This window comes from Triticum urartu, chromosome 1A (genome assembly GCF_056163025.1).
Source record: "Triticum urartu cultivar PI428250 chromosome 1A, HENAU_Tu73, whole genome shotgun sequence".
In the NCBI taxonomy this organism is placed as follows: domain Eukaryota; kingdom Viridiplantae; phylum Streptophyta; class Magnoliopsida; order Poales; family Poaceae; genus Triticum; species Triticum urartu.
Window position 1 is genome coordinate 264385799 of NC_141873.1, and position 72089 is coordinate 264457887.

General features: G+C 45.0%; 1 protein-coding gene and 1 long non-coding RNA gene across 6 annotated transcripts; both read right to left on the bottom strand.

Moving 5' to 3' along the window:
• Positions 1-29882: 29882 nt before the first annotated feature.
• LOC125506464 (uncharacterized) lies at positions 29883-33446 on the bottom strand. Of its 5 annotated transcripts, XR_007282670.2 has the most exons (5): positions 33041-33441; positions 32580-32677; positions 32306-32502; positions 31584-31691; positions 29883-30176 (listed from the first exon to the last, which is right to left on the bottom strand). It is a non-coding gene; the product is annotated as an uncharacterized LOC125506464 (long non-coding RNA). The 5 variants fall into 5 exon arrangements; XR_015601139.1 differs by having other exon boundaries at positions 30726-32502; positions 33041-33446; XR_007282667.2 differs by having other exon boundaries at positions 31584-32502; positions 33041-33444.
• Positions 33447-34153: 707 nt separating this feature from the next.
• On the bottom strand, positions 34154-38500 carry LOC147990800 (uncharacterized). Its single transcript, XM_087531964.1, has 5 exons — positions 38476-38500; positions 38212-38366; positions 37387-37489; positions 35522-35602; positions 34154-34479 (listed from the first exon to the last, which is right to left on the bottom strand). Exons 1-5 carry the CDS (start codon positions 38498-38500, stop codon positions 34442-34444), a joined length of 402 nt encoding a protein of 133 aa, XP_087388090.1. The 3' UTR covers positions 34154-34441.
• Positions 38501-72089: the final 33589 nt, after the last annotated feature.

The following is a 72089-nucleotide window of genomic DNA, read 5'->3' on the forward strand; positions in this document are numbered from 1 at the left end:
TATGCATTGCATATCACATCCCGCATATCATGTCATGTTTTGCATCATGTTGCTTGCGCATTGCACCGTGGTTGATTGTTGTTTCCTTTGCTTGTGTTCTTGCCTTGGGTAGAGCCGGGAGATGAGTTCGTGTTCGAGGCACCCGTTGAGTACGCTTACGAGGATCAAGCTTTCGTCAACTCGGAGAACTTTGGAGGCAAGATGACCATACCCTCGAAATCACTTATATCTTTGCTTGCTAGTTGCTCGCTCTATTGCTATGCCTATGCTGCGATACCTACCACTTGCTATATCATGCCTCCCATATTGCTAAGCCAAGCATCTAACCCACCTTCTCCTAGCAAATCTTTGTTTGGCTATGTTACCGCTTTACTCAGCCCCTCTTATAGCGTTGCTAGTTGCAGGTGAAGATGGATGGAGTTTATTCCTTGTTGGAACATGGTTATTTTGTTGGGATATCACAATATCTCTTATTTAATTAATGCATCTACATACTTGGTAAAGGGTGGAAGGCTCGGCCTTATGCCTGGTGTTTTGTTCCACTCTTGCCGCCCTAGTTTCCGTCATACCGGTGTTATGTTCCTTGATTTTGCGTTCCTTACGCGGTTGGGTTATAATGGGAACCCCTTGACAGTACGCCTTGAATAAAACTCCTCCAGCAAGGCCCAACATTGGTTTTATCATTTGCCACCTAGCCTTTTTCCCTTGGGTTCTGCAGACTGAAGGGTCATCTTTATTTAAACCCTCGGGCCAGTGCTCCTCTAAGTGTTGGTCCAACCTGTCAGCTGCCGGTGGCCACCAAGGCAACTTTGGGTTGGCCTACCAGAACCTTGGACAATACGGTGTGCCCTGAGAACGAGATATGTGCAGCTCCTATCGGGATTTGTCGGCACATTCGGGTGGCTTTGTTGGTCTTGTTTTACCATTGTCGAAATGTCTTGTAACCGGGATTCCGAGCCTGATCGGGTCTTCCTGGGAGAAGGAATATCCTTCATTGACCGTGAGAGCTTGTGATGGGCTAAGTTGGGACACCCCTGCAGGGTTTTGAACTTTCGAAAGCCGTGCCCGCGGTTATGGGCAGATGGGAATTTGTTAATGTCCGGTTGTAGAGAACTTGACACTTAACTTAATTAAAATGCATCAACCGCGTGTGTAGCCGTTATGGTCTCTTTCCGGCGGAGTCCGGGAAGTGAACACGGTGTTGGAGTTATGCTTGAACGTAAGTAGTTTCAGGATCACTTCTAGTTCATGACCGTGATTTGCCTTCTCTTCTCGCTCTCATTTGCGTAAGATAGCCACCATATATGCTAGTGCTTGCTGCAGCTCCACCTCATACCTTTTCCTACCCATAAGCTTAAATAGCCTTGATCGCGAGGGTGTGAGATTGCTGAGTCCCCGTGACTCACAGTTTACTTCCAAAACCAGTTTGCAGGCGCCGATGAAACCGTGCAGGTGATGCAACCGGGCTCAAGGAGGAGCTCGATGAAGATCTCGTTCATTATGTTGTTTCGTTTCAGTTGATCAGTAGAGGAGCCCAGTCGGGGCGATCGGGGATCTTTTGCATTAGGGGTAGTCCTCTTTTATTTTGGTTCCGTAGTCGGACCATGTTTGTATCTGGATGATGTAATGTTATATTCTTGTATTGTGTGATGTGGCGATTGTAAGCCAACTCTGTACCTCTTTCTTATTTAGTACATGGGATGTGTAAAGATTACCCCTCTTGCGACATGCCTACAATGCGGTTATGCCTCTAAGTCGTGCTCCAACATGTGGGAGATATAGCCGCATTGTGGGTGTTATAAGTTGGTAATCAGAGCCTTCCCCGACTTAGGAGCCCCCTGCTTGATCGAATCGCTGGCGTTGTTGAGTCTAGAAAAATGTTTTGAGTCCTATAGGATTATATATATCGGTGAGTAGGATTCTTTTTACTCCTCAGTCCCTTCGTCGCTCTGGTGAGACATCCTGACGTGGAGTTTTGGCTCTTCTCTTCTCAAATTTCACAAAAAAAATTAGGATCACGCGGGTATCTTGGAATCGTTCCGATGGTTTTGTGACGAGAACATTGTTCTTGGTGCCTCCTGACATTTAGGGGTTGTGGCAGTGTCCCGGGGAGTTGAGCTCCGAGGTGTTGTCGTCACAATTTTATCGTTGCAGTTCTGGAATACCTGAGTTTCGTCGACATCGAAAATCTCTTTTATGCAGTTGTTGGTGAGATAACCTTGACGCCACCCAGTACTGGGGCAGGTGTTCGGGAGTATTTCCATAACTCGTATAACGGATACTTTTCGAAGGTTTAGGTAAATGATTTCCGAAGGTTTCTTGGTTATGTGTTGAAGGATGGATACAGCTGGATGTAGGATTTGCTAGTTTGGGTGAGATATTATGCTTCCCCTGTATCCCCAACACCTGATTGCATAACCAGAAAGTTTCGGGAGTTTATAAGTGGGAATTCAAGTAGCTCCTAGGATATCTTTCTGACAGATGCATGATATGAGATTGGGGTTCGACGTCTAGTGGTCCGCCTATCCATGGTTGGTTTTACAGTGGTCTCATTGTGTCTTAAAGAGTCCTTGGCTATGCTGACTCGGGGACACTTCATATGTCATGTGCACTGCCTTGTACATGATGGTGCTGTACGATCGAGCCCATGTGGGCCCCACCACAAAAACTTCGGACGAAATCTCTATCATATGCTTGTTCTGGCTTATTTTGCAGGCCAAATTCTTTGTTTTTGTTTTCAGTTGTGGTATTAGAGTTGCTTCGAAGTCAAATGTTGATTCCATACCTTCCCTAAGCGGTGTTCTCATACCTCTATGTGAATACTAAGCCCTCTCGATCTTCGAGTTTATCATTTCAATTTCTTTTCAACCGGCGTGTTTCTCTTCAAGTGGTTCCGATCAATTCAACATCCGCAAGATCAACTCCAAGTTTTATCAACGTTGTTTGCGTCATCCGTCCCAAGTTACCTTTGTTTTTCCCGCCCTCCCACCCTTTTCCTTCAAGGAATCAGATGTCTTAATCAACTATCCATTTTATTGATGGAAGTCTCTCCATTCTTTTCCTTCATGTTCTTACCCGGTGGTTCTCATGAAGATGCCCTACTAGTTCATCATTCTTTGTTCTTTTATTCTCCGGTGGTTTTAATTCAAGCTTTGGTGTTGATCATATCCTTTTTCTCCTCGTTTCAAATGCTTTCTCATGCCGGTGCACCTCATAATCATTCACTTCTCACTATTCTTTATTCCGGAGTGCTGAAGATATCTCAGAAGGCTCGTCTTGTCATTCAAGATCCATTCAAGCTCTATTCGAGGATGTTATCTCTTTTAAGTCATTTAATTCAACCGATGGAATCTCTCTTTTCAAGCGATCGTTCAACGGTGTATCTTTTGAGTGGGCCCTAACCCACAGGTCTTTTCCCAGGATCTTACCTGACTCTTCTATTTTTCCGGAGCTATCCTCAAATTCTTCCAAAGTTTGACATAAGAATGAGTTATCATCAGTCAAATGCCTTTCTCCAAAAATCTTTCTAATTCTTTTCGTTGTTGGCCCAACCTTTCTATTCGTCATCCCAGAGTATCTCAACAATTCATGGTGGTGTTTCTCGTCGTCATTCTCAACACTTAAAGACCAAAGAAGAGTTCCTCTCATATCCTTACCCGTTCTCTCAAGGATTCTTAGTTCAAGCGTGATGCCATCCTCTCATAATTGTTTTGATTGTGAGAATTCTTTTCATCCATCCGAAGCATCTCATGAGTTGTTTTCATTTCTTTCCTCCGAAGCCCATCATTTCAGAAGAATTATTCATTCTCAGCTTTCAGCTCTCATTCTCGAAATCTTACCGGTGCATCGTTCAAGTTTTCTCTAATCAGCTCGTGATCTCTTTGTTCACTTGTATCTAAATTATCTCAAGTATCTTCATTCGTTTTCCAATTCTACCCGGTGATTTGTGCCTTTGCAACTTTCATTTTCAATTCTTACGGTGGTTCGTTCAAGATTTCTCTTCCCCTTTATCATATTTATTTATCCGTTGTTTCCAATCCTACCGATGGTTCGTTGAAGACCTTATCAAGTTTGCGATATATCTATCGTAATCCTTTCTACGAGAATGAGTAGTATGCCAAATCCGTTGATTTTCATCAATTTAAATTGGTGAAGATACGCATAACATAATTCTTATTCTTGTTTCATCCAAGTGATAAATTCCTTCCTTCGGAGTTTGTTCATGATAAATAAATTCTTGATTTTCTTTTGTTCATCTTTTCTTTCTTGGAGTTCCAAGCTCTCTCAATTTTCTCGTCATGAGGATCCATCTAATCATTGCAAGTCTTTACCTTGTGTTTTCAACTTCTCTTTCCTTTCGTTTGATCACTCTTTTGTTACCGGAGTTGTTCATGGAGGCTACATGGTGGTTCCTCAAGGATCATTTTCACTCTTCAATTGTTCTTCAAGATATCTCTCGAAGCTATGATCCGTCAACCTATACTTCAAGTATTCCTCTTCTTGCATTCCGAAGTACAATTCTTTCAACCGTATCATTTGAGGCGGTGTTATGTCATTCTTGATATTTTCCCTTCATGTTTAATGATTCACAAGTTTTCAAGAGTGACATATCTAAAATCCATCATTTTCTCTTCGTTCAAGACATCTTTTCAATCCATCAATCTCTTCTTTGAAATTATCTTGGGTTATATTTCACCTAAAGCCTTCCCTAAGGATTTTGCTATTATGAGGCGTATAATTGACCCAAGCTCTTCTTTTATCCTCCCGGTGAAATATGTTTCTCGTCTTCTTGTTCATATCAATCCAATCTATTGCTTTTCGTTAGTGGCAGAATTTCACCTCATAGTTTTGAGATGTTCTCCATAAGCCCACTACAAGCTTATTCTTTTCGTTGTTGGTTTTCCAACAATTCTGTCTTAACCTTCGTGGAAGGGTGCTTTCCAAGATCAGTTGTGGCAGAAGTTGGCTTTTTCTTCTCTATTCTTTTATTCCAATGATACATCTTCTATTTCTTTCTTCCGGAGGCATTGTGATGTTGTTCTCTTCAACCCATCTTCTTGTTTTGTCAGGATCGTGTTCTTTTGGTGCTTATCCATTTAACCGGAGTGTTGTGCCCTCTGCTCAAGTTCTTTTCATCTTATCAAGTTTCATGTCACTTTTCAAATGGAGTGCTGCCCGAATCGGTTCTTTCTTATTCCTCTTTCTTAACGGAGTGCTTTCAACTTTGTTCATCTTTGTTGTTTTCTTTCTTTCAAGTTGTTCAACCTTTCAAGGTTCCTTGGTTTCACTCGTTTTTCAAAGGAGCAACTTAGTTTTACCTCTTGTCTTCCTCTTCGTTTTTCCCTCCGATGACATTCTAGATCTCAGGACGAGATCCTCTCGTAGTGGTGGAGTGTTGTAACGCCCCGAGACCATTGCGCCAGGTGTCTTCCAGTGTTCGTTGTTGTTGCCTTGTCATGGGTTGGCATGTCATGCATTTCATATCATGTCATCATGTGCATCGCATTTGCATACGTGTTCGTCTCATGCATCCGAGCATTTTCCCCGTTGTCTGTTTTGCAATCCGACGCTCCTATGTCATCCGGTGTCCCCTTTTGCCTCTTTCCGTGTGCAGGTGCTAAAAGTTCTCGGACTGGACCGAGATTTGCCAAGCGGCCTTGGTTTACTACCGGTAGACCGCCTGTCAAGTTTCGTGCCATTTGGACTTCGTTTGATACTCCAACGGTTAACCGAGGAACCGTAAAGGCCTCGTGTGTGTTGTAGCCAAACACCTCTACAAAGTGGCCCAAAACCCACTCCATCCTCTCGGTCGTTCAATCACGATCGCGTGGCCGAAAACCGCACCTCATTTGGACTCTCCTAGCTCCCTCTACCTATATATATGTGGCTTCCTCCAAAATTCGTGGTACAAACCCTAGATCCAACTCCCTCCGCGCCGCCGGACATGTCCGTCCGCGCCGGACGCGTCCACCCCGCCGCCACATCACTCCGACCAATGGCGTCGTGCCACGTCATCACGCCATCGCCCTCAACCACTCACAGTGCGCCACCTCACCCCGCCGTCGTTCCACCACCGCGCTGGCCTGCGGAGCCCATAGCGGGCCCGCACGGGCCCGGTCGCCACAGCCGCACGCCCATGGGCGCGTGCCCGCACCGCAACCTCGTTGCTTGGTTGCCGGACATTCGCCGGACCTCCGCTGGTTTTCCACGCGCCGCCACGCCGGGACCCCGTCCCGCATCGCCGCCTCGCGCCCTGCCCGCGCCGCCTGCAAGCTCTTTCGTGCCCGAGCGCTGACGTCCTCACCGCCCGGCCTCAGATATCCTCGCCGGCGAGCCCCTGCGACCACCTCGACGGCCTTCTCCTCCTCGTCGCCTGTCCTCGTCGCCATGAGCGCCGCCGTCTCCGCCCAGAACGGATGCGGCCTCACCGGATCTACCAGGGCCCCTCCCCGCCTTGCCTTGAACCTCGCCGGAGCTCCCTGCCATCTGCGTCGCCGCCATGGCCGCCTGCCGGGAGGAGCACCGGAGGAGGATGACGCCCCCGTCGGCCAACCTCGTGGGCCGCGTGGGCCACCGCATCCCAGCGCCGGCCCATCTTCCCCAACCCACCTGGTTCCTCCTCTCTGGGCCAAGCCCATCTGGTGAGTGTCCCCCTCTATTCTTCGCTCGGTGCACGCTTTAGCTATTCAGCGCCCGCCTGGTTTTTTTCCCGAAAACGACCAAGTCCTTAGTTCCTCATAATATATGCCTCTGTTCATCATGTCATAACTTTGCATCCGTAGCTCCGTTTTGGGCATGTAATATATCAAATTGTTCGTATTCATGTCCTCTTCATTTCATTCCATTGCACCATGCCTGTTTGAGTCCATCTAGATGCCCTAAATGATGTTGCAAGAGTTCTATGTAATGTTAGGTGCTGATTCTTATCAGTTTATGAGCTTTTGTCATTTTTGCCATGTTTAATGTGTGCCTCCTATGAACTTGAGCTCTACATGTGTTTTGTTATATGCCATGCCATCTTTACAGGGGTGTATGCCATGTATTTTTGTGATCAATGTGGTGACTAGCACAAGCATGCAAAGTAGCTCTCGTGATGTTGCTGTTTTCAGGGACTTAGAATTCTTCTAAGTCATTTCCCTGATGTTATTTTATGCCATGTATTCATGTTGCTACAGAGTGATCTATGCCTCTTTTGAGCATGTTCAGTAAGGATGATTTTGAGATATTTTTATGCTCTATCCATCCATGTCTTTGTTTGCAATTATGGAGTGCCCTAGCATGACTCAATCTTGCTCTAATTTTGCTATAAACTGTTCCTGGCAGATTGTTTACGTGTTAATCAATTTTGCCGAGGTTGTTGTGGTTGATCCATGCTTGCTATGAGATTGTTCTTGCCATGTTTAGCTTCTTGATCATGTCTTCTTGCTGGGTGTATGCTTAGTTTATCATGAAATGCCTTGTGGTGAGTGCATCGAGCTCGCAAACATCGAGCTCGCAAACTCTGTTTCTGTCATGTTCAGTTTTTTGCCAAGTCTGAATCTGTTAACGGAACTTGCTATGTTTACATGGTTGCCATTGTATCTTCTGATACCTTTTGGCTTATGGTCAGTAAGGGACTTTTGTTATATGCTTTGAGTAGTTTCATGACATGCCTTGCTTTGCCATGATATGTTCCTGTAGCATGTTGTTATCTTGCTCTAAACATTGCTTCCTGATGTTAAATCCTGTCATGTTGTTATTTTCACTAAGTCTGTGAACCTGATATCATTTGCACTTTTGCCATGCTTGTTTGAACCTTCTATTGTGTGATTTAGCCGTAGCTCAGTGTTTATGTTTTGTCAAGCATCTTGAGGGGACCACTGCCATGTGCTTTCTTGCTATGTTGGAGTGTGGTAGCTTAGTTTCTTGTTGCATTCTAGATGGCATCGTGCTGTTAATCGCAGAATAGTGCCATTATTGTTTTGCTTGCCATTTGCAAACCGTGCATCCGATTCCGGTGATCTTTATATCGATTTTGACCGAAATCAACTCATCTTTCCAGCGGCACTCTTGGTTTGCCAAGTTGAGGCCTGGTTCAATCTTTTCCTTCCGGAGCATGCATATGCATTGCATATCACATCCCGCATATCATGTCATGTTTTGCATCATGTTGCTTGCGCATTGCACCGTGGTTGATTGTTGTTTCCTTTGCTTGTGTTCTTGCCTTGGGTAGAGCCGGGAGATGAGTTCGTGTTCGAGGCACCCGTTGAGTACGCTTACGAGGATCAAGCTTTCGTCAACTCGGAGAACTTTGGAGGCAAGATGACCATACCCTCGAAATCACTTATATCTTTGCTTGCTAGTTGCTCGCTCTATTGCTATGCCTATGCTGCGATACCTACCACTTGCTATATCATGCCTCCCATATTGCTAAGCCAAGCATCTAACCCACCTTCTCCTAGCAAATCTTTGTTTGGCTATGTTACCGCTTTACTCAGCCCCTCTTATAGCGTTGCTAGTTGCAGGTGAAGATGGATGGAGTTTATTCCTTGTTGGAACATGGTTATTTTGTTGGGATATCACAATATCTCTTATTTAATTAATGCATCTACATACTTGGTAAAGGGTGGAAGGCTCGGCCTTATGCCTGGTGTTTTGTTCCACTCTTGCCGCCCTAGTTTCCGTCATACCGGTGTTATGTTCCTTGATTTTGTGTTCCTTACGTGATTGGGTTATAATGGGAACCCCTTGACAGTTCGCCTTGAATAAAACTCCTCCAGCAAGGCCCAACATTGGTTTTATCATTTGCCACCTAGCCTTTTTCCTTTGGGTTCTGCAGACTCAAGGGTCATCTTTATTTAAACCCCCGGGCCAGTGCTCCTCTGAGTGTTGGTCCAACCTGTCAGCTGCCGGTGGCCACCAGGGGCAACTCTGGGCTGGCCTACCGGAACCTTGGACAATCCGGTGTGCCCTGAGAACGAGATATGTGCAGCTCCTATCGGGATTTGTCGGCACATTCAGGTGGCTTTGCTGGTCTTGTTTTACCATTGTCGAAATGTCTTTTAACCGGGATTCCGAGCCTGATTGGGTCTTCCTGGGAGAAGGAATATCCTTCGTTGACCGTGAGAGCTTGTGATGGGCTAAGTTGGGACACCCCTGCAGGGTTTTGAACTTTCGAAAGCCGTGCCCGCGGTTATGGGAATATGGGAATTTGTTAATGTCCGGTTGTAGAGAACTTGACACTTAACTTAATTAAAATGCATCAACCGCGTGTGTAGTCGTGATGGTCTCTTTCCGGCGGAGTCCGGGAAGTGAACACGGTGTTGGAGTTATGCTTGAACGTAAGTGGTTTCAGGATCACTTCTTGATCACTTCTAGTTCGCGGACGTACTTTGCCTTCTCTTCTCGCTCTCATTTGCGTAAGATAGCCACCATATATGCTAGTGCTTGCTGCAGCTCCACCTCATACCTTTTCCTACCCATAAGCTTAAATAGCCTTGATCGCGAGGGTGTGAGATTGCTGAGTCCCCGTGACTCACAGTTTACTTCCAAAACCAGTTTGCAGGCGCCGATGAAACTGTGCAGGTGATGCAACCGAGCTCAAGGAGGAGCTCGATGAAGATCCCGTTCATTGTGTTGTTTCATTTCAGTTGATCAGTAGAGGAGCCCAGTCGGGGCGATCGGGGATCTTTTGCATTAGGGGTAGTCCTCTTTTATTTTGGTTCCGTAGTCGGACCTTGTTTGTATCTGGATGATGTAATGATATATTCTTGTATTGTGTGAAGTGGCGATTGTAAGCCAACTCTGTACCTCTTTCTTATTCAGTACATGGGATGTGTAAAGATTACCCCTCTTGCGACATGCCTACAATGCGGTTATGCCTCTAAGTCGTGCTCCGACACGTGGGAGATATAGCCGCATCGTGGGTGTTATAGCCATCTTGTCTCGACCACGCGGTGGTCGTTTCGCATTACGCGAGGGAGATGTGTGTTCCGGTGCCTCCTCATCAAATTGAGGTAGCAGTCTGTGTTTCGGGTAGCTCTTGGCTGGGCGCTTGAGGCTGTATTCTTCGGCTGTCATGATGTCGGTCCATCTGTCGACGAGCAGGTCTTGTTCAGCTTGAAGCTGCTGTTGTTTCTTTTTCAGGCTCCTTGTTGTGGCTATGAGTTGGAGTTTAAAACGTTCCTTCTCCAGAGGGTCCTCCGTCACGATGAAATCTTTTTTGCCGAGGCTTATCTCTTCTTCGGAGGGTGGATGGTAACTATCGTCCTCTGAGTTATCTTCTATGGATTGTTCATCGGGGTTCTTTTGTGTGTTGTCATGTTCCTCCTGTTCGGATGCAGCGCCAACAGGGTCTTCATTGTTTTTGGCGTCGCCCAGAGTACTATTCTCTCCGGTGCCAGTGTTGCCATCCTTTGAGCGACGAGGCTTAGAACGGCGTTTGAGGTGCCGGCGCTTGGACTGCGTCTCGGAAGTTTTATTCTTATCTGGCTCTTCTTTATCGTCGCCAGATCCTTTAGGTGTATCAACCATGTACACGTCGTACGAAGAGGTGGCCGTCCAATGTCCAGTGAATGGCGGGTCTTGGCCTTGCTCCCTATCGGCATCATCGTCCATACCGTCGATGTCTTCGGAGCCATAGTCAAGTACGTTGGTTAAGTCATCGACAATGGTTGTGAAGTGGGTGGCGGGTGGGAAGCAAAATTCCTCATCGTCCGTCTTTAGCTCGAACCGGACATAGTTTGGCTGTGAGTCTTCCTCCAAGGACAAGTTCTTCAAAGAATTTAGTACGTCACCCAAAGGCAAATGCTGGAAGATGTCTGTGGCGCTAAATTTGAAAATCGATAACCAATCCAGCTCGATGTCCGCAGATGCATCTGGTCCGGAACGTATGGCCGGATACGAGTCCAGAGTTCCGTCGACGCAAGCACTGTAGGATGTCGAGTCCGTGTGCGGCTCCAACACCGCAGACTTTATGGCCTCGGAGGGGATAATCTGCTTCGGTACTAAGGCCGTTGCAGTAGCAGGATCCATCTGTTGGTTGTGCTTCGATGACAGATTTAAGTCATGTTCATCGGAGAGAAGGGGAGCGATCGCCGCGGACTCAAATCCATCGAAGATCAAGTCTCCACGGATATCCGTGACGTAGTTCAAGCTTCCTAACCTGACCTAATGGCCAGGGGCGTAGATAACGCCCTGCTCCAGACGGCCAAAAGAGTTGGCCCGCAGTACGAATCCGCCGAACACAAAGATTTGTCCGGGGAGGAAGGTTTCTCCCTGGATGGCATCATTACTGACGATCGAAGGGGCCATCGAATCCTTTCGTCGACGGCATAGTGGAACTCTCAATGAAAGCACCAATGTCGGTGTCAAAACCGGCGGATCTTGGGTAGGGGGTCTCGAACTGTGCATCTAGGATCGATGGTAACAGGAGACGGGGGACACGATGTTTACCCAGGTTCGGGCCCTCTCTATGGAGGTAATACCCTACTTCCTTCTTGATTGATCTTGATGAATATGAGTATTACAAGAGTTGATCTACCACGAGATCGTAATGGCTAAACCCTAAAAGTCTAGCCTATGAGTATATGGTAATGAATCTGTCCTATCCGGACTATGCCCTCCGGTTTATATAGACGCTGGAGAGATCTAGGGTTACATGGAGTCAGTTACATAGGAGGGAATCTTCATAATTAGTCGCCTAGATTGCCTTCCACGCCAAGTAGAGTCCAATCCGGACACGGGTAGTCTTCGGTCTTCGTGTCTTCACAGCCCATCAGTCCGGCCCATGGATAATAGGCCAGACGCCTGAGGACCCCTTAGTCCAGGACTCCCTCATCGAGCTCTCCACGCAGCACCCTAAGCGACCTCCCGAGCGCCCGAAGATCTTGATGGAGAGCAGCCCGCTCTCCATTAATTTGAAATGGAGAACGTGCCACTCCGAGAAGCCATGGGTACAGGCGAAGGTCTTCCAACCACGGCGGAGGTACATCACGTGAGGGGCCGGGAAATCAACATCGACCCACATGCCTCCATTCCCACAGCCCCTCATGTGCAACCTCAGAGCACGCAGTTGTTAGAACTCCATCTCCCGTGCAAAGGGAGTTGGAAGGCGAAGATGACCACATAGGGGCTTGTACAGCCTCATGATGAACTCCCGAGGTTGGTCCCTGATGTGGCCTTCCATCGAGGGGGGAGCCGACGTACGGGGCGCTGCCGAGTAGAAGCCCTCGTCGCCGCCATTGGGACACCGTCGCGCCCTCGCCCTCTCACCATGGCTGGAAGGGAAGGGTTGCAGAGAAGAAGAAGGAGAAGAAGTGTGTGCAGAGAAGCACCGCCCTATCCCTTTTTATAGGGGGGCGAGGCAGGGGGTTGGCTCCTCATTCGGGAAATGACCGCCCCGCTCCTCCAATGTGGCCTCTCTACACCCTCTGTGACTCTGAGGATCAAGGCCGACCCTCTGCTCCAACCATCAGCACTCTGTTTTCAGCCATGGCACTCCTCGCCATGTCCTCCGCATCCACTACCTACCACACCCAATGCACGCGGAGCACGTGGTAGGTGTGTGCGCGAAATGGGCGGCGAGTGGGATGGCAGTTTCCGCCCTGTGATCATGGAGAGGAAAATCCGCAGGCCACGATTGAAGTTCCACAGCTTTGCGCATGACGCGCGAAGAAATCAGAAACTGACTCAAACCCAAGGTTACTGAAGAAACGACGAAAACCTCAAGAGACCAACCTCTTCAGCAACCCTACCTGTGCACTTATTAGGCACTACCCCGGCGACACTCGGCAGTGCACTCGGGGCAGGCCTGGGGGCTTTTGCCAGTGCAACAAACCCTGGGTCTGTTGCCCAGACTGTGCACAGGCAGAGGAACAAGATTAAAGCACCAGCCCAAATCAGATTTCAAGGGACTAAGGGAGTCGAAGGACCGACATACAGATCAGAGGGGCCAGGATCGAGCCGGAGAAGTAAGACACCACCAGGAGAAGGCCCCCCTTGCCGGGCAGGCGAGCCCGGCAAAGGGCGAGGCCACACACAAAAGGAGACAACCAAGGACCCATGGCAGGGCCTGCCGGGACTCGCGGAGACGAGACCACCTCACCAACCACTCCACCAGGACCCACATCATTGATCAGTGCGGTGTCAAGCCGCGGAGTGACTAAGTGGCAGCCATTCGCCACATGGCAACCTCTCTCTATAGGAAAAACCCACAGATGACACCCGTCCTGTCACGTGTCAAACAAGCAGGCGTGAAGATGGCAAGATGGCCCGGCAAGCCTTGTCGGGCAACCAACGATGTGACATTGAGCGGTGCATTTAATGCACCCTGTCAGCCCGCAGAGTTAGGTATGATAGCATTGTTTGCTATCTTATCAGTGCACAATGACTACTTTGCAATTGTGGTAACCCCTTGATCTATAAAAGGAGGCCCATGGAAACCGTAGACACAGTTAGAAGATTGGATAACTCACACCCCCATACGCGCATAGCCACTGCCGCCCTGAGGCAACCCCTGCCGGGCAAGTTTACTACGCTCCACCACCACCTTTCCAACATCGATCCACCAAAGCACGAGTAGGGTTTTACGCCTCATGGCGGCCCGAACCTGGGTAAAATTGCCTGCGTGATCTCTGCCGTGCTGCCCCACACTCGTCTGCTCTTTGTGTAATGCGATGCCCCCCTGCCGAACCAGCAAGGGGCCTCCTAGTCCCATAGGTGGCCATGGTTTCCCGCGACACATGGTATAGGCTATGCGATGATATTGGATCTTGGAATTGGAATCGGTTGAAATTGGAATTCCATCAAAAAAATTATCCTATGCATCTAGTTCATCGTGATCAGAATTATATATATAATTTTTGGCCTCATGAAGAAGAAAGTATCGCTCTAGCTTGGGGGAGGCTTAAGTCAATGTTATATTCATGCCTCAATCATGAGCTCTCAAGAGAAATTATCATTCAGAATTTTTATGCTCGGCTTTCTCATGATGATCGATCCATGCTTGATACTTCTTGTACTAGTTCCTTTATGAAGAAGACTATTGAATTCCGGTGGGATCTTCTAGAAAGAATTAAATGAAAATCTGAAGATTGGGAACTCGATGAAGGTAAAGAGTCAGGTATTAAGCTTAATTATGATTGTGTAAAATCTTTTATGAATACCGATGCTTTCCAAAAGTTTAGCACTAAATATGGACTTGACTATGAGATAGTAACCTCCTTTTGTGAATCTTTTGCTACTCATGTTGATCTCCCTAAAGAGAAGTGGTTTAAATATAACCCACCTATTAAAGAAGAAATTAAAGAACTGATAGTAGCTAAAGATGAAAATATTATCTATAATGTTGATCCGGTTGTTCCTACTGCTTATATTGAAAACCCACCTTTCCTTGTTAGAACAAAGGAACTTGCTGAAGTTTCAACTGTGGTCAGTAAAAGTAGTATTAGAGTACCTAAACCAGCTGAACAAATCAAGGTAGAACCTAGTGTTGCTATGGTTAAAGATCTCTTGGTCGATAATATTGATGGGCATGTTATTTACTTCGTTGGTGAAGCTGCTAGAATTGCCAAACCCGATGGGAAAGATAAACATAAACCCGTTGTTGGCATGCCCGTTGTCTCAGTTAAAGTAGGAGATCCCTGTTAACATGGTTTATGTGACATAGGTGCTAGCGTGAGTGCTATTCCTTTTACCTTATATCAAGAAATTATGAATGACATAGCACCCGCTGAAATAGAAGACATAGATGTTACTATTAAACTTGATAACAGAGACACCATCACACCACTTGGGATTGTTAGAGATGTTGAAGTCTTGTGTGGGAAAATAAAATACCCTACTGATTTTCTTGTTCTTGGTTCCCCACAGGATGAATTTTGTCCCATTATCTTTGGTAGACCTTTCTTGAACACCGTTAATGCTAAAATCGATTGTGAGAAACAAACTGTCAGTGTTAGCTTTGGTGATGAGTCTCATGAGTTCAATTTTTCCAAGTTTAGTAGAAAACCTCGTAAAAAACAATTGTCTAGTAAGGATGAAATTATTGGTCTTGCTTCTATTGTTGTACCTCCCACTTATCATTTAGAACAATATTTACTAGACCATGAGAATGATATGCATATGCATGAAAGATGAAATAGATAAGATTTTCTTTGAACAACGTCCTCTGCTTAAACACAATTTGCCTATTGAAACTCTAGGAGGTCCACCTCCACCTAAAGGTGATCTTGTGTTTGAATTAAAACAATTGCCAGAATCTTTAAAATATGCTTATCTCGATGACAAAAAAATTATCCTGTTATTATTAGTGCTAACCTTTTAGAACATGAAGAAGAAAGATTATTGGAAGTTCTAAGGAAGCACCGAGCTGCTATTGGATATACTCTTGATGATCTTAAGGGCACCAGTCCCACTCTATGTTAGCACAAGATTAATATGGAACCTAATGCTAAACCCATTGTTGATCACCAACGTCCGTTAAATCCGAACATGAAAGAAGTGGTAAGAACGGAAATATTAAAACTTCTGGAAGCAGGTATAATCTATCCTATAGCTGATACTAGATGGGTAAGTCATGTTCATTGTGTCCCTAAGAAAGGAGGTATTACTATTATCCCTAATGATAAGAATGAACTTACCACAAAGAATTGTTACATGCTATAGAATGGTAATTGGTTTTATAAAATAAAACAAAGAAACTAGAAAAGATCATTACCCTCTGCGTTTTATTGATCAAATGCTAGAAATATTATCTAAGCACACACATTTTGCTTCCTTGATGGATATTCTGTTTTTTCACAAATATCTGTTTCTCAACCTGATCAAGAAAAGACCACTTTTACTTGTCCTTTTGGAACTTATGCTTATAGACGTATTCCTTTTGGTTTATGCAATGCACCTGATACCTTTCTAAGATGTATGATTGCTATATTCTCTTACTTCTGTGAAAAGATTGTTGAGGTTTTCATGGATGACTTTTCTGTCTATGGGAAGTCTTTTGATGATTGTTTAAGCAATCTTGATCGAGTTTTGCAGAGATGTGAGCAAACCAATCTTGTCTTGAATTGGGAGAAGTGCCACTTTATGGTTAACGAAGGTATTGCTTTGGGCCATAAAATTTCTGAAAGAGGTATCCAGGTGGACAAAGCTAAGGTTGATGCAATTGAGAAAATGCCATGTCCTAAAGATATCGAAGGTATTCGTAGTTTCCTTGGTCATGCTGGTTTCTATAGGAGATTTATCAGAGACTTTTCTAAAATTTCTAGGCCTCTTACAAATATTTTGCAAAAGGAAATTCCTTTTGTTTTTGATGATGATTGTTTAGAAGCTTTCCAAACACTCAAGAAAGCCTTAATTTCTGCACCTATTGTTCAACCACCTGATTGGAACTTGCCTTTTGAAATTATGTGTGATTCTAGTGATTATGTTGTTGGTGCTATTCTAGGACATAGAGTTGATAAAAAACTGAATGTTATTCACTATGCAAGTAAAACTCTATAGGTGCACAAAGAAATTATGCTACTACTAAAAAAGAATTTCTAGCAGTGTTGTTTGCTTGTGATAAATTTAGATCCTATATTGTAGATTCAAGAGTAATTGTTCACACTGATCATGCTGCAATAAAGCATCTTATGGAAAAGAAAGATGCCAAACCTAGGCTTATTTGATGGGTTCTCTTGCTACAAGAATTTGATTTGCATATCACTGATAGAAAAGGAGTGGAGAACCCCATAGCTGATAACCTGTCTAGGTTAGAGAATGTTCTTGATGACCCACTACCTATTGATGATAGTTTTCTTGATGAGAAATTAGCTACAATAAATGTTTCTAATAGTACACCTTGGTATGTTGACTGTGTTAATTATATTGTTGCCAAATACCTACCACCTAGCTTCACATACCAACAAAAGAAAAAGTTCTTCTATGATTTAAGACATTAATTTTGGGATGACCCACATCTTTATAAAGAAGGAGTAGATGGTATTATTAGATGTTGTGTACCTGAGCATGAACATGAACAAATCCTACGAAAATGTCACTCCGAAGCTTATGGAGGACATCATGCGAGAGACAGAACTGCTCACAAGGTATTGCAATCTGGGTTTTATTGGCCTACTCTCTTCAAGGATGCTCGTAAGTTCGTCTTATCGTGTGATGAATGTCAAAGAATAGGTAATATTGGTAAGCGTCAAGAAATGCCTATGAATTATTCACTTGCTGTTGATCCATTTGATGTTTGGGGATTTGATTACATGGGACCTTTTCCTTCCTCTAATGGGTATACTCATATTTTGGTCACTGTTGATTATGTTACTAAATGGGTAGAAGCTATTCCAACTAGTAGTGCTGATCACAGCACATCTATTAAAATGCTTAAAGAAGTTATTTTCCCAAGGTTTGGAGTCCCTAGATATTTAATGACTGATGGTGGTTCACATTTTACTCATGGTGCTTTCCGTAAAATGCTTGCCAAGTATGATGTTAATTAACCATAGAATTGCATCACCCTATCATCTCAGTCTAGTGGTCAAGTTGAACTTAGCAATAAAGAAATAAAATTAATTTTACAAAATACTGTCAATAGGTCCCGGAAGAATTGGTCTAAGAAATTAGATGATGCACTTTGTGCTTATAGAACAGTATATACAAATCCTATGGGTATCTCTCCTTAAAAAATGGTTTATGGAAAAGCTTGTCAATTGCCTCTTGAGTTAGAACATAAAGCTTATTGGGAAATTAAAGAACTCAACTATGATTTAAAACATGCTGGTGAGAAGAGGTTATTTGATATCAGCTCATTAGATGAATGGAGAACCCAAGCTTATGAAAATGCCAAGTTATTTAAAGAAAAAGTTAAAAGATGGCATGATAAAAGAATCCAAAAGCGTGAGTTCAAGGTTGGAGAATATGTTATTTTGTACAACTCTTGTTTCAGATTCTTTACAGGAAAAGTCCTCTCCAAATGGGAAGGACCCTATGTTATCGAGGAGGTTTATCGATCTGGAGCTATCAAAATAAATAATGCCGAAGGTACTAACCCGAAGGTTGTTAATGGGCAACGAACAAAACATTATATCTCAGGTACACCCATTAATGTTGAAAGTAATATTATCCAAACTATGACACTGGAAGAACATATAAAAGAAACCTTCTGGAACACTCCAGAATCATGAAGAAAAGGAGGTACGTGATACAGTAAGTAAACGGAGTTCAAAAAATCCGCAAAAATATTTTCTGTCCATTTTGGAATATAACAAAAAATAGGAAAATAAGAAACTACCAGGAAGGTGACCCTAGTGGACACAAGACACCAGGGCACGCCTGGCATGCCAGGCGCACCCAGGTGGGTTGTGCCCACCTCGGGTACCTTCTGGACACCATTTTATCTTCCATTTGCTTGTTTCCCAAGATAAAAAAATCTTTATATACCCCCCGAGCCCATTGACCACCGTATCGCAGAGAAATCTCTTGTTTTCGTTTCCTTGCTGTTTTTTGACATATCTAATCCACCATGGCCGCTTCAAGCTCCTCCAAGGACAAGTTCTTCGAGAATGTCATCAACCCATATTTGCGGGAGGTGATGCAGCACCCTCAAGCTATCTAGATGCGTGAGGGGGTGCTCCACATCCGCGATGTGCAAGGCCCCAAGGGGACTGGATCCATGGAGGCTAGGCTTGAAGCTATGGAGTAGGAAGTCTTCTGGTGCAAGGGTATGGTGGAACATGGACTCAATGCCAATCTACTCATGATCGCGGACTACACCCGTGATCTCAAGGTGGATGGCAAGTCCATGAAGGACATCATTTTCTCCTTCAATGAGCAAATCAATTTCCTCTAGAACCTGATCTACGACATTCAGAACCAAGTCTTTGAATATGTGGCAAGGTTTAAAGGTATGAGTTTGGCTGCCAGTTGCAGGACCTGAGAGACTCAATCCTCCTCTTATGATGGTGAGCCTCTTCCATGGAAACCCGAGGACAAGATCGCTACCACTTCATCCTCACCACCACCTTCTTCATCACCAAAAGAAAATTGAGTATCGGTGTCGGTGCAACAAACCCTGGGTCTGTTGCCCAGACTGTGCACAGGCACAAGATCAAGATTGAAACACCAACCCAAGATAGGGATTGAAGGACCAAGGGATTTGAAGAACCAACTCGCAGCCCGGAGAGACCAAGATTGAGCCAGAAGAGCAAAATACCGGCAAGAGAAGGGCCTCCCTTGCCAGGCAGGAGAGCCCGGCAAGGGGAATGCCACCACAGGAAGCAGGCAACCGAGGCACCCCGGCAAGGACTGCCGGGGATCGCGGGGGCAGAACCACCCCACCAACCACTCAAGCATGACCCACGTCGTCAATCAATGTGGTGTCAAGCCGCGAGATGACCAAGTGGTAGCCATTCGCCACATGGCAGCCATTTCCTACAGAAGAAGCCTACAGATGACACCCGTCCTACGACGTGTCAAGGGAACAGGCACGGAGCTGGCAAGATAGCCCGGCAAGCCCTACCAGGCAACCCGTGATGTGACACTAAGCGATGCATTTAATGCACCCTGTCAGCCCGTAGAGTTAAGTATGATAGCACTGTTTTCTATCATATCAGTGGATAATGACTACTTTGACATTGTGGTGGCCCCTTAATCTATAAAAGGAGGCCCATGGCACTCGTAGGAAGGGTTGGAAAGTTGATGAACCCAAGCCACCATACGCGCGTAGTCATTGCGGCCCCGAGGCCAACCCAGTCGGGCAAGTGTACTATGCACCACCACGTTCATTCCACCATCAATCCACCAAAGCAGGAGTAGGGTCTTACGCCTCACAGCGGCCTGAACCTGGGTAAATTGCTTGTGTGCTCTCTGCCGTACTGCCGCATGCTGGTCTGCTCTTTGTGCAACGTGCCCTCCCCCTGCCGAACTAGCAAGGGGCCAGTCGGTCCCATAGGTGGCCGCGGATATCCCGCGACATCTTCGACGCGCCGGGTAGGGGGAGCGCTTGCGTGAACCTGAAAGTGCACGCAGCGCGTCATCTTCATCGCCATCTTCATCCTCAACAGCGCCATCGACCATGGTGCCCAAGAAGAAGTCTGGCACCTCGACCCATCCATCCACCTCAAAAGCTCCACCGCCCGCGGCCTCTAACGCCATGGGGGACACGGGGGCGCATGAGGACGTGGATGCTGTCAGGGATGTTGTTGGAGCAGGTGGCGCCATTACCACCTCCCCCGCGGACGACACGGGGGCCGGAGCTACTAGAGGACAACAACATCAGCAGCGTCTCTACGGTCAAGCTCCACAAGGTGCGGGCGAGGGGGTCACTCTGTCCGTGCCCCCTCCTCTCGCCGACGAGCACAACTGCAACAATGGCGCTCGATTCGGGGCGAGCCATCGCCCTCCGGTCACCCCCGCCACGGAAGCAGCTGCGGTGCATGCGCCTCCTCCTGGACGAGCCAATCAGGCCACTACGCTCAACGGAGCCGCTGATCTTCGAGCACCACTGCTGTGTGACCTCACTGCCCCAGTGGTCGTCCCACAGCAGTGTGGGCGCGCCGCCGCTGCCGCCGCTCGCACCATCCAGAGCCAGATGACGGTGCAGTCGACGTCATCGATGTCCATGCCAAGCACAACCAGGGAGGCCATGGCGCGAGCTCAGCTACTACTGAGGTTCCCGCAAGCAGCCGAGCAGATGGATGAGTGGCGTGCCACCATCCAAAGCATGCTCGGTTTTGCCGAAGCTGGGGGCTCACGACGAGCTTGCCCACCGCAACCTCCCCAAGCGATAGCCACCGCCCGCACTGCTGGCCATACGGAGGGGGCCGTCCCCACGGTTCAGTCCCCACCACGGCAGCCGGCGAGGGCACAGCAGAATCAGGACCCCGACGACATCTCGATGGACTCTTCTGACCCTCGAGCGCGTCCGGGCCAACGTCGAACCCCGGAAGACAGGCGGCGGGGATACACGCACGTCATCGTCGAATGACGCCGCAACGACCCCCGCCAGACCGACGTGTGCGACGGCCTCGATGTCGACGAGCCTGCGCTCAGTGTTGGCGGGTGCCTACCTTTCGAGGTCGGCTGCCCTGCCTTTACACGAGAGCTGCGGCAAGTCTATTGGCCGTCCGTTCGCACGTTCAAGCTAGAGATACCTGAGAAGTATGATGGGAGGCTGAACCCGGCAGAGTTCCTGAGCATCTACACCATCGCTGTTCAGGCTGCCGGGGGAAGAGATGAGAATGTGTTCACCAACTACTTCCCTTTGGCCCTCAAGTCCAATGTGAGATCTTGGCTGACGCACATGCCGCAGAACTCCATTTCGTCATGGGAGGACATGTGCCACGAGTTCATCGGTGCCTTCACCGGTAGCCACCAAGAGCCTGACAGGCCCAACGACCTACAGCTTCTCCAGTAGAAGGAAGGAGAAACCCTCCGTATGTACTTGCAGAGATTCAGTAAAGTTCATAGAAATATTCCAAATATCCATACGGCAGCCATTATAGCAGCTCTCCAGTCCAATGTGCGCAACCACCGCATTCGTTCCAAAATCAACGTGCGGTTGCCCAAGACTGTGAAAGAACTATATACGCTGGTGGATAAATGTGCTCGGATGGAAGAAGGAAGGAAGTTGCCCGGAGAAGAAGATTGCATTAATGTTGATTAAGAAGATGAGGATGAATCAACTAGTCAAAAGAAGGGCAAGAAGCGTAATAAGAAGTTGAGGGATAAGGTAGTAATCACTGTGGAAGGATAGGGCATGCCTAGTACCGGCAAGAAGGCCAAGGTTGAGGCCCCCCCGGCAAGTAAGCTGCCGTGTGCACTGCCTGCCGGGAAGCTGCTGCCGCCGAAAACGTTGGGAAAGGCGATGGGCCGTACTGCAAGATCCACCAGACCAAAGGCCACAAACTTTAGGAGTGTTATCAGGTTGAGCAGCTCGTCAAGAAGCAGAGGGCAGAGTATGATAAGCGTGATAAGGAGAAAGGTTAGAATGCTGTTGGCGGTAAGGGACGGTGTGGTGAAGCAAATCGCCCCGGTAGACCCTTTTGGAACCAAGGAAAGCCCGACAGGGGCCAAGAGAAGGAAACCTGTGATGATGCCAGTGATGGAGGGGATGAAGAGGAAACTAGTGAGCAGGAATTTTAGAAGGCCACTGACGCCCTATGCATTGATGGGGATGCATCTTTACATGCCTCTCATCGTCAACTCAAGCTATGGGCACGAGAGGTCAATGCAGTGGAACCAGCGCCAGAGGCTTGGAAACCGCTCAAATGGTCCCGCATACCCATCATATTTGATGAAGAGGATCACCCTAATCGCACCACTGCGGTCGGGTGTTTGCCGTTGTTGGCGTCCCCAACAATTCGCAACCTCAAGGTCACAAAGATGCTAGTGGACGGAAGGGCCGGGTTGAATCTGATTGCCCCAGCAGTTATCAGCAAGCTTCAGATAGGATAAGAAGAGCTAGAGATCACTGGCACATTTCGAGGAGTTAATCCCGGCAGGAGTCATCCTAAGGGGAATATTACTTTGCCGGTGACATTTGGGGGAGAACTGAACTATTGGACTGAGAAGATTGTGTTTGATGTGGTTGATCTCCCGCTGCCGTACAATGGGATTCTTGGATGACCAGCCCTGGCCAAGTTCATGGCAGCATCCCACTATGCTTACAACACTATGAAAATACCTGGGCCACTGGGAGTCCTCACTATCCCATCTGATGAGAAGAACGCAATTATCTGTGTGGACAAGATGTATCGGGATGCAGTTGCAGTGGAAGCCGCAGCAATGACAGTTCCCGCCAAGGAAAGCAAAGGAAAGAAGGGGATTGTAGGACCTCCCGCAAGGAGTCCGGGAAGCGTGCCCCCTTCGAGTGCACCGACACCCGTTGACGACGTGCCGGAGTGTTCCAACAGCAAGAGATCCAAGGTTACTGCACCCCAAGTGAAGAAGGTCCCGACAGGGCTGGCTGGCATTGATGGTACTTTCACTATCAGCGCCACCCTCGATGACAAATAGGAAAGCATGCTCGTTGCCTTCCTGCGGGCGAATATCGATGTGTTTGCTTGGCAACCATCTCATATCCCCGGTGTTCCCAGGGAGGTAATTGAGCACCACCTTGTTGTCTGCCCACATGCCCGACCCGTCAAGCAGAAAGTACGGAAGCAGGCCTTGGAGAGGCAGCAATTCATTGCCAAAGAGATCAAGAAATTGGAGGTGCCGCTAGTCCTCGTTGCCGAGCCTCAGGCTCCAACTTGGGCAAGGCACATTTTCCACTTCCTCCAAACTGGAGAACTCCCTGGCAACCAAGATGAAGCTGAAAGAGTAGCCCGGAGGGTCAGTATGTATCAGTTTGTCGATGACACTCTATACAGAAGGGGGCCAACAGTGTGAAATTGAAGTGTGTTTGCCGGGAGGATGGAAAGGAACTGTTGGCTGAGATTCACAGAGGAATGTGCAGCTCCCACATTGGATCAAGAGCATTAGTTGGGAAAGCATTCCGGCAAGGATTCTATTGGCCCACAGCCCTTCAAGATGCGGTTCAGTTAGTCACGGAATGTGAAGCCTGTCAGTTCCATTCCAAGAAAATACACATGCCTACCCAAGCTCTTCACACAATCCCTCTATCATGGCCATTTTCGGTCTGGGGGCTCGATATCCTTGGCCCCTTCCCCCGAGAAATCGGGGGCTTTGAATTCTTGTTCGTTGCCATTAACAAGTTTACAAAGTGGCCGGAAGTGACTACCGTGAGAAAGGTGACTCCTCAGTCAACTATCAAGTTCTTGAATGGATTTGTGTGTCGTTTCGGAGTTCCGGCAAGGATCATCACTGACAACGGCACCCAGTTCACGAGCCACGCCTTCATGCAATACGTTCATACCCTCGGATGCAAAATCTCATTCACTTCTGTGGCACACCCCCGGAGCAATGGACAAGCTGAGAGGGCGAACGTTGAAGTGCTCCGTGGACTCAAGACACAAACTTTTGATACGCTGCAGAAGCAAGGCAGGCGGTGGATCAAGGAGCTGCCGGTAGTTCTCTAGTCCCTTAGAACGACACCTAACCGAGCTACCGGGCAGACTCCCTTCTCCCTGGTCTACGGGGCGGAAGCAGTTATCCCCACGGAACTCATTTATGGGTCCCCTCGAGTGCTTGCCTACGATGAAGTAGCACAAGATCAGCATTGGCTTGACGAAGCTGTGCTACTCGAGGAGAACCGTCTCTGGGCTGCTACGCGTGTTGCACGCTACCAGCAAGCCCTGCATCGCAATCATAGCCACATGGTTCATGCCCAGTGTTTTGAGGAAGGTGACCTTGTCCTTAGGCGTGTTCAGTCTGCCAAGGGTACAAACAAGCTGTCACAGAAGTGGGAAGGCCCTTATCGGGTGGTACGAGTCACCAGACCTGACGCGGTCCGTCTGGAGACCAGGGATGGCACGCAATTCCAAAACTCATGGATTATTGAGCATCTCCGTAAGTACTACCCATAAGGTGCGAGGCTGCCAGGCCTTCCCACTTGTACTGCCCGGCAGCCACCCTTTTGTACAGGCCTTGCCTCAGTTGCATGTAACCCCTTGTACAAAGCCGGGACGATGAGCCCGTGCAAGATAAAATATAGAAGTGTTGTGGGGGGGGCCGATCGAGATCGCATGCATGCACAAGCACACCTGAATCACCGCATAAGCATTTCATGAGCATTTGCATTTGCATATAGATAGGATTGCATCCTGCATTCATTCTCATCTACATGGAGTTGCAGGTTCTTGCCATGAACTTGACTTCGACAAGGGGCAAGAAGATTGCACGGCACAGTGATCCCCGGCAAGCCAAACAGATAAGTTTACCTCTTGTCCATTAGTATTCTGTAAGCTATAACTTGTGCATAGAGAAACCTCACCACTCTCTTGAAACCAGGGTGCTCCCATCCTTGGCTCGAATGCTACTTCGGCCTGGATGGTCGCAGTGGACCTTGATAAAAAGGGAGTGGGCGGGGGCCTGGCACCTCAGTCTGTTCCCTGGCAGACAAAAAGGGTGCCGGCAGGATATCCTTTCGGGGAAAACTCGTTTAATTACAGTAAAGAGGCACTCCACCTCTGCATGGACATATACATGCACGGGTTCCGGGCAAGGTTTATCTCTTTCATTGACATGCAGATACAAGTACAAGCATTACAGAACACGAAGATGGAATCGAGAGACTACATTATTTGAATTAAAATTTGGCGATTTCCTACAAGTTTAAGATTGAAAAAATATAAGTGCCCCGTGATCCCCTCTTTTCGTTTTCCCTCCTTCAGGCACTGCGGCGGAAGGAGGAAAATATGAGAAAATAAGCACCCAAGCAGCAGCCCGCCCTGGTCCTGTCAGGGTCCATCAGGCACGGCTTGACAAGACCAGGAGTGGCAAGGCTGCGAAGGAGGAGTGCGAGAGACAGGGCGGCGCCTTCTGGTCACCAGCTCCAGAGCCAGCAAGAAGCCCCGGCTTGAGCGCCGGTGGAGTCATCCACCAAAGCTCAGTCGGAAGACTGCTGGAGGTGGGGAGAAGGCACCAAGAGAACATCCCTCCCTGGCTATCACCCGAAGAGGCTGGTGATGACGGTACCGGGGAGGGAGGGGAAGAGCGGGAAGATGAGGCGGCAGGATGACAGTCGGAGGCGAAGGCATCCACGCCATCGTACTCCGACCTGACCCCCTGCCACCCGCCTTCTCCGTCTTCCCTCACTTTCTCCTTACCACCGCTGCTCCCGGGAAGCGCCAAGGCTCCGGTCCGACACCTCCAGCGGAGAAACAGCAGGCAGCTGGAATGGCTAGGGGGCTCGAAGCGTGCCGCGTCCCACCTTGACGGGCAGGAAGACGCGCCTCCCGTTGACATCAGCCCCAAGGCCTCCGGGAGATATGGAGCTGGGATTGCCAATGATCTCCAGCCCGTCCTCCTGGACGAGCTTCGACGATACCAAAAGACTCACCATGCCAAGGACCAGGCTCACTCCCCAAGCATCAGCACTGGCATGAGGCAACAAATGCCCCGAACCAGAGCCCGGGGGCTGGCCCCAGGATTCCTTCTTCAACATGACCAGCAATGATCAAGGGAAGAAGAAGGAGAAAGCAAAGATGGATGGGTCTGCCCTCCTCCACCCCTCCCTTTTATAGGCCGAGCGGGAAGGGCAACTGCTCCACCCATGGGTGATCACCGCCCTCCTCCGCCAATTCAAGGCGGGCGACCCCTTTCCAAGGTACTCTCCCGCACCACGCGCCCCCGTTACCTACCCCGTGCGATGCATGCTGCATACGTGGCTAAGGATAAGAGCGCGTTATGGGAAGAGTAAATTGGCAGTTTCTACCTCGTGCGTTAAAGTCATTCACGAGCCATCACTGGAGCGACCCCACCATTATTGGTGTTACACCACGCACGGGGAAACCGGAAACTGGCCCACAATCAAGGATGATGAAGCAGCAACGGAAAACTCAAGGGTCCAACCCCTTCAGCAACCTTGCATGTGCACTTATTAGGCCCTACCCCGAGGACGCTCGCGTTCGGGGCAGGCCCGGGGGCTTCTGTCGGTGCAACAAACCCTAGGTCTGTTGCCCAGAATGTGAACAAGCACAAGATCCAGATTAAAACACCAACCCAAAACAGGGATTGAAGGACCAAGGGATTTGAAGAACCAACTCGCAGCCCAGAGAGACCAAGATTGAGCCAAGAGCAAAATACCAGCAAGAGAAGGGCCTCCCTTGCCGGGCAGGCGAGCCCGACAAGGGGCAAGGCCACCACAGGAAGCAGGCAACCGAGGCACGGCAAGGTCTGCCGGGGTTTGCGGGAGCAGAACCACCCCACCAACCACTCAAGCACGACCCACGTCGTCAATCACTGCGGTGTCAAGCCGCGAGATGACTAAGTGGCAGCCATTCGCCACACGGCAGCCATTTCCTACAAAAGAAGCCTATAGATGACACACGTCCTGCAACGTGTCAAGGGAACAGGCGCGGAGCTGGCAAGATAGCCCGACAAGCCTTGCCGGGTGACCAGTGATGTGACACTAAGCGGTGCATTCAATGCATCCTGTCAGCCCACAGAGTTAGGTATGATAGCACTGTTTGCTATCATATAAGTGGATAATGACTACTTTTCCATTGTGGTGGCCCCTTAATATATAAAAGGAGGCCCATGGCACTCATAGAAAGGGTTGGAAAGTTGATGAACCCAAGCCACCATACGCGCATAGTCGCTGCGGCCCCAAGGCAAACCCTAGCGGGCAAGTGTACTACGCACCACCACGTTCATTCCACCATCAATCCACCATAGCAGGAGTAGGGTCTTACGCCTCGCGGCTGCCCGAACCTGGATAAATTGCTTGTGTGCTCCCTGTCGCGCTGTTGTACGCTGGTCTGCTCTTTGTCCAACGCGCCCTCCCCCTGCCGAACTAGTAAGGGGCCACCCGGTCCCATAGGTGGCCGCAGATATCCCGCGACAATCGGGTATGGGCACTCCCCTTGGCTTGCTCCAAGCTTGGGAGAGGTGCCTCGGTATCGTATCACCTCCACTATCTTTTGGCTTTATTTACCTTAGTTTGATCCATAGTTATCTTTTGCTTTAGATGAATAAAAGTTTAGTTCGATCTTTTCTTTTCGGGAGTTTGCTTAGTGATCTATCTTTGTAATCGTGTGCGAGATATATAATAAAGTTTAGTTGAAGTTTTGTTTTCTTTACTTTTATGTTCAATAAAAAAAGAAAGGAAATAAATGAAAAAGATCATATGCTAATCTTATGGTAAGTAATGACACCACATAAGGAAAAGTATAAGTGGAAAATTTTATTAGAGATTGACAAACATAGCATTGGTCAATGATGCAATTCATGAAAGAATTAATAAGGGAAGATAAGATTCACATGCAAAGACACTATCTTGGAAATCTTTTGTGATTGTGAGCCCCCATCAAAATATTATATGCCAAAATTGTTGACGTTGGACAAGGAAGACAACGCAATGATTTATGTTTGTTCATATTCACATAGAAGTTATATTGTCATAGATCCTTCGACATGTGGTGCTTGCCCCCTTTTGTGCTAGCCAAAAATTCCGCACCAAGTAGAGATACTACTTGTGCATCCAAAAACCCTTAAACGCAAATATTATTTTCAAGAGTCCACCATACCCACCTAAGGATTGAGTAAGATCCTTCAAGTAAGTTGTCATCGGTGCAATAAGGCGATAAAAATTGCTTCTAAAAGTGTTATATATTTAGTGTAAGAGAAAATCGAGCGTTGTAAGAACTTGTGATGGCAAAGAATAAAAGCGACAGACTGCATAATAAAGATTGCTATAATAAGGGGCGATATAATGTGACGTTCTTTTGCACCAAGGGATTGAGCATACAAACAAAAAGCGCATGGCAACCTCTGCTTCCCTCTGTGAAGGGCCTATCTTTTACTTTTACTAGTGGACCTGTTGCGCCAAATGGCGCAGAGGCACGCTAAATCCATGTGCACGATGAAACAAATATCCATGGTTTAATCCCCTTTAATAGAAAACATGACGGATTTTTATCTAAAATGAGATGAATATACACACTTTAATTTGATAGCATAAAATACTTGATACCATGTTCTCAAAGACCCATTTGAAATCATGTTTGCATTGAAAACATTTCAATTTTTCAGTGTCTTTGTGTTTGAGCAAAAAAATTACATAGGCTTTTGTTTAAAAAATATGTACCTTTAAAATCATGAGTGCTTTCAAAAAAAATCATTAGTTAAGAGCTTTAGATTTGAGCAAACATGTATGATTGGAGCTTTAGCCCATCTATATAAAAATAATGAAGGAGCATCAAACATTGAATAGCAGATAAACAATAGTTCTAAATGTCCCCATTATAGCAATAGCTATCGTCTATGACATTTGTTTTATAACAATCAAACATGCCTAAAACATCATTTCTATTGGATCCACATAACATGTATTTATGGTAAGGGACATCATCACATAGATTAAACAAAAGGAGGGATTAATCAATAGTTCAACACTGAAGCATCAACAGTTGCATGTCAAACCCAAGGTGTTTTGAAATTATTTGACTTTGTTAGTAGAAGTAGGCTTTAGCAACCACTTAGGATACTGATCCAAACCCTTCAAGGTGAAAAATGAAGGATAATTTATCTTTGAGATTATATACTTGAGTATATATATTTCATTATCTTAATCAGGTAACATAGAGCCGAATGGCACAAGATCCAAATTCAAACCCAGAGTATACCACATTTCCTGCATTAATATGGAACTTTGTATAAAAATTTCATGTATTAGTAGGTTGCTCCAATATTTGCATCTTAGTAACTTCAGGTTTGAGCAAGTACATAGGGCATGAATGTAACCCTTGATCCATTTGCGCCCAAGCTGGTGTGTTTGGAAAACATAGGGTCTTTGTTGGTAAAGTTAGGTTTTAGCAATCACTTAGGGTGATTAAGAGCATCATTGTGTCTCACATACATAGCCTGGCAAGTTTTAGGCAGCATAGGTGATTCCATAAACTTCAGTACACAAAAACATAGAACCAAAAAAATATTTCAACATTATCTTAGCAGAAGTGGTTTTACAAAGAAAAATTTGGAGAGTTATAGGCTGTACAACAAAGATTAAAGAACCAGAAGATGTTATATTGTTTTTGAAAGGGCGATGACAGAATTGCCAAAGCTTCATTGCTAAGTTTAATTGACAGAATGTGCGTACAAAGGGATGCCAATGGAACAAAAAATGGGCTGACAGCCTTATGCCTTTTTCCAGAAAGTGTCGCCATGGAGAAACTTCTGAAGAGAAACAACAGAGAATAAATGCTTCACAATTTGGCAATACTCAGGACCCTTTTAATAATTGAAATTTAGGAAAACGTAAAGGTACGTTGTATGATGGCAAAGAAAACTAAAGCCACTCAATGCACATTCCATTTTTTTTCTCAACACAGGATCATTAACCATTGGTCCATTTGTCTCTCATAAACTGAGTATCACAATTATAAATATCGTTCAAGGAACACAATTACATGAAAGGGTGCAGAGTCACGCCCAAAGCTATCACTACCATTGAATGTTATACCAAGAGGAGAGCAAGAAGGACTGTCAGCCGGGCTTGCCAGAGTTATAAGACCGTCATTATCTTCTCCTCGATCACAACTTTTACCAGATGCCGGTAAGGAGAGGCCAATATGCAAAGGATCCTGTAACACAATGAATCAGATTAGAATCACAAATTCTAATTGTTATAAAAACTGGGGCTTATTAGTGATAGCTACATATTGCTGTTTCCCAGCCCAGGTAATTGCTGTTTCCCAGCCCAGGTAATTTCCAAAGCTTGTCACAAAATATTTGGCTTATCTGAAGCTTATAACACATTAATGTTATTTCTAGCATTGTTCAGCTAGACTTCTCATTGCTATACACTCGACCTAACCAAGCATTTAAGTGAGGCACTTATAATTGAGCAACATCATAACAGTTCTACTCCCACCGTTCCTAAATATAAGTATTTTTAGATATTACAATATGGACTACACACAGAGCAAAATGAGTGAGTCTACACTCCAAACTACGTCTATATACATCCATATGTAGTTTCTATTGAAATCTCTATAAAGACTTATATTTAGAAACACAGGGAGTACTTATTAGGACAAGGTTCAAGTGCAGCTTAAAATATGAACAATTAACTGTACTTCTCTTTCTCTTGCTGAAAATCACTCTCTTGCTTAAAAATCACAATACTGCACCTGTGCCTACTTATTTTGTGATCAGTGGCCATGTGCATGCCCAAACCTGAGATTATGATTCTTTTTTCGCCTTAGCCTACACACCTAAATCAAACCCGTAAGTAAGCATGTCATTTATTTATAAAGCAACACCACATCAGTCTAATGTTCCAAGAGCAAGGGCATAAAATATTCAGAGACACACAATTAAGATCATGCAGTCACAAATAAATGATACGATACTAAATCTATACAATTTGTCATCCAATCATTTCCATTCCATAATGATGTTGCCAGTTTCATTGGATATCTTAATTAGGGATTGACTTATCCCCTCCTGTCCAACGCGAGGCGGCCAAGGCGGGGACGCAGGAGCACACCACGTCGACGGGCTCCCGAGGCGAGGCGCCACGACCGGCACTCCCAACAGCGTCGCTCAGCCAACATATACACATCTCGTGAGCAAACATACACATGATGCACACACTGTTTCTAATTTTATTTTATTTTCTTCTCAGATTGTGCCTTGCTCAATCTGCAGTTATGCACGCCTTTGAGCAAACTATGTTGTAACTTTATCACTTTTCATAGAAGGAAAAAGCTCATGATTTCAGAAGCAAGGTATACTCATTGGTAGCTTCGTTCAGAATGTGTGAAACCACCACATTCAGGTATATATTCAGATTTTTCTCTATTGATTCAGACAAAAGGCACACAACCGAGTCAACCACAAAGAAACCATTAATTCATATTACATCATACACACGTGAAGTCAAGCACAATCTGCTCCATGACAGATTTTGCTAACTCTACCACTAAACTAAATCATGAAGATCAGTAGATCACTGAAGAAAAAGAACAAAGAATGCATGTATATACCTGTAGATATAAGATAGACCTGTAGGTGGAACAACGTTATGTATATTAATTTTGCAATATGTTCCTGTGTAGGAAAGCTAAAAAGAGAACCTGAATGCCTCGTCATTCCTGGGAGAAAACAATATGGGAAGCAACATAATATGATACATATGAGTAATTTGGTATGTCCACCAGCAAAAAAAATGTTATGTTGGCGGAACTGTAGATGTTTTGTTGATTTAATTAGATGTTGATTAAAAGCGGTAAACCCCATTTTCTTTATCATGGGCAAAAGTTAGAACCATAGGTTCAATGCATGGGAATGAATAACCTGATAAAAACCTCTTTACCACGATAGTCTATAGAACACAGATTCATTATCTTATATAGTGAGCCTACAACAGATTTATGAGTGTCAGCACCAAGCTTTAAGAAAAGCATGTGAGCTTCAGAAGAGTTAACCAAGCAAAACGCAAACTTCATATAATAATTTACAGAGAAGAGAATTATAATAATCATGCTAAACTTTTGACATGCTCACTATGGTTGCCATGTAGCATGGGGGTATCCTATAGAAACATGAAGCAACTATTAAACAGTAAAGAAGATCACCAAGTACAGAAGCAACGATCAAAGCACCTTTTGCTCCATGCAAGATTTTGGGGAATTCCATCAAAAACGAAATCCAGGTGACTCATCAGTTTACATGCAGGAAAAGATTACTGGGAGGCAAGTAGAATTACCCTTCTTTTCAACATATAATACGTGTGGATCTGATTCGTCTGCATAGCGTCCCACAAGTATGATCAAAATGGTAGGTAGAACAAAGGTGTGTGATCCACCAATCACTGCAGGCAATTAGGTAACCAAAGAAACTCTTTAGAAGGGTGTTGATTCCAGCCAAAAACATCAACATCTGCATAAAAACTGCCCTGTCCTCCTAACAAAGGTAGAACACCATCAGTCACCAATCGATAGCTTCAGTCCAATGCAACAGTAGTAAACTTCTGATCTTACATTGTTTCCTCCCATCTGCAGAGCGACTGCAGAGCGTAATATAACAATAGTTCACAGCAAGAACAGGCAGCGTTGAAAGCCAAGAAGAATGGACTCCGCTGCATTATGTAAAATTTCATGGTCAAATTTCAGAACCAGGTTTCTCACTGAACACATGAAGTTATAGTGGAAGTGTATAGATAAAACTATTTCTACAGTGAAATTGTCCAGCTTTCAATAGAAATACTTCGGAAGCCTATGAAAAAGATGAGGTAAATGAAAGCAAAACATATGTAGTTAGTACATCAACCTTTGAAAAAAAACAGATAATATAGTACAAACACTAAAATGTCTACTTCCAGATCCATGGGCGTGCAAGCACCATGGAGTATAATTGCAGAAACAAATGGAAATATATGGGATGAGAAGGATGAGGGGAAGGAGCAGGAAGAGAGGCAACGCAAGGGATTGAAGGAGCTCACGTAGAGAGGTGCCGCCAGGAGAAGCGGAGAGGGACACGGCTGCGTGCTCCAACGACGGCCTATCTCGCTGACATTCGCTATCCCTGCAGCGACGGCACACACGTGGATCGGCCGCTCCTCACTAATGGAGGCAACCTGGCGAGGGCGTAGATCGGACGCTCATCTTCGTCTTACCTAAACTGCCGTCAGTGGAGGAGCAAACGACGAAGCAGCGGGGCTGGGAACGGTGGCTGGGCGAGCCGCGGAAGAGGGAGAGGAGGAGGCGGCGCCCAGGCGGGGTGGAGGACGGGAAGAAGGGTGCGGCGGCTGTGTGGGGGGGAGGGGGGCTTGCGCGAAGGAGCGGACGGCGCGGCTGGGTCCTTTCTGCGCGCACGTTCTCAGTAGCGGAAAGGAAGGGACAAGCCGCCCATGCCGTCTCCTCTTCTCTCTCCTATATCCCCAGGCAGCGCAGCCACCGCAACCGACAATCGGGACCAGGAGAAGCACGGGGCCACACGTCATCGTGTCGGCAGAAAAATGTGCGCACCAGCCGGGTGCACATGCGCCGGCCCACCCGTCCGCAGCTGACGCAGTGTCATGTCATGTAGGATAAATGATGAGATGGAGGAGAGAGAACTCATAAAAAAAGGCTTGTCTTCTCTTATTTAAGATAAGACAAGAGATGATATCTTAGCACAATATGTGTCACCACGTTTTTAGGAATAACTAGTTATGAAGATAAAGCTAATTTTTTTTGTCATCTCTTAATTACATGTAAGACCTAAGATAAGACTATCTTATCAACCATTGTACATGCCCTAAGGACCGATGCCGCAGTAGTGGTTGACCAAGGAAATACCTAATCTAAATACCATGCTCTAACCCAATCCAACCGACGTGCGGGACTAGAAGCAACACTGCCCCACCCGTCCTCGTGAGAGGACAAGCACGTGCGCACAAGCCGGGTGCACATGCGCCGACAAAATTCTCCGCGGATGGACGCGTCTAGCGAGCAATCGTTTGCCCGCTAGTGCCCCTGGCAGCCTCCCCTATTAGGCATGTTTCGGTCCCCCCTCAATACAAATTTGGAAAGTAAAGGGACGACCGTCTCCCATGTCCCCCCTTCCACCCAGCTTCTCTCCTCTCAACTGCCCCTGCGCCATTGGCCCCTCCCTCCTTTCTTCTTCTCTCCCCACCTGTCCCCACACTCTTCTTCTTTTCTTCTCCCACATGCAAAAGGAGGACGGGGGCAGTGAATCCACCCCATCGAAAGGACCTGCAATGGTTATGCCATTAGAGCTTAAAAATTGAACATATTGATCTACAAATCTACAGCCAAAAGAGAGAACAAGAGAGAAAAGTGTGATCTCTTCTCACCTTTGTTCATCGTGGGTGCAAACTTTTCTCCCATTGCGTTTTCCCTCATTTCTCTAATATCCTGCAATGTTTTGTACTGCGTCCTGTTGCAACAAAAACACAGGGAGAGGGGGAAAAGTGAGCAGCTATAGTGGTTTTTGTAGGGAGGAATAAAAAATCCCGACAACTACTGGTTTTGTTGTACATCTAGAGAAACCCCTCTTGTTTTCCTTAGATTTGCTTTGGAATCAGAAGTATGTTAGAATGGAAAAGCAGCAACTTGTAGGGTTTGTTTAAGCAAAAACAGTATTGCCAGCGAGCAACTCCTATGTTCTCCAGGGTGCAAAAAAAAGTGTGAGCAACTACTTGAGCACTTTTGAGCAAAAGAAAAGTGGGTTGAAGTGAGAAAATCATGTATCCCCTGATAAACTGTAGGAAGGTCGTGAGGTTGTTTACGCAAATTCAGTGTTACCATTAAGCAAAATTTTGTAGATTTGTTGTCATGTACTTACCGGACGACACTTGTTTTTCCTTAGATTTGTTTTGGAACAAGAAGTGTGTTAAGAATAAATAAAAAAAGAAGCAACTTATAGGTGTTATTTAGGGAAAACAAGTGTTACAAGTAAGCTCGTGGGTGCTAGAAAACTTTATGTCCAGAAATAAAAAGTTTGTGAGCAACTACTTGTGCACTTTTAAGCAAGAAATTGGGCTGAAGTGAGCTACTCATGTGTCCCCCTAAAAAACTGTAGGCAAGTAGTGAGGTTGTTAGCAAATCCAGTGCTACCATTAAGCAAAAATTATGTAGATTTTGTTGACATGTAGTGACCTGCTGGGCTCTAAACAAGAAAACTGTAGGTAAAAGTAGTTGGTTTGTTCAAGGAAAAATCAGTGTTATGATTTAAAATCAAAATTTTGGTTAGATTCTTTGTCATGTACTGACATGCTGGACTCAATAAAAAGAAAACTGTAGGCAAAAGTAGTTAGTTTGTTTAAACAAAAATCTAGTGTTACCCATTAAGCAAACTTTTGTTGTTTGCTGGCACACTGGAACTAACTATAGTCAAGTACCGGGGATCCCTTAGGCAAGTTTTAGTGAATTTGTTTTGGAAAAAACTTGATTATCTGGAGCAGGGGGTGAGAAATTACCTGGAGAGTAGGTGATTGCTGGTAGAGGTTTCCTTACTTGGGCATTACTTTGATAGCTTGGAAAGGTTTTGTTTGGGGGTCCTGCGAAAAATACAAAACAAAAATCAAAATTCAAAACTTAGTAGATATATGGATGACGTGTTTGTTGGGTGTTTTTGCGTACTATCATGCAAGAGAAATAAAAAGTACAAAAAAGATAAACCGCTACTAGATATATGTATGTTGTGGGATATGGTTAACAGGAACTTATATATGTGTAAGGCGTCGAATAAGCAAAAAAGATATGGTTTAACTAAAAGGAACTTATATATGGGATACATAAGCAATTTGTTGGTGTCTTTTAGGCAACTTACTGCACCGCTGTAAGCAAATTTGGTCATTTTTAAATGGATGTGTTATAGGGCTGACTACTCGTGTTGATGGGTATCCTTTAGGAAACACATTGCAACTGCATAAACAAAACGTTGTGTCAATTATTGTGGTGCAAACTAAGAAATGAAAAAGATAAAGTTGTGGAAAAGCAACTTGTATATGGATGACAAAGAGCAACTTGATGGGTATGTTTTAGGCAACTTACTGCCAGTGTGTAAGCAAGTTGCGTCATTTTTGTGACATGGAGAGAAATAAAAACTAAGGAACCTTGTATATGAACCTAAAACAACTTGTTTGGAATCTTTTAGGCAACTTATTGCCAGTGTGTAAGCAAGTTACGTCATTTTTGTGACGTGGGGAGAAATAAAAACTAAGGAACCTTGTATACGGACGTAAAACAACTTGTTTGGAATCTTTTAGGCACTTACTGCCAGTGTGTAAGCAAGTTGCGTCATTTTTGTGACGTGAGGAGAAATAAAAACTAAGGAACCTTGTATATAGACCTAAAACAACTTGTTTGGAATCTTTTAGGCAACTTACTGCCACTGTGTAAGCAAGCATCCCCACTTGCCTAAGTGTTGGTTGCAACTTGCCCCGCTTGCACTAGAAAAAAGTCTGTTTTGGGTGGCAATTCATTGTTGCTCTTCCTGGGACTGCCAACCATGGAACCACACACAAGGCAGATGTGGTGCGTACTCGCTACGGCCGTGCTCGATCTGGGACCTAGGTAGTCCTCTATGCCGAAGCTCGGAGGGGTGAGCTCGATCGGCACACTGGACTGCCAGCACGCTGAAGCACGATCGAGGAGGAAACCGACATCGAAGGGAGGTAGAATGGGCTGACGTAGGGGACCGGGGCAGCAGGCCCTGCCGGTCACGGCGTGCGTCGCCAGGAGGAGATTCGACACCACTACCACTGGTCAGTTCAACAGCAACACCACAGATCCCCCCTCTCAGCCCTCCCGGAATCTCCAACAAAATCCACAATGCCCACCTGTCCCCACATATTAAAAAGTCTAGGCAAATCACATACAATAGTAGGCAAGTCACACATAAAACTCCAGCAACCCCATGCAGTTTTTGGCAAGCAGATCTTAATTTTTTGTAGTTGTAAGCCACACATATATAAAGTGTTTTGCAAGCCCCATGTAGTTGTCAAGCAAGTCCTGCTATTTTTTGGGGGTTGTGTTAAGTATCTAGCATTTTTTAGAGAAGTGAAAGGCAAGTAAATGACATCTTTAGGCACACATTTTTAGGCTGTGGGGAAATTTTTTGGGATCAATCAGATTTGTGGAAACAGACTTTTTCGCAAATCTATTTTAGTCCACAAATATTTTAAGGGGCAAGTCTCACATAAAACTACAGCAAGTGCCACACAGTGATCAAGCAAGCGCCACACAAAAAATTATGAATTGTCTGTTTCCACATGCGTAAAATGTCTGACACCCAAAACCCTTCCTACCCCCCTAAATGTGTGCCTACCATGTTACTTACCTGACTTTCTCTCTGATGTCTGCCACTTGCCTAGAATAGTTTTGATGTTGCTTGAACTGTGTGTGTCAATTCCTTCGTCTAGCAGTGTGAAGTTGCCTAGCCCCTGATATGTGTGTGTTTTCTGAATTATCAGGGGACTACATTTTGAGGACAAAGTTTTGCATCATTTTGAGGCAAATAATACACTCACAAAAATGGTTAGGCAAGTTTAAAACACATGATCAAGGTTCATGTAAAATCTAGCGACACATTTGTGTAAGAAAAAACAAGCAAGGATTGCCTATCATTTTCTAGAAAAAAAATACTTTGGGCAACTCGCACCAGCATGTGTAGAAACTGTCTCCTCAAAGTTGGGCAATTTTTGGCATTTTCCCGAGGCACTCCAACTTGTGCACTCTACTTATCAGTTTCTCAGATAACATATACATGAGAAGGCAACTCATGCCCCACCGTCAAACAACTTCCACCTCGAGCCCTCCCAAAAATTGCTTGTTGTCAAAATTCAGAGATACAATGCCGCCTTTGCTCGACGAGTCTGACGAAAGGGCAACTACAGACTACCAGACATTACATATCCATCTTGTCCATGAGAAAATGGAACAAAGCAACAATGGCTAGGTAGGCTATCGGGACAGGTACTCCTTGGACCTGTAGATTCATCTGTAGGTTCATATAATTGGTGTTTGTATCATCATTCTGGCAAGAACAGAGTAGACACGATTCTTTTCGCCATTTGCAGAGGATAGCAAAGTAAACGTACATTAATTTGGATATTACACACATTGCCTTCATTCTGCAGTACAAGTAGACAAGAGGGATGCATACCTGCTTAACAAGATTCTCAGCCGGTGGACGAGGACAAAAAATCTTCACATCCTTCCTTGTCTTCCTCTTGAGCCACTGGCATAGCTCCGCCGGCTTCGTCTTCCCCGCCACGGCCACGACTCTAGTGCCGACATCTCCCACCGCCATTTCCACCTCTGTCAAACCAAAAATCAAGAGAAGTGGATGTCCCTGAGTGCATGGAGAAAACAAGTAAACCAAGAAAGAGGGGTCAGACCAGGAAGGCCACGCTATGCATGTGTGTACCTGTGAAGGTTCTCACGAAGGCCATGGCCTGATGGCCTTGTCGACCTTGCCGACGCAGCCCATGCTCCGGCACTGCATGTTGACTTGTGGATTCATAGGTCCACGAGTCCACAACGAGCAGGGGCGTCGTCGATGGTTGGAATCTGCAGGGGCCAGCCAAAGCAGCCGCAGCCTTCGGCCCAGATCCGACGGGGATCGAAGGTCCCAGCCGCGGGATGCATCGACCCGGCGAGGGATCGACGTGGCGGGACGTAGGACGACGACGGGAGGGAGAAGTTGGGCGCGGGGCCGCGTCGGCGCCGGTCTGTGGGCAAGGAGCGCGTCCGCTCGGGTGGGATGCTTTGCTGCCGGTCGGGGTGTGGGTGCGTCAGCGGAGAAGAAGGCTGGGGAAGGAAGAGCTCCGGCACAGGGTTGGCTCGATGGAGGCGGGCCAGCACGAGGGCCAGGTCGACGGAGGCGGGGCGCATCGGATCTCGCCGGGGCATGGAGGAAGGTGTCAGGTGTGCACAGTGGGGGGTGGGGGTGAGCTTGTGAGACGAGAGAGAGGAATTGGTCTTTGGGCGGCACGGACCCGACCGCCCAGCACCTGATGCGGCAATTTCGATCGGACGACGCAGAAGGGTGTGTGCTCGGGAGCTCTAAACAGCACAGCTGCACTTTTTAGAATTTAGGTTTAGAATTTAGATTTATTCTAACCCAGTGCGGCCAACGAGCGGGACCAGGACCAGCAACGACCCATCTGTCATTGCGTGAGCACAAGCTCGGGCACACAAGCCGAGTACACATACGCCAGCCAACCTCTCCGCGGCTTCCCACGGACGCGCACGACGTGGTCATCGCGCGACAAAACGTGCGACGCGGCAGGAGCGGCTCACCCAAGGAAATTCAACCCAGCCTACGGAGGATTGCGCTGAGCTCACCAGTCATAGTATGCCATGAAAGAACACCAGGTCAAAAAACAGAGTAAAAATCGAACGTCTGCAGAACAGCATCGACCCTACTAGTGCAGATCGAACGGGCATAATCGAATGAAAATTGGGGGAGCTTCGGGTGAGCGGGTCGCCCAGCCACCTTATATGTTAAAATGTATTTATTTTCATGCAAGAGTCAAATTTTTTCTCTCTATTTCTTTTTTATTTTTCTCTTTTGGCAAGCATCATGTGGTGATGAAATATCTAGGCACATATATCCAATTGGATATGGGTAGCATGAGTTACTATTGTTGACACCACCCTTAAGGTGAATACGCTGGGAGGCAAAACTATAAGCCCCTATCTTTCTATGTGTCCGGTTGAAACGTTTTGCTCATGTGTATGCGGTGAGTGTTAGCAATCACAGAAGGCTATATGATGGTTGAATATGTGGACTTGCCTAAAGGCTCTGATATGTGACTCTTCCTGAAAAGATGATGAATTGTAGTTGCAAATTTGACTGAGAACATGTTTGTTGGTTTCCAATAGAGTTTATGCTTTATACTTCAATGTTGTGATGAATTGTTACTTATTTATGAGAAGTCTATGATAAAAGTTCTATGATAAAAGTTTTATGTTAAAGTTTGTTGCTGTTATAATAATCTACATGATGCTTTTATGTCCGTGTTTTGTTTTTATCGACACCTCTCTCTCTCTCTCTAAGCACGTGGTCATGTTTTTCGATTTCGGTTTTTGCTTGAGGACAAGCGAGGTCTAAGCTTGGGGGAGTTGATACGTCAATTTTGCATCATGTTTACCTATTGCTATTTATAATGTCTTTATGCATATTAATGCTTTTTGGAGTAATTCTAATACCTTTTCTCTCATAATATGCAAGGTTCACACAAAGAAGGAGAATTCCGGTAGCTGGAAATTTGGACATGAAAAAGCTATGTTAGGCTACCTATTCTGCACAATTCCAAATGAGCTAAAAGTTCACGGGGAACTTTTATGAAATATATGAAAAATACTGGAGCAAATAACTACCGGAGGGGGGCCACCTGGTGAGCACAAGACACTAGGGCGCGCCTGGTGGGTTGTGCTTAGCCCAGCCCACCTATGGTGCCCATCTTCTGGTATATAAGTCATTTTGACCTAGAAAAAATAAGGAGAGGACTTTCGGGACAAAGCGCCTCCGTCTCGAGGCGAAACTTGGGCAGGTGCACTTTTGCTCTCCGGTGGAGCGATTCCGCCAGGGGAACCTCCCTCCCGGAGGGGGAAATCATCGTCATCATCATCACCAACAAATCTCCCATCTTGGGAAGGGCTATCTCCATCAACATCTTCAACAGCAACATCTCCTCTCAAACCCTAGTTCATCTCTTGTGTTCAATCCTTGTACCGGAACTATAGATTGGTACTTGTGGGTGACTAGTAGTGTTTGATTACATCTTGTAGTTGATTAGTATATGGTTTATTTGGTGGAAGATTATATGTTCAGATCCATTATTCTATTTAATACCCCTCTGATCTTGAGCATGATTATCATTTGTGAGTAGTTACTTTTGTTCTTGAGGTCACGGGAGAAATCTTGTTGCAAGTAATCATGTGAACTTGATATGTGTTCGATATTTTGATGGTATGTATGTTGTGATTCCCTTAGTGGGTCATGTGAATGTCGACTACATGACACTTCACCATATTTGGGCCTAAGGGAATGCATTGTGGAGTAGTTATTAGATGATGGGTTACGAGAGTGACATAAGCTTAGACCCTACTTTATGCTCTATTTCGTAAGGGACTGATTTGGATCTAAAAGTTTAATGCTATGGTTAGATTTATTCTTAATACTTTTCTCATAGTTGTAGATGCTTGCGAGGGGGTTAATCATAAGTAGGAGGTTTGTTCAAGTAAGAACAACACCAAAGCACCGGTCCACCCACATATCAAATTATCAAAAGTAGCAAACACAAATCAAACCAACATGATGAAAGTGACTAGATGAAATTCCCGTGTACCCTCAAGAACACTTTGCTTATGATAAGAGATTGTTTTGGCATGTCCTTTGTCTCAAAAGGATTGGGCTACCTTGCTGCACTTTTGTTGCTATTATCGTTACTTGCTCGTTACAAATTATCTTGCTATCAAACTACTTGCTACTTATAATTTCAGTGCTTGCAGACAAGAACTTGCAGAAAACCACTTGTCATTTCCTTCTGCTCCTCGTTGGGTTCAACACAATTACTTATCAAAAGGACTATGATTGATCCCCTATACTTGTGGGTCATCAGCTACCAGCAAGCCCTGCGCCGCTATCATAGCCACAGGGTCCATGCCTGGAACCTTGAGGAAGGCGACCTTGTCCTTAGGCGTGTTCAGCCCGCTAAGGGTTCCAACAAGTTGACGCCAAAGTGGGAAGGCCCTTATCGGGTAGTACGAGTCACCATACCTGGTGCAGTCTGTCTGGAGACCGAAGATGGCATCAAAATGCAAAACTCATGGAATATTGAGCATCTTCGTAAGTTCTACCCGTAAGGCGCGACTGTCGGGCCCTGCCCCGACAACCACCCTTTTGTACAAGCGTTGTCGATGCACATGTAACCCTTCGTACAAAGCCAGGCGCATACCCTGAGCACAGATAATAAAACGAAGCGTTGGCACCCTAAAAACATGCATGCATGATTAGCTTAGCATAAACTTGCCATGATCATTTAGATGAGGACATATGTTGCTATGTTTTCCCCTACACTAACTACAGGGTTCTTGCCGTGGACTTGCTCATGGGAAGAATGAACGGAAAACAAGCTTACATAATCGGTCCTCGACAAGCCAAACAGATAAGTTTTCTCTTTGTCCATACATGTCTCTGTAAGAAGAAAACTTGTGCATAGAGAAACCTTGTCACCTTCAATGCATTTGTGCTCCCATCCTTTGATCCGAACATCGTTTCAGTCAAGGATGGTTGTGGTGCCATTTTCTGGAGAAGGATTGACAAAGGGTCGGTCCCCTTCTATAGTGTTAAGCCCGCAGGCCAGGCCTCGCGGCAACAACGGAAGGCACCCGCAAGATAGCTTGTCGGGAAAACTTGTTTACTTAAAAGTATAGAGGCATTCCTCCTCTGCATGGATAAGATACATGCATAAGCAAGGCTTGTCTTTTTTCATTATGCTGGTAAACAAGTACAAACCTTACAGAACACAAACATGGATAAAAGAGATTACATATTTAAGGCTAAAATTTGGCAAATGCCTACATGTTTAGATTAAGAAAAAGGATAAGTGCCCCGTAATCCCTTTATTAGCCTGACCTCGTCAGAGCCCGTGGGATGCAACCTGGCAAGATCGAGAGGGCGCAGACGAAGGTGATGGGCGGGGAGAGAGACTAGGCGATGCCCTGGTCACCGCCACCAGGGCCAGTAGAACAAGGTTGGGTGGGCACCGGCAGGAAAGATGAAGCCGGAGCCCACGGGGAAGCCTGTCGGGGTCTAGCTGGAAGACTGCTGGAGGAGGCGGAGACACCATCCACACCCAACAACCCGGCAAGTCGCCTTGCCAGGGAGGAGATGCAGGTTGAGATGGTGGTGCCGCCGGCCTCCCGCTGACGGTCATGGTGCGGCTGGTGTTTAGCCGGAGTCGAAGCTATTATCCTCGCCATCGGTGCTGCCGTCGTCGCCGTCACTGTCCTCCTCATCGCTGCCGCTCGAGGAGGAGCTTTCGTCGTTGATTGAGCTCTCCACGCAGCACCCTAAGCAAGCACTCGAATGCCCAAAGACCTTGACGGAGAGCAGGGTGGTGTCCATTAACTTGAAGTGAAGGACATGCCCCCCGCCAAGCTATGGGCGCGAGCGAAGGTCTTCCAGCCATGCCGAAGGAGCATGGCATGAGGTGCAGGAAACTCTACATCTGCCCGCATACTACCATTGTAGCACCCCCTCATGTGCAGCCTCACCCCCGACGGCTGTTCTACCTCCATCACTCTCGCGAATGGAGATGGAAGCCGAAGAAGACTACGCGGCGGCCCGCGTAGTTTGACGATGAACTCCAGTGGTTGGTCCCCGACATGGCCTTTGTTCGGGCCCAGGGAAACCGGAGGAGGAGCGATCAGGGCACCGCCCCTCCCTCCTCTCCCTCTACCGCCTCCTCTCACATTGGGCTCCGCCTCTACGTCCCCAGCGGGAGGAGGGAGGCGTTGTCAGGCGGAAACTCTCGCCGCCACCACTGGAGCACCGCCACGCCTTCTCCCCCTTACCATGATGGAGAGATGATGTTGGAAGAAAGGAGGAGAAGATGGGTGTGAGAAAGCACCCCGCCCACGTCCCTTTTTATAAGCGAATAGGGCCGGGGCTGGCTCCTCACCCATGAGGCAACCGCCCGCTCCACCTATCTGACTCGTCTGCCTCATCAACGGCGCACAGAATCAAGACCGACCTCCTGCGCCTATCCGCAGCGCCTGGCTTTCTATCATGGCACTCATTCCCGTGCCCTCCGAGTCCCCCACCACCCCCGTGCAATGCATGCGGCATACATGGCGGAAATGACAGGGGCGGGAGAACTGGTAAAATGGCAGTTACCGCCCCGTGATCGTGGGGCGTGGGCACCCCACAGATCGTGGCATAAATCTCCCCCACGACATCTTGCAAAACGTGCGGGAAAACTGGAAACTGACTCAAGCACAGGTTAATGAAGAAGCAAAGAAAATATCAAGAAGAGATCCACCACAAGCATCCCGCCTATGTACCTGGTAGGGCCTACCCCAACGATTCTTGGTAGCACATTTGGGCCAGGCCCGTGGGCTCCTGTCGGTGCAACAAACCTTCGTGCATGTTGCCCAGACTGTACAGAGGAGCAATGGCGAGGGTACAGCAGCAACAAGCTTCCAAGACAAGGCCAAGCCAGAGAGATGGCTCTTTGAGGAATCAAAGTGCGGATCAAGAAGACCAAGACACGCCAAGGGAACCAGATGTCACTAAGAAAAACCTCCCTTACCAGGCAGGCAATGCTACCAATTGAGCTTGCGTTGTTTTTTCCCTTGAAGAGGAAAGGGTGATGCAGCAAAGTAGCATAAGTATTTCTCTCAGTTTTGAGAACCAAGGTATCAATCCAGTAGGAGACAATGTGCAAGCCACCGAATACCTGCACAAACAAACACCAACCTTGCACCCAACGCGATAAAGGGGTTGTCAATCCCTTCATGGTTATTTGCAACGTGAGATCTGATAGAGATGGATAAACGATAAAGTAATATTTTTGGTATTTTTGGTTTATGGAACAGAAAGTAAAATATTGCAAAAGAAAGTAAATAGGAAACTAGAATTGTAGATCAGAAACTTATATGATGGAAAATAGACCCGGGGGCCATAGGTTTCACTAGAGGCTTCTCTCAAGAAAGAAGATATTATGGTGGGCGAAAAAATTACTGCCGAGCAATTGATAGAAATGCGCAAAGTTATGACGATATCTAAGGCAATGATCATGAATATAGGCATCACATCCGTGTCAAGTAGACCGAAACGATTCTGCATCTACTACTATTACTCCACACAACGACCGCTATCCAACATGCATCTAGAGTATTACGTCCATAAAGAACGGAGTAACGCCTTAAGTAAGATGACATGATGTAGAGGAATTAACTCAAACAATATGATGAAAACCCCATCTTTTTATCCTCGATGGCAACAATACAATATGTGTCGATTCCCCTTCTGTCACTAGGATCGAGCACCACAAGATTGAACCCAAAGCTAAGCACTTCTCCCATTGCAAGAAAAACTAATCTAATTGGCCAAACCAAATTGATAGTTCAAAGAGACTTGCAAAGATATCAAATCATGCATAAAAGAATTCAGAGGAGATTCAAATAACATTCATCGATAAGATGATCATAAATCCACAATTCATTGGATCTCGGCAAACACACCGCAAAAGAGTATTACATCGAATAGATCTCCAAGAACATCGATGAGAACTTTGTATTGAGAATCAAAGAGAGAGAAGACGCCATCTAGCTACTAGCTATGGACCCGTAGGTCTGAGGTAAACTACTCACGCTTCATCGGAGAGGCAATGTTGTTGATGTAGAAGCCTTCCATGATCAAATCCCCCTCTGGCAGGATGCCGGAAAAGGCCCCAAGATGGAATCATGGGTATAGAAGGTTGCGGCGGTGGAAAAGTGGTTCCGTGGCTCCCCTGGAAGTTTTTCGGGGTATATGTGTATATAGGAGGAAGATCTAGGTCAGGGGGTCACCGAGGGGCCCACAAGGTTGGGGGGCGCGCCCTCCACCCTTGTGGCCGCCTCGTGGCTCTTCCGACTTGCACTCCAAGTCTCCTAGGTGTCTTCTAGTCCAAGAAGAATCACCGCGAAAGTTTTATTCCGTTTGGACTCCGTTTGGTATTCCTTTTCTGCGAAACTCTAAAACAAGGGGAAAATAGAAATTGGCATTGGGCTCTAGGTTAATAGGTTAGTCCCAAAAATCATATAAAATAGCATATTAATGCTTATAAAACATCCAAAACAGATAATATAATAGCATGGAACAATCAATTATAGATACGTTGGAGACGTATCAAGCATCCCCAAGCTTAATTCCTACTCGTCCTCGAGTAGGTAAATGATAAAAAACAGAATTTTTGATGTGGAATGCTAGCTAACATATTTATCCATGTAATTCTCTTTATTGTGGCATGAATGTTTAGATCTATAAGATTCAAAACAAAAGTTTAATACTGACATAAAAACAATAATACTTCAAGCATACTAACAAAATAATTATGTCTTCTCAAAATAACATGGCCAAAGAAAGCTTATCCCTACAAAATCATATAGTCTGGCTATGCTCCATCTTCATCACACAAAATATTCAAATTATGCACAATCCCGATGACAAGCCAAGCAATTGTTTCATACTTTTGATGTTCTCAAACCTTCTTCAACTTTCACGCAATACATGAGCGTGAGCCATGGACATAGCACTATAGGTGGAATAGACGGTGGTTGTGGAGAAGACAAAAAAGGAGATAGTCTCACATCAACTAGGGGTATTAACGGGCTATGGAGATGCCCATTAATAGATATCAATGTGAGTGATTAGGTATTGCCATGCAACGGATGCACTAGAGCTATAAGTTTATGAAAGCTCAAAAAGAAAACTAAGTGGGTGTGCATCCAACTTGCTTGCTCATGAAGACCTAGGGCGTTTGAGGAAGCCCATCGTTGGAATATACAAGCCAAGGTCTACAATGAAAATTTCCCACTAGTATATTAAAGTGATAACATAGGAGACTCTCTATCATGAAGATCATGGTGCTACTTTGAAGCACAAGTGTGGCAAAAAGGATAATAACATTACCCCTTCTCTCTTTTTCTCTCATTTTTTCTTTCTCCCTTTTTTCTCCTTTTTTGGTCCTTCTCTATTTTTGCCTTTCTCTTTTTTCCTCACATGGCACAATGCTCTAATAATGAAAATCATCACACTTCTATTTACTTACAACTCAAGAATTACGACTCGATACTAGAACAAAAATATGACTCTATGTGAATGCCTCCGGCGGTGTACCAGGATGTGCAATGAATCAAGAGCGACATGTATAAAAAATGATGAACGGTGGCTTTGCCACAAATACGATGTCAACTACATGATCATGCAAAGCAATATGACAATGATGATGTATGTCATAATAAACGGAACGGTGGAAAGTTGCATGGCAATATATCTCGGAATGGCTATGGAAATGCCATAATAGGTAGGTATGATGGCTGTTTTGAGGAAGGATATGTGGTGGGTTTATGGTACCAGCGAAAGTTGCGTGGTACTAGAGAGGCTAGCAATGGCGGAAAGGTGAGAGTGCGTATAATCCATGGACTCAATATTAGTCATAAAGAACTCACATACTTATTGAAAAAATCTATTAGTCATCGAAACAAAGTACTACGCGCATGCTCCTATGGGTATAGATTGGTAGGTGAAGACCATCGCTCGTCCCTGACCGCCACTCATAAGGAAGACAATCAAAAAACATCTCATGCTCCAACTTCGTTACGTAACGGTTCACCATACGTGCATGCTACGGGACTCACAAACCTCAACACAAGTATTTATCAAATTCACAACTACTTACTAGCATGACTCTAATATCACCATCTTCATATCTCAAAACAATCATAAGGAATCAAACTTCTCATAGTATTCAATGCACTTTATATGAACGTTTTTATTATATCCCTCTTGGATGCCTATCATATTAGGAATAATTTTATAACCAAAGCAAATTACCATGCTGTTCTAAATACTCTCAAAATAATATTAGTGAAGTATGAGAGTTCATCAATTTCTATAAAATAAAACCACTGTCGTGCACTAGAGCAAAATTGCCTAGCTCAAAAGATATAAGTGAAGCACATAGAGTATTATAATAAATCACGATTCATGTGTGTCTCTCCCAAAAGGTGTGTACATCAAGGATGATTGTGGAAAACTAAAAATCAAAGACTCAAATCATACAAGATGCTCCAAGCAAAACACATATCATGTGTTGAATAAAAATATAGCCTCAAGTAAAATTACCGATAGACGAAGACGAAAGAGGGGATGCCTTCCCAGGGCATCCCCAAGCTTAGGCTTTTTGAAATCCTTTAATATTATCTTGGGGTGCCTTGGGCATCCACAAGCTTAGGCTCTTGCCACCCCTTATTCCATAGTCCATCAAATCCTTACCCAAAACTTGAAAACTTCACAACACAAAACTCCTACAGAAAATCTCGTAAGCTCCGTTAGTATAAGAAAATAAACCACCACTTTTGGTACTATTGTGAACTCATTCTTTATTTATATTGGTGTAATATCTACTGTATTCCAACTTTTCCATGGTTCATACCCCCCGATACTAGCCATAGATGCATAAAATAAGCAAACAACACGCGAAAAACAGAATCTGTCAAAAATAGAACAGTCTGTAGCAATCTGGAGATTTTGAATACTTATGTAACTTTAAAAATCCTGATAAATTAGGAAGTCCTAGAAAATTTGTTTATTAATCCTCTTTAAAAAGAATCAGTATTATATCGTGCTTCTATTAAAAATGAAAACTAACCTCATGGGCGCAAAAGTTCCTGTTTTTCAGCAGGAGTATCCCAAAGGTCTTACTTGGCACAAACACTAATTAAAACACAAAACCACATATAACCAGAGGCTAGATGAAAATTTTATTTAAAAGCAGGACCTAAAAAGCAAGAACAAAAATAAAATTGGGTTGCCTCCCAACAAGCGCTTTTCTTTAAAGCCTTTTTAGCCAGGCATTGATAAATTTAATGATGCTCACACGAGAGGATCATGTAACATGTGAAAAACACATCTAAGTCTAACATACTTCCTATGCATAGCCATCTTATAAGCAAACAAATTATCAAGGCAAGAAAAAACTATCATATGCAAGGAACAAGAAAGGAACAACAACAATAATTTAGTAACATAAAAATTTCTACAACAATATTTTCCTCTCTCATAATAATTACATGTGGGATCATATTCAAATTCAATAATATAACTATCACACAAAATTTTCTCTACATGATCCACATGCATGCAAAGTTGACATTCTTCCAAAATATTGGGATTATCATTATAAAGTCATAACCTCTCCAAACCCACTTTTATCAAAAATTGCATAAGAGTTATCAATCTCCAAAGTAGTGGGATAATTATTTTCTAAAGTTGACACTCTTCCAAACCCACTTTCAATATTATCGCAAATATTATTATCAATATCAAATTCATCATGAGGTTTAAATAAATTTTCAAGATCATAAAAAGCATTATCACCCCAATCATGACCATTGCAATAAGTAGTAGACATAGAAAAACTAGCATCCCCAAGCTTGGGGTTTTGCATATCATTAACACAATTTCCTTTAATAGAATTTATAGTAAAATCATTGCAATCATGCTTTTGATTCAAGGAACTATCAAGTATGGGTGCAATAGCAATAATCTCGTGTTAACATAAGGAACTATAAAAAAATCATCTCCATAAATATTGACATCATGGCCACAAGAGTAGCAAGCATCATGTTCAAGGGATATTTCAATCAAATCATCGGAATCGTAACTATCTATAGATTCATGCATATCATTGTTTTCTTCCAAAGCAACGGTCATTCTCTCGATAAATTCTTTGACATAGGCATTGTGAGCATAGTTTTCATAGCAATATTTAAGTATGTCAAAATTTTCAGATTTGTAGAGAGTAATATCATACTTTTCAACCAAAGAAGCAACTTCATAAGCACCCTTAAAAGCAACAAATTCTTCAATTTGTTCGATATCATAGTAACTATAAACACCCTTTTCATAAGAAGATAAGATTTCATTATCATTAAACTCACATAGGTAGGGAAGGTGTTTTTTAGGGTTCTTAGATCAACAAGTAAAATCATAAATTTCACAAAGATTCCAAGCATAGCATAGCAAACAATTTATATGATTCCACAAAAGCTTCCCTTTTTCAGACAAACGATGACGCACAAAATGAGCATGCTCATCTAAAGATCTTCCCTCAACTAAACTAGTTCGGATTTTAGCATGAGCACATATGGATAGAAGATGATCCAGGTAGAAAACTTTGAGTGGGTCCATATCAATAGTTTTTTAGCAAGCAAATATGCAAGCAAATAGAAGGCACATGGAAACACAAGCAACATAAGATCGAACGAAAGAGGGGCGAAGAAAAGGCAAATCTTTTTGAAAATAGTTTTAGAAGTGGGGGAGAGGAAAACGAGATGCGAATGGCGAATAATGTAATGCAAGGGATGAGATTTTATGATGGGTACTTGGTATGTCTTGGCTTGGCGTAGATCTCCTCGGCAACGGCGCCAGAAATTGGCAAGTTGACGGGAGACAAATATTGACTTGACTTGGCGTAAATCTCCCAGGCAACGGCGCCAGAAATCCTTCTTGCTACCTCTTGAGCTTGCATTGGTTTTTCCCTTGAAGAGGAAAGGGTGATGCATCAAAGTAGCGTAAGTATTTCCCTCAGTTTTGAGAACCAAGGTATCAATCCAGTAGGAGACAACGCGCAAGCCACCGAATGAAGGAAATATGCCCTAGAGGCAATAATAAAGTTGTTATTTATATTTCCTTATATCATGATAAATGTTTATTATTCATTCTAGAATTGTGTTAACCGGAAACTTTGTACATGTGTGAATACATAGACAAATAGAGTGTCACTAATATGCCTCTATTTGACTAGCTCGTTGATCAAAGATAGTTAAGTTTCCTAGCCATGGACAAAGAGTTGTCATTTGATAAATGGGATCACATCATTAGAGAATGATGTGATTGACTTGACCCATTCATTAGCTTAGCACTACGATCGTTTAGTTTACTGCTATTGCTTTCTCCATAACTTATACATGTTCCTATGACTATGAGGTTATGCAACTCCCGAATACCGGAGGAACTCTTAGTGTGCTATCAAATGTCACAACGTAACTGGGTGACTATAAAGATGCTCTATAGGTGTCTCCGATGGTGTTTGTTGAGTTGGCATATATCGAGATTAGGATTTGTCACTCCGTGTATCGGAGAGGTATCTCTGGGCCCTCTCGGTAATGCACATCACTATAAGCCTTGCAAGCAATGTGACTAATGAGTTAGTTACGGGATGTAGCATTACAGAACGAGTAAAGAGACTTGCCGGTAATGAGATTGAACTAGGTATGATGATACCGACGATCAAATCTCGGGCAAGTAATATACCGATGACAAAGGGAACAACATATGTTGTTATGCGGTTTGACCGATAAAGATCTTCGTAGAATATGTAGGAACCAATATGAGCATCTAGGTTCTGCAATTGGTTATTGACCGAAGATGAGTCTCGGTCATGTCTACATAGTTCTCGAACCCGTAGGGTCCGCACGCTTAACGTTCGGTGACGATCGATATTATGAGTTTATGTGTTTTGATGTACCGAAGGTTGTTCGGAGTCCCGGATATGATCACGGACACGATGAGGAGTCTCGAAATGGTTGAGACATAAAGGTCGATATATTGGATGACTATGTTTGGACATCGGAATGGTTCTGGGTGAGTTCGGGCATATACCGGAGTACGGGTTACCGGAACCCCCCGGGAAGTATATGGGCCTTATTGGGCCATAGTGGGAGAGAGTAGAAGGGAGCCTAGGAGGGGGCGCGCCCCCCAAGCCCAATTCGAATTGGGTGGGGGGCCGGCCTCCCCTTTCCTCCCCCCTCTCTCCCCCTTCCTTCCTCTCCTAATCCAACTAGGGAAAGGGGGAATCCTACTCCCAGTGGGAGTAGGACTCCCTTGGGCGCGCCATAGAGGGCCGGCCCCTTCCCCTCCTCCACTCTTTATATACGAGGGAGGGGGCACCCCATAGACACACAAGTTGACATTGTTTAGTCGTGTGCGGTGCCCCCTCCACCATAATCCACCTCGGTCATATCGTTGCAGTGCTTAGGCGAAGCCCTGCACCGGTAGCTTCATCATCACCGTCATCACGCCGTCGTGCTGCCGAAACTCTCCCTCGACACTCAGCTGGATCTAGAGTTCGTGGGACGTCACCAGCTGAACGTGTGCAGATCACGGAGGTGCCATACCTTTGGTGCTAGGATCGGTCGGATCTTGAAGACGTACGACTACATCAACCACGTTGTCATAACGCTTCCACTTATGGTCTACGAGGGTACATGGACAACACTCTTCCCCTCTCGTTGCTACGCATCACCATGATAGATCTTGCGTGTGCGTAGGATTTTTTTTGAAATTACTGCATTCCCCAACAGTGGCATCAGAGCTAGGTCTATGCGTAGATGTTATATGCACGAGTAGAACACAAAGGAGTTGTGGGCGTGGGTATATACATATTGCTTGCCGTCACTAGTTGATCCTTGGTTCAGTGGTATTGTTGGATGAAGCGGCTCCGACGGACATTACGCGTACGCTTACACGAGACTGGTTCTACCGACGTGCTTCGCACGCAGGTGGCTGGTGGGTGTCAGTTTCTCCAACTTTAGTTGAATCGGATTCAATGATCAGGGTTCTTTCTGAAGATCAAAAAGCAATCACTATACCGCGTTGTGGTTTTTGATGCGTAGATAAGAACGGTTCTTGCTCAACCCATAGCAGCCATGTAAAACTTGCAACAACAAAGTAGAGGACATCTAACTAGTTTTTGCAGGGCATGTTGTGATGTGATATGGTCGAGACATGATGCTAAATTTTATTGTATGAGATGATCATGTTTTGTAACAGAGTTATAGGCAACTGGCAGGAGCCATATGGTTGTCGCTTTATTGTATGAAATGCAATCACCATGTAATTGCTTTAATTTATCACTAAGAGGCAGCAATAATCGTAGAAGCAATAGTTGGCGAGACGGCAACGATGCTTCGATGAAGATCAAGGTGTCAAGCTGGTGACGATGGTGATCATGACGGTGCTTTGGATATGGAGATCAAAGGCACAAGATGATGATGGCCATATCATATATCACTTATATTGATTGCATGTGATGTTTATCCTTTATGCATCTTATTTTGCTTAGCTCGGCGGTAGCATTATAAGATGATCTCTCACTAAATTTCAAGGTATAAGTGTTCTCCCTGAGTATGCACCGTTGCTATAGTTCGTCGTGCTGAGACACCACGTGATGATCGGGTGTGATAAGCTCTATGTTCGCATACAGCGGGTGCAAGCCAGTTTTGCACACGCGGAATACTTAGGTTAAACTTGACGAGCCTAGTATATGCAGATATGGCCTCGGAACACTGAGACCGAAAGGTCGAGCGTGAATCATATAATAGATATGATCAACATAGTGATGTTCATCATTGAAAACTACTCCATCTCACGTGATGACCGGACGTGGTTTAGTTGATATGGATCATGTGATCACTTAGATGATTAGAGGGATGTCTATCTAAGTGGGAGTTCTTAAGTAATTTGATTAATTGAACTTTAATTTATCATGAACTTAGTACCTGATAGTATTTTGCATATCTATGTAATTGTAGATAGATGGCTCGTGTTGTTGTTCCGTTGAATTTTAATGCGTTCCTAGAGAAAGCTAAGTTGAAAGATGATGGTAGCAACTACACGGACTGGGTCCGTAACTTGAAGATTATCTTCATTGCTGCACAGAAGAATTACGTCCTGGAAGCACCGTTAGGTGACAAACTCACTGCATGAGCAACGCCACATGTTGTGAACACCCGGCAGAGCAAAGCTGATGACTACTCGATAGTTCAGTGTGCCATGCTTTACGGCTTAGAACCGGGACTTCAACGACGTTTTGAACGTCATGGAGCATATGAGATGTTCCAGGAGTTGAAGTTAATATTTCAAGCAAATGCCCGGATTGAGAGATATGAAGTCTCCAATAAGTTCTACAGCTGCAAAATGGAGGAGAATAGTTCTGTCAGTGAACATATACTCAGAATGTCTGGGTACCACAACCACTTGACTCAACTGGGAGTTTATCTTCCTGATGATAGTGTCATTGACAGAGTTCTTCAATCACTGCCACCAAGATACAAGAGCTTCATGATGAACTATAATATGCAAGGGATGGATAAGACGATTCCCGAGCTCTTCGCAATGCTAAAGGCTGCGGAGGTAGAAATCAAGAAGGAGCATCAAGTGTTGATGGTCAACAAGACCACCAGTTTCAAGAAAAAGGGTAAAGGGAAGCAAGGGAACTTCAAGAAGAACAGCAAGCAAGTTGCTGCTCAAGTGAAGATGCCCAAGTCTGGACCTAAGCCTGAGACTGAGTGCTTCTATTGCAAAGGGATTGGTCAATGGAAGCGGAACTGCCCCAAGTATTTGGCGGAGAAGAAGGATAGCAAAGTGAAAGGTATATTTGATATACATGTTATTGATGTGTACCTTACTAATGCTCGCAGTAGCGCCTGGGTATTTGATACTGGTTCTGTTGCTAATATTTGCAACTCGAAACAGGGGCTATGGATTAAGCGAATATTGGCTAAGGACGAGGTGACGATGCGTGTGGGAAATGGTTCCAAAGTCGATGTGATCACCGTCGGCACGCTACCTCTACATCAACCATCGGGATTAGTTTTAGACCTAAATAATTGTTATTTGGTGCCAGCGTTGAGCATGACCATTATATCTGGATCTTGTTTGATGCGAGACGGTTATTCATTTAAATCATAGAATAATGGTTGTTCTATTTATATGAATAATATCTTTTATGGTCATGCACCCTTGATGAATGGTCTGCTTCACTAAATCTTGATAGTAGTGATACACATATTCATAGTATTGAAGCCAAAAGATATACGTTTAATAATGATAGTGCAACTTATTTGTGGCACTGCCGTTTAGGTCATATTGGTGTAAAGCGCATGAAGAAACTCCATGCTGATGGGATTTTAGAATCACTTGATGCTTGCGAACCATGCCTCATGGGCAAGATGACTAAGACTCTGTTCTCCAGAACAATGGAGAGAGCAATAGACTTGTTGGAAATAATACATACTGATGTATGCGGTCCGAGGAGTGTTGATGCTCGCGGCGGGTATTATTATTTTCTTACCTTGACAGATGATTTGAGCACATATGGGTATATCTACTTGATGAAACATAAGTCTGAAACATTTGAAAAGTTCAAAGAATTTCAGAGTGAAGTGGAAAATCATCGTAACGAGAAAATTAAGTTTCTACGATTTGATCGTGGAGGTGAATATTTGAGTTATGAGTTTGGTCTTCATTTGAAACAATGCGGAATAGTTTCGCAACTCACGCCACTTGGAACACCACAACGTAATGGTGTGTCTGTAACATCCCAAATTTTCAATTTGGAATGTTATACAATAGATCATCATTGCATATCATATTTTATTGCATTTTGGCTGATCCTAGAAAATTCACGCAACTCAAGGACCCTCGGAGAGAATTGGGGATTTCGTTATTTTCATATTTGAGTTTTCTCAAATTTTGAAAATAGGATCATTTGATTTTATTTATTTTATCTTCGATTATTTCTATTATCAAAATATGAGAGAGGGGATAAAATGACTTTCCCAAAATAAAGAAATATTGAGGACTTAATAAAAAATCAAATAAGGTTTATTCTGGAGTTTTTCGTGGTTTTATTTGAATTTAGGAATATTGCACGTTTTCAAAAATTGCATTTAGGGCCAAGAAAATGTTCATCATGTTCTAAATATTTTATTTAGACGGTGAAATTTGTTTTGGCAATTTTCGATTTTTATTTATTTTTCTAGAATTTTTTTAGTTTCACAGAAATTGCTTTTTTAAAAAAAACCCGCACCCGACTGGGCCAAGGGCCCAGCCAAGCCAGGCCGGCCCAAGCCGCCGCCTCCTCGCCGTGCAGCCGCCGGACTCGGGAGGGAGACCGAGACGGAGCCGCCTCACCGACGCCGACCCCCTCCCCAAGTCAGCCCCCTTCCCCCTTTAAATAGCCACCCTGGGCCCCCCTAGAGCCCCGAGCCACCGCCGCCGCCCCCAACGCCGCCCGCGTCGCCCCGCCGCCTTGCCACCGACGCCGCCTGCAGCCGCGCCGCCGCACGCCGCCTGCCGCCGCTTGCTGCCGCCGCCGTCCGGAGCCCCGCCGGAGTCTGAGCCGAGGTAGCCGTCGTCGCCCGGTTTTCTGAGAGAAACCGCTTCGTTTTTTAGAAAACCCTAGTTTCCATTTTTTTAATAGATTGTTTTTTTACTGGTTTATTTATTTAACGAGCCTTCACTCGTTCGTTCGTTTTAACGAACGTGTTCATCGTTTAGTTCCAGATAACGAACGTTCGTTCGTTAATCTGTTCGTCGTTTTTCTTTTTCTCGGATTAAATCCGCGAATTTTCTGATCGTGATTCCTGATCTGATTTTCGTTCTAGTATAACTTTTCGCTCGTTTATCGGAATCAGGCGATTCAAGCGACTGGAGTTTCGTCTCGAAACCCTCTTTCCGTTTAACCAACTCAAACAAGTTTTTGCCTCTATAAAATTTGACCTAGATCCAGAATAGTAAGCGAAGCCTGTTTCTTTTGCCGTTTGTTTTTCGTTGCTTCGTTCGATTTGATTCTTTTTGCCAACCGGAGTTCTTAAGTTGAACTTTCTGGTTAGTTATCTTATTTGAGTTTTACCTGTGCATTAGTTGAGTACTTATTGTATGCTTGTTTGTTTGTGATAGAGTACCCGGGGTGCGCCGGTTGCTACTTCAAATCGCTAGGTTTCACGAATCATCAGCAAGGCAAGTAACACTTTGATCATACTTCCTTTTACCCAGTTTTTATTGCATTAGAACAATCCTCACACATTGCATGATTAGGATCTAATTAAATTGTGGGTTTTGGGAAGTAGATGAGGTAGTACCTATTACCTGTTATTATCAAACCTTTGGGAGTTACTTCTACGTTTTCTTATTATGCCATGCTATGCTAGTAGACGTGGATTGGGTGAGTGAAATCCATGACAGATGTGAGTTTGTTAAATTAATGGTTTATCTAAGGTGGCAACTTAAATACACATCTGGGTGGATTGAGGCACCTGGGTATTCCAGCGATTGCCTGTTTTTCTTTTGGACCGCCACCCAGGCTCAAAGGGATCATGAGATTATTCATACTAGAAACTTCCGTGTGCAGCCATAAGCTACTATGGGCTCTAGCATAGTTGACTAAGTCGTGTGAACTCTTACAGTGGTAGACTAGCAGATGTAGGGGATGTAGGTTGGTACGGTCTACCCGTTCCTAAGGTGCTAGCGCTTCTAAAAGACTATGTCTCGGTCATCCGTTTCTCAAACACCATGTAGTGCGAGAATCCCAATGGAGGAGATCGAGTCTTGTGGGGAAAAGTGCGCAAACCTCTGCAGAGTGTATAAACTAATCATGGTTAGTCGCGTCCCCAGTTATGGACGTTTTGAGTATCTAGTACCTGGATTATCATGTGAATCTCATCATGTTACTCTAAATCAATTTTGTTGGGTTTTAATGATGATGCTTAATTGGGATTGAGAGGGTGTCTACACTCTCAATGTTTAACAACCACCATGATAGTTAAATAAAATTTATTCCTTTGTAGTTGGGAAAAATTGGCTTTACGCAAAGCTGTAACCATAGAGCTTTCCACCAGCATAGTTGACTAAGTCGTGTGAACTCTTACAGTGGTAGACTAGCAGATGTAGGGGATGTAGGTTGGTACGGTCTACCCGTTCGTAAGGTGCTAGCACTTCTGAAAGACTATGTCTCGGTCATCCGTTTCTCAAACACCATGTAGTGCGAGAATCCCAACGGAGGAGATCGAGTCTTGTGGGGAGAAGTGCGCAAACCTCTGCAGAGTGTATAAACTAATCATGGTTAGCCGCGTCCCCGGTTATGGACGTTTTGAGTATCTAGTACCTGGATTATCATGTGAATCTCATCATGTTACTCTAAATCAATTTTGTTGGGTTTTAATGATGATGCTTAATTGGGATTGAGAGGGTGTCTACACTCTCAATGTTTAACAACCACCATGATAGTTAAATAAAATTTATTCCTTTGTAGTTGGGAAAAATTGGCTTTACGCAAAGCTGTAACCATAGAGCTTTCCACCAGCCAAATATGCATGTAGTATAGCCTTATTCCATTATTGCTCTCTATGTGTTACATTGCCAGCATATTCCATGTGCTCACCCGTTTTCGGGCTGCAACATTCATGTTGAAGACTTTTCAGACGACGAGTGAGGTGCTTTTAGGTCGTGGTTCTATACTCAGTGATGCCGTTGGAGTTAATGGACTTACTTATCTTCCAAGCCTTCCGCTGTTATCGTTATTAGATGGCCTTAAGCCATATTTATTGTAATAAGTTCTCTTTTGAGACACTCGATGTAATAAGTGTGTGAGTGCTACTCTGTTATGAATCCTTCAAGTACTGTGTGGTGTCAGCATTACTGATCCAGGGATGACACCGGAGCACAGAGATTGGACCGTTTGAGGTCTGGTCGCTACAAGATGGTATCAGAGCACACGCTGACTGTAGGGCATGACCACTAAGCTAAAGCCCTAGATCACTACTCACTCTTCTTATTCTGACTGCTCATCTTTTCTACTCTTTTAGGATGGTGGATGCAAGGAACAAGTTCACGCAACCGGATGAAGATACACCCTTTGGACATCACTTGGAGGAAGTCACTAGATATCTAAACATAGGAGTACCAAGCTTCACCGGAACCTACAACGCCACTTTACCTGAAGAAGAGCGCTGGATGATTCAAGTTCAAGTTCTAGGAAGGACGTTCATGCCAGTCACTGAGCCCATAGAGTTTTCCTTTGATGCACCAACCTGGAGTCTAGGAAAGAGCATGGCAGCTCACATCGCCATGGGACGCATTGGAGAAGTTTACCGCAATGATCTCAAGGATACTATGTACCAGATTTGTGGGCGCCGAGATGAGCACTGGGAGATGATTAGCACCAGGAAGGATAGATCAATTGCAGCTTTTATCCAGGAGTTAAACCAGCACATTCGACGTCAGGAGAACCAGATGTGCGCCGACATGATAGATCTGAAGAAGGCAAGGACTAGAATCAAGGAACTGGAGGAAGAACTCAAGGCTACACGTGAAGATTATGAAGAGGAAATCAAAGTATTAGTGGAGAAGAATGACGATCTGATCAAGAAGATTGGAATATTTATGGGAGACCCTACACCAGTAGAGGAAGGCGAAGAACCCAAGGAGATTCGCCCGGAAGACTACATCATCATCGACGACACCGACTCGGATCCAGATGATAGCGATGATGACTATGTTGATGAAGTTGGAGCAGATATCATGGAGTCTGCAATCGAAGAATATTTCTAGTAGACCACCCCATCAGTAGTAGTAGTCCACCATGTAAATATAGTAGTCCGAACACTTTTGTGATAGTTAGATCGATTGTATGCCCTTGTTTGATTGAATGAAGTGAATTGTTTGCTTTTGCCTCATGTGCATATGGGTAGTGTTTTCTCTCTAGACCCCTCTCTGTTCTTAATCTCATCTTTTCTAAACCCTCAGATGCCTCCGAGACGTGACCCCGGATTTACCTTCCCACCGGAGCTCACCCAGTTGATCCAGTAGCAGAACACATTGATGCAGTTGCTAGTCCAGAATCAGAATCAGGGGAACAATAACAACAACCCACCACCACCACCACCTGTTGATCACTTAGCCCGTTTTCTTAGGCTGAATCCGCCGGTGTTTTCCAGTAGCACCGAGCCGATAGTAGCAGATGATTGGCTCCGCAAGACAGCAAGCGAGTTGACCACGACAGGATGCCCAGATGCGGAAAAGGTGAAGTTTGCCGCACATCAGCTTGAAGGACCCGCATCATCATGGCGGGAGAATTTCACCGCCACTTTCCCTATCGACACTGTCACATGGGACCAGTTCCAGCAGGCTTTCCGTACTGCCCATGTTTCAGCAGGAGCTATGGCCATGAAGAAGCGTGAGTTTCACAACTTGTGCCAAGGAGGACAGACAGTTGGCCAGTATGTGGAGGACTTCAGTAAGCTAGCACGTTATGCCCCAGATGACGTTGCTACGGATGCAGCTAAGCAGGAGAAGTTTCTGGAAAGACTGAATGATGAGTTGAGCATGCAGTTGATGGTAGCAACCTTCAACAACTACCAGGAGTTGGTAGATCATGCTCTTATGATTGAAGGGAAGCAACAGCAAATTGAGAACCGTAAGAGGAAGTATGGACAAGGGAAGTACAATTCTGGAGCTCAGCAGAAGACACGTTTTACCCGTAGACCGGGAGGACATTTTCAGCATACCCATGGAGGAGGTAGCTCGCACAATCATAATGGCACCAAGAATGGTAATGGGAATGGAGGAAGCAACGACCAGAACCGTACCAACCCATCAACCCCAGCCAAGAGAGACCTGAGCCAAGTCACTTGCTTTAAGTGCCAGAAGACCGGACATTATGCCAATGAATGTCCTGAATCCCAGAATGGAAATGGCAATGGAAGCTCTGGGAAGAAGCCGAACCCTTTCAACAGGGGACAGGTGAACCACGTAAATGTGGAGGAGGTTGAAGCCCAGCCCGATGCAGTAATAGGTAAGTTTTTGGTTAAGTCTTTTACTGCAATCATTCTTTTTGATACTGGTGCATCGCATTCATACATATCAAGGGGATTTGTGGATAAGTATAAACTGCCAACCCAAGTCCTTAGGTCACCCATGTTAGTAACCTTGCCTGGAGCAGAGTATATGGCTAGTCTATGGTGTGATCGGTTACCATTAAGGATTGGTAACTATGTATTTCCCTCGGACCTAATAGTATTGGAATCTCAAGGATTGGATGTGATATTAGGCATGGATTGGTTATCGAAGTATGAAGGGAACATTGAATGTGCCAGTAAGTCAATTTTTCTTACCACCCCAGAAGGGAGAAGGATCAAGTATGTATCCCGGCATGTGCCAAAAAGGACTCAAGTAAATTGCTTAACAGGAGTTGTGTAGGAGGAAGTACCAGTAGTGAAGGATTTCCCTGATGTATTTCCAGAAGAGTTGTCGGGCATGCCACCGGATAGAGACATTGAGTTTTTGATTGAGCTTTTGACAGGCACAGGGCCAATATCTAAGAGACCATATAGGATGCCCACAAAGGATTTGGAGGAGATTAATAAGCAGATTAAGGTGTTACTGGATAAAGGTTATATTCGCCCAAGTTCTTCACCTTGGGGATCGCCAGTACTTCTAGTGGAGAAGAAGGATTGATCGTTAAGGATGGTTGTTGATTATCGAGGATTGAATGAAGTAACCATCAAGAACAAGTACCCACTACCAATGATCAATGATCTGTTTGATCGATTGCAAGGAGCTAAGGTATTTTCCAAGATCGATCTGCGATCAGGATACCATCAGTTGAAGATTCGAGAACATGATATACCTAAGACAGATTTTACCACCAGGTATGGGCTGTACGAGTATACCGTTATGTCATTTGGTCTGACTAACGCACCTGCCTATTTTATGAACATGATGAACAAAGTGTTTATGGAGTTTTTGGATAAGTTCGTCGTAGTGTTCATTGATGATATCCTGGTTTACTCGAAGAATGAAGAGGATCATAAGGAGCATTTGAGTTTGGTACTTGGTAAACTCAGAGAACATCAGTTATATGCCAAGTTTAGCAAATGTGAGTTTTGGTTGAAGGAAGTTGGATTTCTCGGACACGTTATATCCGGAGAAGGTATAGCAGTAGATCCCACCAAGGTTGACACTGTGACAAATTGGGAAGCGCCAACAACAGTTGGAGAGATCCGGAGTTTTCTTGGACTTGCAGGATACTACCGGAGATTCATTGAAATTTTCTCGAAGATTGCAAAACCTATGACGGAGTTGTTGAAGAAGGATACCAAGTTCATATGGACCGAGGAATGTGAGGCCAGTTTCCAGGAGTTGAAGAAACGTTTGGTTACATCACCAATGTTGATTTTGCCAGATTAGACCAAGGATTATGAGGTGTATTGTGACGCTTCACGTCGAGGACTTGGAGCAGTGCTTATGCAGGAAGGAAGAGTTGTTTCCTATGCCTCACGACAGCTTAAGCCTCATGAGTTGAATTATGCTACACATGATTTGGAGTTAGCAGTCGTAGTGCATGCATTGAAGACTTGGAGACATTTTCTCATTGGAAACCATTGTGAGGTGTACACGGATCACAAGAGTTTGAAGTATATTTTCACGCAGAAGGAGTTGAATCTCAGGCAAAGGAGATGGTTGGAGCTCATCAAGGATTATGATATGAGATTGCATTATCACCCTGGAAAGGCTAACATAGTAGCTGACGCGTTGAGCCGTAAAAGCCATGTCAACACCTTAATGACGGGAGATTTACCAAGGGAGTTAGCCGAGAATCTTCGTGAGCTATGTTTGGAGATAATTCCGAGAGGCTATGTAGCCGCATTGGAGATTCAGTCTACTTTGATGGATAAGATCAGAGAAGCTCAAAGGACTAACAAGGAGATCGCTTCTATTAAGGAGAAAATGAGCAAGGGAAAAGCTAAAGGATTTCGTGAGGATGAGCACGATACCTTATGGTTTGAAGACCGTGTTTATGTGCCTAGTGATTCGGAGATCAGGAAGTTAATTCTGCAAGAGGCCCCTGATTCACCATATTCGATTCACCCAGGAAATACCAAGATGTATTTCGATTTGAAGGATACTTTCTGGTGGACCGGAATGAAGAAGGATATTGCGGAATATGTAGCAGTTTGTTGGACAGTGATTTGACCTACGAGGAGAAACCAGTTAAGATTCTAGAGTATGCCAGTCGAGTCACCCGCAGCAAGGTTATCAAGTTTTGCAAAGTTTAGTGGAGCCACCACACGGAGGATGAAGCCACCTGGGAGCGAGAGGAAGAATTGCTGAAGGACCACCCTCACCTATTTTCTAGCCAACCTAAATCTCGAGGGCGAGATTCATCTTAAGGGGGTAGGTTTGTAACATCCCAAATTTTCAATTGGGAATGTTATACAATAGATCATCGCATATCATATGTTATTGCATTTTGGCTGATCCTAGAAATTTCACGCAACTCAAGGACCCTCGGAGAGAGTTGGGGATTTCGTTATTTTCATATTTGAGTTTTCTCAAATTTTGAAAATAGGATCATTTGATTTTATTTATTTTATCTTCGATCATTTCTATTATCAAAATATGAGAGAGGGAATAAAATGACTTTCCCAAAATAAAGAAATATTGAGGACTTAATAAAAAAATCAAATAAGGTTTATGCTGGAGTTTTTCGTGGTTTTATTTGAATTTAGGAAAATTGCACGTTTTCAAAAATTGCATTTAGGGCCAAGAAAATGTTCATCCTGTTCTAAATATTTTATTTAGACGGTGAAAATTTGTTTTGGCAATTTTATATTTTTATTTATTTTTCTAGAATTTTTTAGTTTCAGCGAAATTGTTTTAAAAAAACCCGCGCCCGACTGGGCCAAGGGCCTAGCCGAGCCAGGCCGGCCCAAGCCGCCGCCTCCTCGCCGTGCAGCCGCCAGACTCGGGAGGGAGACCGATCCGGAGCCGCCTCGCCGCCGCCGACCCCTCCCCAAGTCAGCCCCCCTTCCCCCTTTAAATAGCCACAAGGCCCCCCATGGAGCCCCGAGCCACCGCCGCCGCCCCCCACGCCGCCCGCGTCGCCCCGCCGCCTTGCCACCGACGCCGCCTCCCCGCCTGCAGCCGCGCCGCCGCACGCCGCCTGCCGCCGCTTGCTGCCGCAGCCGCCCCGCACCACCCGCCGCCGCTCGGAACCCCGCTGGAGCCCCGCCAGAGTCCGAGCCGAGGTAGCCGCCGCCGCCCGGTTTTCTGAGAGAAACCGCTTCGTTTTTTTAGAAAACCCTAGTTTCCGTTTTTTTAATAGATCGGTTTTTTCCGGTTTATTTATTTAGCGAGCGTTCGCTCATTCGTTTGTTTTAACGAACGCGTTCATTGTTTAGTTCTAGATAACGAACGTTCGTTCGTTAATCTGTTCGTCGTTTTTCTTTTTCTCGGATTAAATCTACGATTTTTCTGATGGCGATTCCTGATCCGATTTTCGTTCTAGTATAACTTTTCGCTCGTTTATCGGAATCAGGCGATTCAAGCGCCTGGAGTTTCATCTCGAAACCCTCTTTCCGTTTAACCAACTCAAACAAGTTTTTGCCTCTGTAAAATTTGACCTAGATCCAGAATAGTAAGCGAAGCCTGTTTCTTTTGTCGTTTGTTTTTCGTTGCTTCGTTCGATTTGATTCTTTTTGCCAACCGGAGTTCTTAAGTTGAACTTTCTGGTTAGTTCTCTTATTTGAGTTTTACCTATGCATTAGTTGAGTACTTACTATATGCTTGTTTGTTTGCGATAGAGTACTCGGGGTGCGCCGCTTTCTACTTCGAATCGCTAGGTTTCACGGATCTTCAGCAAGGCAAGTAACACTTTGATCATACTTCCTTTTACCCAGTTTTTATTGCATTAGAACAATCCTCACACATTGCATGATTAGGATCTAATTAAATTGTGGGTTTTGGGAAGTAGATGAGGTAGTACCTATTACCTGTTATTATCAAACCTTTGGGAATTACTTCTACGTTTGCTTATTATGCCATGCTATGCTAGTAGACGTGGATTGGGTGAGTGAAATCCATGACAGATGTGAGTTTGTTAAATTAATGGTTTATCTAAGGTGGCAACTTAAATACACATCTGGGTGGATTGAGGCACCTGGGTATTCCAGCGATTGCCTATTTTTCTTTTGGACTGCCACCCAGGCTCAAAGGGATCATGAGATTATTCATACTAGAAACTTCCGTGTGCAGCCACAAGCTACTATGGGCTCTAGCATAGTTGACTAAGTCATGCGAACTCTTACAGTGGTAGACTAGCAGATGTAGGGGATGTAGGTTGGTATGGTCTACCCGTTCGTAAGGTGCTAGCACTTCTGAAAGACTATGTCTCGGTCATCCGTTTCTCAAACACCATGTAGTGCGAGAATCCCAACGGAGGAGATCGAGTCTTGTGGGGAGAAGTGCGCAAACCTCTGCAGAGTGTATAAACTAATCATGGTTAGCCGCGTCCCCGGTTATGGACGTTTTGAGTATCTAGTACCTGGATTATCATGTGAATCTCATCATGTTACTCTAAATCAATTTTGTTGGGTTTTAATGATGATGCTTAATTGGGATTGAGAGGGTGTCTACACTCTCAATGTTTAACAACCACCATGATAGTTAAATAAAATTTATTCCTTTGTAGTAGGGAAAAATTGGCTTTACGCAAAACTGTAACCATAGAGATTTCCACCAGCCAAATATGCATGTAGTATAGCCTTACTCCATTATTGCTCTCTATGTGTTACATTGCCAGCATATTCCATGTGCTGACCCGTTTTCGGGCTGCAACGTTCATGTTGCAGACTTTTCAGACGACGAGTAAGGTGCTTTTAGGTCGTGGTTCTATACTCAGTGATGCTGTTGGAGTTGATGGACTCACTTATCTTCCAAGCCTTCCGCTGTTATCGTTATTAGATGGCCTTAAGCCATATTTGTTGTAATAAGTTCTCTTTTGAGACACTCGATGTAATAAGTGTGTGATTGCTACTCTGTTATAAATCCTTCAAGTAATGTGCGGTGTCAGCATTACTGATCCAGGGATGACACCGGAGCATAGAGATTGGACCGTTTGAGGTCTGGTCGCTACAGTGTCCGAATGTCCTAACCGCACTTTATTAGATATGATGTGATCTATGATGTCTCGCACTGATTTACCGCTATCGTTTTGGGGTTATGCTTTAGAGATAGCTGCATTCACATTAAATAGGGCACCATCAAAATCCGTTGAGATGACACCTTATGAACTGTGGTTTGGCAAGAAACCCAAGTTGTCATTTCTTAAAGTTTGGGGCTGCGATGCTTATGTGAAAAAGCTTCAACCTGATAAGCTCGAACCCAAATCGGAGAAATGTGTCTTCATAGGATACCCAAAGGAGACTGTTGGGTACACCTTCTATCACAGATCCGAAGGCAAGATATTCGTTGCTAAGAATGGATCCTTTCTTGAGAAGGAGTTTCTCTCGAAAGAAGTGAGTGGGAGTAAGGCAGAACTTGAAGAGGTAATTGTACCTACTCCCTTATTGGAAAATAGTTCATCACAGAAACTAGTTCCAGTGATTACTACACCAGTAAGTGAGGAAGCTAATGATGATGATCATGAAACTTCTGATCAAGTTACTACCGAACCTCGTAGGTCAACCAAAGTAAGATCCGCACCAGAGTGGTACGCTAATCCTGTTCTGGAAGTCATGTTACTTGACCATGATGAACCTACAAACTATGATGAAGCGATGATGAGCCCAGATTCCACAAATGGCTTAAGGCCATGAAATCTAAGATGGGATCCATGTATGAGAACAAAGTGTGGACTTTGGTTGACTTGCCCGATGATCGGCATGCCATAGAGAATAAATGGATCTTCAAGAAGAAGACTGACGTTGACGGTAATATTACTGTCTACAAAGCTCGACTTGTCGCGAAAGGTTTTCGACAAGTTCAAGGAGTTGACTACGATGAGACCTTCTCACCCATAGCGATGCTTAAGTCCGTCTGAATCATGTTAGCAATTGCCGCATTTTATGATTATGAAATTTGGCAAATGGATGTCAAAACTGCATTCCTTAATGGATATCTTAAAGAAGAGTTGTATATGATGCAACCAGAAGGTTTTGTCGATCCAAAAGGTTCTAACAAAGTGTTCAAGCTCCAACGATCCATTTATGGACTGGTGCAAGGCTCTCGGAGTTGGAATATACGCTTTGATAGTGTGATCAAAGCATATGGTTTTATACAGACTTTTGGAGAAGCCTGTATTTACAAGAAAGTGAGTGGGAGCTCTGTAGCATTTCTGATATTATATGTGAATGACATATTTTTGATAGGAAATGATACTGAATTTTTGAATAGCATAAAAGGATACTTGAATAAGAATTTTTCAATGAAAGACCTCGGTGAAGCTGCTTATATATTGGGCATCAAGATCTATAGAGATAGATCAAGACGCTTAATTGGACTTTCACAATGCACATACCTTGATAAAGTTTTGAAGAAGTTCAAAATGGATCAAGCAAAGAAAGGGTTCTTGCCTGTGTTACAAGGTGTGAAGTTGAGTCAGACTCAATGCCCGACCACTGCAGAAGATAGAGACAAAATGAAAGTCATTCCCTATGCTTCAACCATAGGTTCTATCATGTATGCAATGCTGTGTACCACACCTGATGTGTGACTTGCTATTAGTTTAGCAGGGAGGTACCAAAGTAATCCAGGAGTGGATCACTGGATAGCGGTCAAGAACATTCTGAAATACCTAAAAAGGACGAAGGATATGTTTCTCGTTTATGGAGGTGACAAAGAGCTCGTCATAAACGGTTACGTTGATGCAAGCTTTGACACTAATCCGAATGACTCTAACTCACAAACCGGATACATATTTTTATTAAATGGTGGAGCTGTCAGTTGGTGCAGTTCCAAGCAGAGCATCGTGGCGGGATCTACATGTGAAGCGGAATACATAGCTACTTCGGAAGCAGCAAATGAAGGAGTCTAGATGAAGGAGTTCATTTCCGATCTAGGTGTCATAACTAGTGCATCGGGTCCAATGAAATTCTTTTGTGACAATACTGGTGCAATTGCATTGGCAAAGGAATCCAGATTTCACAAGAGAACCAAGCACATCAAGAGACGCTTCAATTCCATCTGTGATCAAGTCAAGGAGGGAGACATAGAGATTTGCAAGATACATACGGATCTGAATGTTGCAGACCCGTTGACTAAGCCTCTCTCACGAGCAAAACATGATCAACACCAAGACTCCATGGGTGTTAGAATCATCACAATGTAATCTAGATTATTGACTCTAGTGGAAGTGGGAGACTGAAGGAAATATGCCCTAGAGGCAATAATAAAGTTGTTATTTATATTTTCTTATATCATGATAAATGTTTATTATTCATGCTATAATTGTATTAAACGGAAACTTAGTACATGTGTGAATACATAGACAAACAGAGTGTCACTAATATGCCTCTACTTGACTAGCTCGTTAATCGAAGATGGTTAAGTTTCCTAGCCATAGACATGCATTGTCATTTGATGAACAGGATCACATCATTAGAGAATGATGTGACTGACTTGGCCCATCTGTTAGCTTAGCACTATGATCGTTTAGTTACTGCTATTGCTTTCTCCATAACTTATACACGTTCCTATGACTATGAGGTTATGCAACTCCCGACTACTGGAGGAACACCTAGTGTGCTATCAAACGTCACAACGTAACTGTGTGACGATAAAGATGCTCTACAGGTGTCTCTGATGGTGTTTGTTGAGTTGGCATATATCGAGATTAGGATTTGTTACTCCGTGTATCGGAGAGGTATCTCTGGGCCCTCGCGATAATGCACATCACTATAAGCCTTGCGAGAAATGTGACTAATGAGTTAGTTACGGGATGTAGCATTACGGAACGAGTAAAGAGACTTGCCGATAACGAGATTGAACTAGGTATTATGATACCGACGATCGAATCTCGGGCAAGTAACATACCGATGACAATGGGAACAATGTATGTTGTTATGCGGTTTGACCGATAAAGATCTTCGTAGAATATGTAGAAACCAATATGAGCATCTAGGTTCCGCTATTGGTTATTGACCGGAGATGAGTCTCGGTCATGTCTACATAGTTCTCAAACCCGTAGGGTCCGCACGCTTAATGTTCGGTGACGATCGGTATTATGAGTTTATGTGTTTTGATGTACCGCAGATTGTTCGGAGTCCCGGATATGATCACGGACATGACGAAGAATCTCAAAATGGTTGAGACATAAAGATCGATATATTGGATGACTATGTTTGGACATCGGAATGGTTACGGGTGAGTTCGGGCATATACCGGAGTACCGGGAGGTTACCGGAACCCCCTGGGAAGTATATGGGCCTTATTGGGCCATAGTGGGAGAGAGGAGAAGGGAGCCTAGGAGGGGGCGCGCCCCCAAGCCCAATCTGAATTGGGTGGGGGTTCGCCCCCCCTTTCCTTTCCCCTCTCTCCCCCTTCCTTCCTCTCCTAATCCAAATAGGGAAAGGGGGGGTCATCCTACATCCGTTGAGAGTAGGACTCCCTTGGGCGCGCCATAGAGGGCTGGCCCCTCTCCCTCATCCACTCCTTTATATATGGGGGATGGGGGCACCCCATAGACACACAAGTTGACATTGTTTAGCTGTGTGCGGTGACCCCTCCACCATAATCCACCTTGGTCATATCATTGCAGTGCTTAGGCGAAGCCCTGCGCCGGTAGCTTGATCATCACTGTCATCACGCCGTCGTGCTGACGAAACTCTTCCTCGACACTCAGCTGGATCTAGAGTTCGCGGGACGTCACCGAGCTGAACGTGTGCAGATCGTGGAGGTGCCGTACCTTCGGTGCTAGGATCGGTCGGATCGTGAAGACGTACGACTACATCAACCGCGTTGTCATAACGCTTCCGCTTACGGTCTACGAGGGTACGTGGACAACACTCTTCCCCTCTCGTTGCTATGCATCACACTACTAGGAAAAGGGCTATAGCTAATATGGACATTAATGGCGCACCATGTATGTGGTGCGCACTGCTATATAGCAGTGGCGCACCAGATACAGGTGCGCCATTAGTGTCCTCATTACTAATGGCGCACCAGACACACGGTGCGCCATTATTAGCAAATTTTATTTTTTTATTTTTCCAAAACTATTAATGGCGCACCAGGGCACATTGCGCCATTACTAGTTTTAACTAGTAATGGCACACCACACGCTCTGTGCGCCACTACTAACATTTTTTTACTTTTTTTTTTCAAAACTAGTAATGGCGCACCTTGGTGAAGTGCGCCATTACTAGTTCAAACTAGTAATGGCGCACCACAACCACGGTGCGCCACTACTAACATTTTTTTTTTGAAAACTAGTAATGGCGCACCCCTAACTGGTGCGCCATTAGTAACCAGGGTTACTAATGGCGCATTTTTAGGTGGTGCGCCATTAGTAACCTGAGACCAAATAGATATTTTGGACAGCCACCTACCACACTCACTTTCCCCACTTCATTCTCTCCACCTCCTCCTTCAAGCTTGTCTCGGCTGCCTCCTCCTCCTCCTCCTCACCTCATTTGCACCATAGATTCACCCAAATTAAGTGGTTAAATTACCTTTTTTTGATAGGTAAGTAAGGGGAAAGCTTTCTTTATGTTGTAGATCTACTTTTTTCTCCCTCCAACAATGTGCACATGCACTTTTTATGGCCTAGCTAGATCTACGCATGTTTTTGGTGTTGCATATGTTTGTGGTGTTGCATATATGTTTGTGTTTGCAGGTACCGGTATTTGAAATGCAATATTTGCCAATATTTTGCCGGAATGTTGATTCATTTCCGTTTCGGCGAGAATTTGGCACTATGCATTCTTTTTGGTCCTATTTTTAGGCAAAGTCATGCCAAATTTTTTCTTGGTTCTAAAATATCGTTTTGCTCTACCCCACAGGCGACCATGGTCCGCACGATGACCGAAGGCATCGTGAATAGGTTTATGAGCTCCGCGAGGGCCGAGATGCTTCAAAAGAATGAGATGGAGATAAGATGTCCGTGTCGAAGATGCAAGCTGAAGAGCCTTATTGCGGACCCGGATTCCGGACAGGTGCAGGACCACCTGCTCTTGCGTGGTTTCATGGATGGCTATCGGTGGCAAGGTGATGAAGATGACTATGAAGTCGTCCATGGGGGCCGGGCAAGAAATGAGGAAGGGAAGCAAGACATCCACCGCGGCGAGGGCGGGCGAGAAGACGAAGAATCTCCAAGACATGATCACGACGGTGATGCTGTACACAGTCATCATGTAGAAGATGTCGGACATGATGATGAGGAAGATTAAGATGAAGGGCATGATCATGAAGATGAAGATGCGGGAGCAGATGATGATGGACCATCGATGGGCTGGGTGCAGGACCCTCATATTCAAGAGCTGCTTCTCAAGCAGACGGATAACGCAAGAGCTGTCGCCCGAGAGAAAGCCAAGCTGGATCAACTAGAGATAGATGCGGTTACTCCATTGTATGAAGGATGCAGGCTCGAGGATACCCGCCTGAAAGTAACGCTCATGGCTCTGGAGATGAAGGTAAAACACAAAATAACCGACGCATGCTTCGACGAGAACATGTCATTCTGGCACGAACGTCTTCCCAAGGGGAACAAGTGCCCGACCAGTTTCGAGGAGGCGAAGAAAATCGTGTGTCCTATGGATTTACCACACATGAAATACCATGTGTGCATGAACAATTGCATCATTTATCGGGACGAGCACGCGGAGTCTACCATATGTCCGGTGTGCGACGTCACTCGATACAAGAAGAGGAAGAAAGCTCCTCGAAAAGTGGTGTGGTACTTTCCGATCACTCCTCGTCTGCAACGGTATTTCGCGGACCCTAAGCTAGCAAAGCTCCTGCGTTGGCACGCGGATAGGGAGGAGAAGAAGCGAGAAGATGACAGAAATGATCCGGAGATAAATAAAAAAGACAAGATGCTGAGTCACCCTAAGGATGCGAGCCAGTGGCAAGCGTTGAACTTCGAACACCCAGAATTTGGGGACGATCCAAGGAACATCGTGCTGGGCGCGAGCACCAATGGAGTCAATCCGTTTGGCAGCCAGAGAAGCACACATAGCACCTGGCCTGTGTTTGTGTGGATGTACAACCTTCCCCCTGGTTGTGCATGAAGAGGAAGTACATTCACATGAGTGTGCTAATTGAAGGGCCGAAACAACCAGGGAACGACATCAATCTGTATCTGGGGCTGCTGAAAGAGGAGCTAGACACGCTGTGGAAAACGCCAGCCAATACGTGGGACACCGCAGAGAAAGAATATTTCCCTATGAGAGCCGCACTACTCACGACGGTGCACGACTATCTCAGTTACGGATATGTCACAGGGCAGGTGGTCCATGGATTTTCTGGATGCGTCAGGTGCATGGATGACACAACGTATCGCCAGCTAGATAGAGATCCCGGGTCTTCGAAAACCATGTTCATGGGACATCGAAGGTGGCTTCGCGACGATGACCCATGGAGAAAACGCAAGGATCTGTTCAATGGTGAAACCGAACCCGAAGACGCCCGCGTACGAGGAGCGG

Excerpts from the sequence above, each read along its gene's own strand:
- LOC147990800 (XM_087531964.1), bottom strand. The coding sequence starts at position 38,500 with ATGGCCTTCGTGAGAACCTTCACAG. Across the intron at positions 38,367-38,475 it reads CTTCGTGAGAACCTTCACAG|AGGTGGAAATGGCGGTGGGA; the intron begins GTACACACATGC and ends TTGGTTTGACAG. Across the intron at positions 34,480-35,521 it reads AGCAATCACCTACTCTCCAG|GACGCAGTACAAAACATTGC; the intron begins GTAATTTCTCAC and ends TTGTTGCAACAG.